We start from the raw sequence: 59962 nt of genomic DNA, 5'->3' as shown, positions 1-59962 counted from the left end.
AAGAGTGCAGGCAGAGGAGCAATGTTATCTTTGATCACTTTGCGGCCATTAGCTTATGTTCTTTAATTAATGCATCGGCTCGGTGTCTTTTTCTACTTTGTTGTTACTGTTTTCTAAAGTGGTTTTTGTTGAGAAGTATATTAAAATAATATTTTTTTTAATTTTTAAAATTTATTTTTAATATAAATACATCAAAGTAATAAATAAATAATGAAAATTTTTAAGAACACCCATTTTTACTGCAAAAACAAATATGCACTAAGATGGTGAGCTGATGGCTGCTGATATATTATTTCAGAAATTTGGAAGCCGTGTTGTAGATGTACATTTTTCTCTGCGTTTCAAAAAGATATTGTCGAGGCCCTGCCTCTTCTTTTTTGTGTGTAGTCACTGTTCATCTACTTCTTGTTGCCGAGCATTATTGTTTGTTTCCATTGATCCGTGGCAGTGTCCTGATAACTTTATCAATTAGGTTTTTGTTCATCTCCTCTTTTAATCCTAGCTGGTTTGCAAGCGGGCGCTATCCTACAAATCAAATCAAGGTTTCCTTTTTACGCAATAAAAAATATATAAATTTTAAAAAAATTATCTAATATTATTATTAAATTCAGCTTAATAGCTAACTTTTAAAATCTTTATGATCGTCTAACTCCTTTTAAAATTAAATTATATAAAAATTAATTTAACATGATTTAATTGATTTAATAGATTCAAAAATCATTCTAAATAATTAATTAAAAAAATTAATAATGAAATTAAAAATATATATATAATTAATAAAAAAAAATCTTGGTTCAATTTCTTGCCTTATTCATATTTAAAATTAAAATACATTCCAACATGATCCAGACAATTTATTTGGTTCAAAGACAATTTAAATAGTTATTAAAAAAATAAAAAAATAAAAGATCAAATGAAAAACAAAAGTGAATTAAAAACAAAAGTGGCTTATTCTTTCACATTAACAATAAAACTCAAAAAATAAAAGGTTTATTCTTTTAATACATAAAGTTAATTAACAATACAGGTTCAGCTCTTTTTCATATTTCATTTTAAGGTGAATAACAACTGTTTTTTTTTTGTGTGTGTGTGTCAATTAGGCACTTACGCTCTTGATCTTCTAATAACATCACTAATATTTTCAAATTAAGTCAGTGAGTTGGTTTGCTTTCTCACTTAATTTTCCGAGTTCGAACTTTAAAACCAGTATTCAAGAGATATTATTTTCTAATACACTAGACAATGTGAGATGGTACATTTATAAAATCCATTAAAAAATAATATTGATTTATATATAAATTTGCTCAGGGATGTTTGCAGCCCGTTGGATAATAAAAACTAGAGATTAAGTCAGGCTAAGAAATATATCAGTGAAGTAGTCGTAGATTGGGTCCATAGCTACCCGTGATTTGTGGTTAATTTCGGTTTAGCCCTTGAAGTATTGGGTCATATACAATTAAATCCTTTATGATTTGGGTTAGTTTGATGATAGGTGTGAGAAATAGATATACTTTATCACCGAGATTTTACAAGTGACGAGCCGGTTCTTTCAAGTGATTCAGTTTAAAAAAAAAACTTATTTTTTTGGCTCTTAAAGATTCATCAATACTTCATTTCTATCCCTGTACCTTGAAAATATCTCAATTTCACCCTACAATACCTCTTAAGGTGTTTGGATTTCACCCTTCAACTAACAAAAAAAAATTAAATATCTTACAAAAAGACTTCAAAATAAAAATAAAAAAACGAAACTCACAAGGTAGATTAATTAGTCTATCAAAGCGTGAAGTGGTTAGCTGATTTTTCAACATCGCCTCGTTAGATGACTAGCAATACACAGTTTACTGCAATAACCGACCAATCTACCCTAATCATGCACCTTTGACTAACTAATAATGAGTTGCATCCTACTTTGATTTTATTTTTGCATTTAAAATTATCTAACTAATAATGAGTTGCATCCTACTTTGATTTTATTTTTGCATTTAAAATTACAGGTAATTGCATTTTCAAAATATATTTAATTCGATGAAACTTGTTTTCAGTGTTTTCTTTAATATTTGATATAAAAAATGAAAAATATATTTAATATGTTCTTAAATAACAAATCTTTTTTTAAAAAAAAAACACACACGATGCACCCTCCGAAGACACAAGTGAGTAAACCGACTTCCAGGTGGAAGAAACCTGCTCCGACCAAACATTGATCGGTACGGGAACACACGTGAAAAGTATAAAAAACTACTATTCTCGGTAGAAAAATGCTGGTGGACAGATTGACATTTTTCGTTGCTTGTCAATTACGTGAAGGTCACAAGGTGCACTACAGATAATCAGCGATTATAACATTCCTTTTCCTGTCAATTGATGCATTTTTATCATTCACTTGTCCTTATTCAATGAACGCCAAATCCAACAATAATTCGACGAATGCATCCTCTCTTGAGTCTTGGCTTTTCCATCGACCCCAATTTTAATCTTCAAGACAACCTTACAAGTCATTACACTCGGTTCCGTACTCGAGCTGTAGGTTGATTGGATTAATAAAAACAAGGCTGATTCAATTTTAAGGAAATTAAGATGACATTTCCTACCGATACTCGTGTTTGAGATTCTTTCAAAACGATGTAGGGTTTGAATCTTTGTGTGTCGAGATCAGTCACATTTCACGTCCAATAAAAAATAAATTATTTATGGACTAGCTGGATCCACAAAACAATTTTATTTTATGAATTTTAGTAGTAAAAAGGAGCATGTCCTTTTTTCCCTGTTGAGTTTTAAGAGTGTGTTGGATTTATATTTTTTAATGTTTTTTAAAAGTATATTTCATACTTTCAAAATGCACAGGTATTAAATATAATAAAAATTATTTTTATATATATTTAAATGTAAACTACTTTTAAAAATCACTAGATATTTAATAAAATAACATATTTTTATATTGTTGTACTTCAAAAACATCACATTTTAATTCACAATTGTCATGCTCCAAAATCATGGTATTCAGTAAAAATCATACCTCTAGAGCGCACTAAAATGAAACTTAAATTATTTAACTTAATCAATTGATTTAGTTGTATGAATTATTTGATATATTTGCACAAAAATTATTATTTTAGGAGTTTTTTATTCAAAATATGTGTTGTGACTTAAAATATATATCTTTCTTCAATATGTAAATTAAAAAATAGACTTCTAATAAAAAATTTTAAAAGTCATTATTCACGTACTAGGTATCTTTTGTTCTTCAATATCGACGATGTAATCGAGCTTACGACAATGAATAATTTAAGGCAGTAAAATGCAAGTTTGACATAATTAGATGCAAATATATTCCATACAAATTATACAGGACAACATAACATATGTATTTACAAACAAGTGAGACAAATCTAGACTCAAGAAAAGTCATATTTTTATATAAATTTCTAAAGAGTATTTTTTTTATAGGAGCTATTTGATCAATATTCCATCTGTTAGATCTTTAAACTTATAAATTCTTACATTAAGATTTTGGTAATTTTCTGATTTTCCTAATGAAATAGGTAACCAATTAATTTAAAATTTAAAATTTAAATAAATATCACAATTATAAAACACACCATTAATTAATTTTTTTTTTTACAGTTTTCAACTATGACATAAAAAAGATATGCTATTTGATTAAACTTTTTGCTACTGTATTATTTCATTATCTAGCTGGATTTTACATGCTAATTGGACAATTTATCGTGTAAATGGACTTCGTTGCTATATTAGAAAATCTATTTTGTTTCTTGGATAGGAAAAATCATTTATTTTCAATTTAATAGTAAGGAAAAACCATCCTGTTGAATTGACTAGACATGTAATTTACTATACTTTTTTTTTACTTTTTGCCAGCAACTAGAAAGTGACAATCCATCAAACGACCCCAAATCCATTTGTTAATCAAAGCTCCAACTACGGGATTTGGACCCCAAGAACTGATTTTTTCTTTGTTTTTCTATTTGAGCCAAAAAACAACAAGAAAAAAAGAAAGAAAGAAAGAAAGAAAGAAAACAGCCACACATATTTGACCATAACAAAAGATCATGACCGTTCAATTAGTCTCGATATTTTCAAAACCCCACAAATGCCTTCACTCATTGTCTCGTGCCCGTCAGATTTAGTTTCGAAATCCTGGCCAGCAGAACCTGTTTTTCATAATTATTTAAATGACCCTATGTTCAGCTATCCGTCCTGTAACCACTTGGGAATGGCAGGGGTGTTACGGGTAATAGGATAAATTACAAAAACTATCTGAGCTAGATCACCTTTTCCCTGTCTCATTGATCTCTGTAAAAGAAAATCATCAACAAAAGACGACGCAGAATGAGAAGCTCACGCGCTTTCATTCGAGTGTACAAACGTGCATTACCTACCATAAAAAAAAACCTGAAATGATAAAAAAAGAAGTAAGTAAAAAATATTTAAACTAACTGTTAAAATATTGTCATGTTTAAAGTTTACTTTACCCTCCCTTTTTTGCTGAATCAATGTGTTCTCGCTAGTTTTTTTTTTTTTTTCCCATGTATATATATATATGAATTCTTTGTTTGGATTTTAAACAGATTATTTATATTCATGTTTATATTTATATTTAAATTCTGCATTTTCTGGATATTTTACATGATTTAATATTTTTAAATGTGTATATATATCCTGCATCCCGAATAAAATATAATTTTTGTTTTGATAGTAATTTTATATAATATTGAATTAAAAAGTAGAAGTACATATTACACACACACATATATATATTAAAAATATAACAAATTGTCTATTTAAATGAACATATCATTAATAATATAATGAATTTTCAATTAACTCGTACGACCATAAGATGATAATGGAAAAATAAAATTTATCTGTTCATGTGAAAACATCAATAATGGTATAAAGATCTCTAGCTCACTATTAAACATATGTGATTGTCTAGGAAAGTAAGATTATGAAAAAACTCTTCACTGTTGTTTTTTTTTTTCAAATTACCTTTCTTCTTTCACACGAGCCATGGAAGGGAGAGTGGAGTGACAATCAATTAAAGAAAACCCTACGAGAGGGATAACCACATCTACAGACAAAAGCCACATGAAAAATTACAAATTAAGAATTGAAAAAAAAAAAAAAACTATAGACTATAGAGAGAGGAAAGGAGGAGAGAGAATAAGAAGAGAGAGGGGGGTTGAAGGGCACTTTACCACTTTTACATGCTGCGCGCATCTACAGCAGAAAATAGAAGGAAGACAGAGTACTGCAAAGCCACAACAAGAAGGCAAGAGAAGAAGCTGAGAGGGGGGAGAGAGAAACACAAAAAAACTGAACGAAGTTAACTAGCTTGGAAGAACCATGGAGATAAAAGATGGTACAAAAAACGAGGTAGCTAGCTAGATGAGTACCCAAGAAGAAGAAGAAGAAGAAGAAGAACTCTTTTACAAGCTTTCTGTGTGTTCTAAAATGGGATTTTTTTTTCTTTTTGCAGACCTCTCTTTGTGCATTTAACAACCTGTCTCCTCTGAAAAAAAATTGATTTTGATTCTGGAAGTTTTTTTTTTGTCTCTTGTTGCAAGGTCCAACTTCTTGTTTTGTTATATAAAAACTAATCCCATAAATATTTTGCCTTTCAGTTTCTTGCTTCTGCAAAGCTTTAAACCCTGAAGGGGGTGGTTTCTTGATTTTCGTGAAAATAAACTGGATATATTCGGGTTTCTTGAATTCTTAGTTTCTTGATTTTGTTAAATGAAGGCCATGCCCCTACCCTCTGAGGACTTTCAAGGGAAGGGGGTGTTAGATTTCTCTTCGTCTACTACTTCCTCTCCAGATTCACTGTATCAATACCACCACAAGTGGCAGAACAACAACAGCAAAGAAAGTTGTGGTTTTTTTGTGGGCGGTGCTGAGCCCACATCTGTGCTTGACACAATAATCAGACGAAGCCCACCAACATCGTCCTCAACACTGTCTTCTTCTCAAGGCGGAGGGGGTGGTGGCGGAGGAGCCTCCACCGACACCACCAACGACGTGGCAGCAGCTGGTGGAAGCATCCCTTGTGTAGATGAAGAATGTGGACAGCAACTTGGAATGGAAGATTGGGAGAGTGTGTTGCCAGGTTCTCCTAGTCAAGAGCAGTCAATTTTAAGGCTAATTATGGGTGATATTGAGGACCCACCGGGGGGACTTAACAAGCTGTTACAAGGTGGAAGTAGGTCTCTAGATATGGAGCATGCATCAGGTTTTGGTGTTGTAGATCAAGTTTTTGGCTTTGATATATCCAATATGAGTTCTGCAAGTGCCAACTTCGTTGCCAACAACAACAACATTGATCCTTCTTCAATCCATGGTATTTAGCCTGATTTCCCTCATGATAACCGCAATGTTACTGGAATTTCTATTATGGGTATTGAACGAAATCCTGCTTTGTTTAATTCAGGGATCAATCTTTTGCCAGGTTTATTTCAGCAACAACAGCAGCAGGCAGCATTTGATCAAGATGAGAAGCCGCAGATTTTGAATCCAGGGATGATAAGCAACCAGAACCAACATCAGTTTGTGCAAAATCCAGCTACGCTTTTGCCATTCTCATATTCGCAATTACAAGAGCATCATAATAACCAGCATTTCTTATCACCACCGCCGTCGAAAAGGCTTAATTCTGGGCATGTTGGAGTCAATTATGTGCCAAAAGTCTTTGATTCGAGACCTCCAGAGTTGTTTCTTCCACGACAACATCAACAACAGCAGCAGAATCATCAGTTTCAAATGTTGCAGCAGCAGCAGCAGCAGAGGCAGGGAGTGATCATGAATCAGAAAATTGCAAGCGATGAATTGGCAAACCAGCAGCATCTTCAACAGGCAATAATAGGCCCGATATGTCAAGCAGCAGAGCTGATCGAAAATAGGAATCCGGTACTTGCGCAAGGGATATTGGCGCGGCTCAATCACCAGCTTTCTCTTCCTATCGGTAAGCCTTACCAAAGGACTGCTTTTTACTTCAAGGATGCCTTGCAGTTGCTTCTCCACTCGAGCAGCAACAACCCAATTGATTCTGCTTGTAACCTGATTTTCAAGATCGGTGCTTATAAATCTTTCTCTGAGATCTCACCAATCCTCCAGTTTGCGAATTTTACTTGCAACCAAGTTCTTCTCGAGGCTTTTGAGGGGTTCGAGAGAATTCATATTGTTGATTTTGATATTGGATATGGTGGACAGTGGGCTTCTCTTATGCAAGAACTGGCTTTGAGAACTGGAGGTGCTCCTTCTCTTAAAATCACTGCTTTTTCTTCTCCTTCCTCATACGATGAGCTCGAGCTTGGTTTCACTCAAGAAAATTTAAGAATCTTTGCAAGTGAAATCAACATGCCATTCGAGCTTGAAATTTTAAGCCTTGAATCCTTGGGTTCTGGTTCTTGGCCAATGCCTCCGCGCACCTCGGAAAAGGAAGTAACTGCTGTGAATCTTCCAATTGGCTCCTTTTCAAATGACCCATCAACTCTTCCTCTGGCTCTTCGCTTTGTAAAGCAACTGTCACCCAAAGTTGTGGTCTCTTTGGACAGAGGCTGTGACCGAAGCGACCTCCCATTGGCGCACCATATCAACCATGCCATTCAATCTTATTCAAGCCTGCTGGAATCACTGGATGCTGTGAATGTGAACTTGGATACAATACAAAAGATTGAGAGGTTTTTGGTCCAACCAGGCATTGAGAAAATTGTTCTGGGTCGTCATCGTCGCCCTGATAGGACTCCTCCTTGGAGGAATCTCTTTTTGCAGTCTGGTTTCACTCCATTGACTTTCAGTAACTTCACCGAGTCACAAGCCGAGTATTTGGTGCACCGTACTCCAGTTAGGGGTTTCCATGTTGAAACGAGACAATCTTCTCTTGTTCTTTGCTGGCAACGGAAGGACCTGATATCGGCTTCTGCTTGGACGTGTTAAGACAAATAAAAAGAATAGCATTTTGGATATTGTTTCTATGGTGCCGAGCTCGTAATCCCCGGTTTAATTTCTGATCTTTTTTGAATCTTGTTGTCCCTGGTACTCATTCGCTTATTGTCTATGTGCTCTAGGCCTCCTATTATTTCCAATCAAGAAACTGAACATTTGACTAACTGGATGGGTGTACAGTTCTTATTTTCTGTCACTTCAGTTATTGCATATAGCTGGTTATGGTGCTTTTCTTGTTTTAAGTTGGTAATTTTTGTTGCACACTTGACAAGAGGGCAAAACCCAAATGTGGAAGACATAATCAACCCTTTTCAAATCATTCTTTGCCAGATCTGCTGAGTAATTTTTTCCTTGATTGTCTCTCATGTTCACAGTAATCATATCCTTCCATGCCATGTTTCAAGAAAAGCACCAAGACAATGATTCTTAATCTCCACATCTCATCTGCTTCAATCACTTTGCATGCCCACATAGTACTTAGAATCCTTGGTTAATGCTACCAGAATCTGAATGTTACCCCTTTTGTATGCTTCAATCCCCACTTTGGATTAAAAATTTGACTGTGCCGGACATCTTTTTCCGTCTTGGTAATAATCTCACCCTTCTCATAAACCCAAGTTTATATGTACTTGTATGGTCTCCGAATATCATAAGATTACAGTGTACTAGGTTCATGGATTTGTGCCATTGAAGGCCGCAAGGATTGCAACAAATTGATGCTAGACACAACTTTATCAAAGAGTAATATTATATTATTCACCAGATGTCTGTTACGGGGGTGCAATCGATACTTAATTTAGTATTGAGGGCTATTTTTTTATCATGATATTTATGTATTCATCCTAGCACTTGTATTATTTTACACTGAATTTGCTATTGGTTTTTTATTCCCACCCCTCATGAAGTCACATGGGTCTTGTACCATTGGGACCGTTGCATGATTATTCTAAGTCCGTTTCCTTTCCATCATCTTCATTAACTTGAGTTATTAATACACTTTAGTTGAGCTCCAATCACATTATTATATGACAAATCCCATGTTGCGTTTGAAAAGGAGCGAGGGGTATGGTTCGGACCCATTTTAATATTACGTCTGGAAAACAAGATTGCTAGGAAAAGCGAAAATCGTCGGCTCTGTGGGCTCCATGTTAGTAACCCTGCAAATGAACAACCTATGATTGTTAATATTATTGTGCTAACGAGGGATTATTAAGTAGTGTTCTTAATTGTGGTCCTATGTTGGAGAAAAGCGGTGGTCCAATGGGAAAGCATTGCTACCATTTCACCATGGCTAGAGGGCACCCCATTATCAATAAAGGTAGGGGGTAGCTAGAAAAAATTGACATCATTGCACATCAGCACTAGACAACTGTGGTCTAACCCCTTTTTTTAATTTTAATATTTTAATTTTAAATTAATTTTTTTAGTATTTTTTAAAAATGTATTTAACTTTGAAAAAATATCAAATTATATTTTTTTTAGTGTTTTTATAATTTTGCTTTGTTAAATTAAAAAATTAAAAAATATTTTAATATATTTTTAAATAAAATATTATTTAAAAATCATAAAGAGTACATGCATACAAGTTGTCATTATTAATTATTAAAATGATCTTGTCTGCTGTTTATCCATGTTATTAGCTGTTATGTGTGGCATGATAACTACACAATTGCTCTGGACAGAAGGCAATTCCTTTTCCATTTCTTAAAAAAAAAACATAAATAATACTATAATTTGCAGAGCAATAAAATATCAAATATCAAATGTCAATTCTTTTTTTTAATCAAATGCCATAAACGTATCTCGTTTCATCCAACCTTACAGGTTAAGGGAGATCATAATTTTTGTTATGTTATAAATTAAAATAAGTAAATAGAGAATTGAAATGTATAGTTAAATCCCCAAAAATATTAGTATACTTGCCTTCAAGAGTAAACTGAGCCAAATGAATGGCTTCAGATAAATTTATTCCTTGCGTAGCCATGGCTGCCAAGTTACCTTCCATGCAGGGTGCAACTAGCAAAATAGGGCTTGCGTTTAGCCAGCATCACCGCCCTATAAACTAAAGGGCTTCGTCCTTTTTAATCATCAAGTGATCGATTGCGTGTAGCCATAAATTAGCCAGCAATTTTACAGCTTCCAAGCTGGTTGTCTCCGAGACTCTGCATCTCCAACATTAGTTTTGTTGCTAGCTGACAATTCTTCCATTTCAAAGAACCTCGAAGGTTTTTTTTTTTTTTTTTGTCCCCAAAAAGGATTTGAAATTGCTAAAATGGTCAACGGGGGGTGTCTCCGACGAGTTGTGCTAACATGGAAAACTTAAGAAAGGAAAAACCTTTTAATTTTTTTTATAATTAATCCATATACTCTCACTTTCATTTTTTACTTTCTTGTAGTTTCATATATTTAAAATCAAGTCTTTTTTTTAAAATGTTTTTTGTGGTTCTCTCTATCTTTAAATATACTTGAAATCAATAATCTTCAACCTGATTGATTATTTATTTACTATAGTAATTTTTAAAATTTTAAAATAAAATAAATAAATTTAATATTTAATATCTTAATTTTAATTATCTATTCAAAATTTTTAATTTTATCTTTTTTTATAAAAAAATCCAGTAGCCTAGATACTCTTTCTTGTTTATCTTTAAAAAAACCCAGTAGCCTTAAAATCTCTTCTTTGTTTTTTTTTTTTTTTTAAATTTTAAAATCAGTCTTCCCACAGGGAGAACTAAAATTATGATATTGAATTTATTTTTAAAATTTAATTCTTAAACATTTAATTCGAATATATTAACCAGTCTACAGAAATCTAATTCTCAAACATTTGCTTCAAGTATATTAAAAAAATAAAAACTAATTCAAATGTACTGAAAAATAAGAATAAAACTAATTCTCAAAAGTTTTTGGCAATTTAACTTTTTTTTTTTAAATCACCATAGTCCAGTGAGTGTACCGAGCATGGATCCAACGATTGTGACCTATTGTCTCATGCGTCGCCACTGCTAGGGGACAGTGACTCTGAAAAATGACAGGTGGGATAGATACATATCCTTCCCTCTTTCATCAAGCAAATTGGGACCCAGAAAAGAAGAATGAAGGGTCATAATCCCACTTCGGGCCACGTGTACGGTCAAGAGTACCTATACTTTGATCACTAAAATCCAAAATCTACGGATAAAAAAAACTGGGAACAGATGGTGGCTCCCACACCTGCCTGTCCACCATGTTAAAATGAAGATGGATACATTTACATTTACTGTCCGATTAGATATATCACACCTCCATGGTGAAACTTCATATGATCAAGTGATCTGATCGCATATGCTGCTTTAAGATGACTTGTATGAGCGATTTTTCAAAAAAGTCATCTACATGATTATTTTCTAAATATAAATATAAATATAAATATAAATATAAATAGGATAGAGAAATTCAAGATAAAAATATTCTGATAAATTTACCAATGTTTCAACTTTATCTTTTATAATTTTAAAATCTTCAAGTTTACTCCTTCGTTGTTTTTTTTAATTCAAACTTACCCTTCACTGCTAAGTAGCTAAAAATAAAACCAATTTTTTATAGTGTTATTTTACTTACTTTTCTAACATTTTTTTCTTTAAAGTCCAAATATTTACAAACAATTAGAAAGCTCAAATGACTCAAAAACCTAATTTAGATATTAGGTTATTTGATGATTAGAGGTAACATTAAAACTTTCAGGAAAAGAGAAGGGTAAAATCGAAAAACATTAAACTATGAATATAGAAGTAGAACATTGTGTTTTTTTTTGGTAATCAGAAGTATGATATTATTGAAATATTAATCTATAGGGGTAAAATTAAAGTTTGCCCATTCATTGACGATATATATGAGAAGGGAAGCATGAAATTCACAGTATCTAATATTAATTTCTCTTAATTCTATTCATATTTTGATTGGTGGTGGTAGCTATGACCACCAAATTTGTTTCGAGAAAATGTTTGATGAGGTGAATCTAGCCATCGAAGAATTAATAGAATAGCTAGCTGATTTGCAAATAGACACGATTTTTTATATATTTCATTGGCTGATCAAGGATTATATATGAGAGATGGAGGGTGGTCCAAATTGAAAATTACTAAATTAATTTTAAGTGATAATCATAGACATAATCCAGGTATGTTTAGGTCTATAATGATGTTTATTTTGCTCATTAGAATCGGAAGGCAAGTCCTTCAGGAAAGGATATGATGGCCCTGACAACTTGATTTTCTTTCTCTTGTCCTCTTCATACCCCCCCATATGAACAAGAATGAGCTAGTTTTCTCTATGTTTCTGTGGCATACTATTTCCTATTAAATTCAAGTTTGTGGGGTTCCTTTTGTTTCTTCCCTGTTCCTTCATGTCTTTGCTCTTGTTTAAGCTAAGCTAGGTCGTGTTTTCTTGCAGTGTTCTCTTTTCAGAGATTCCAATTAATTTCTGTACATGGAAGAATTTAAAGGAGTGGCAATTTGGTGCATGTGATGACTTTTCTTTTGGTTCTTCTTCTTCATCAAATCTGCTCGGTCCCCATTTCAATTTATTTGCCCCGGCTTATCCAAATTCCAAACAAGCATCGAAGAAGAAAAGAACAGCAATCATTTTTTCATTCTGTTTAGATTATTTTATTTTGAGTGAGATTGTTTTTTAACATAATATCATAGTTGTTAATCTAAGTTAGTGTTTAATATTATGATAGTAGTTGTTTTTTCAAAGTTATTTACTCGAAAATACATCAAATGTTTTTTTTTTTGCTGAATAATATCTAAATTATGTTTCCAAACGCTATCTCAATTTTTAAAGGGAGATAATTATTTGATGTATATGCCTTCAACTCACAACTTAATTATTTATATTAATGATTTTTCTTTACCAACACACGAGTATGTGTGTGTGATATCATAATTATTATCCAGGAGGATAACCGGATAAGTTTCAGAAAAACACTGAACAACTGTTCATGGCCGTCCAGCAACATAGGGAATAATTATCCTGATATATGCAAGCAGGCTTTTCAAAAACAGCAATGTAGATTGTAGAGTCATTATCAGCTTAAGGAATTTTTGCTGAATGTAGCATTTGATTCGCATACAAGCATAACTTGACCATCGATCTCTGTCCAATAAACAATGATGAAGTTCAAGTAGAAGCAAAATCAATAATAAATTAAAATAAGAATATAGTAATTAACTTGAGGAATCAAGAGTTAGATAAAAAAAGAAGAAGACATATACTGAATTTGCTTGTTTTGGGTTAATTTCTTCTTATGCAAGTCTTACATACAGTAGGTGACGCCCCAGTTCTCAATATTTAATTGACAATATATCATCAAATAAAATTTCAATTCTTTTTTCTACAAACCAACTTAATATCTAATTTTTCTAGCCACTTTGAAGCTCCTAAACACCTCCAATCGAGTCGAGAGCCAAGATTCATCAAATGGAGGTTACAGCGACCTCAATAGATGTCGAAAACTGGCTTTTCAGCTAGCTTTTATCTCCTTGTTCATTTTTCTGACAGGCAACTGCCTCTCGCTCCAACCAGAGATATGTTCATACACCGGCTAATTCATGTAAAAGAATCAACAGTGGCTGCGCTAAAAAGAAAGACCAAGGTGAAAATTCAACTAAAATAACATTGTGTTTTTGTGGGAGGGTTACTGTTAAAAAATGAACAGTAAAAGAGAGAATTGACTGCGGGTTGGAATAGCAGCTTCAAACCAAAGAACATGAGCAAATGTGTTAAAAAAAGAGGCTTTTCCCTATCCTATCATTCTCTCACGAAACCAAATTCAAAGCCCCCTTACATGGACCTCCAAAGCAATGCTGCCTCGGGTCACTTCAAGAGCTGAAAAGCAGATTCGGAGGGTAAACAGAGAGAGAGCACCATGCAAGCATCTTTCAGATGTGGAAGCCTAAAAAAGCACAAGGCTTTTCTGAAGCTGTAAATAAAAAGGATGGAAAAGAAAAACACCCTTCTTTGGAAAAGTATAATGATGCACAACTTTCCATTAAGAAATTGAGGTAAGCACTTTTGTCTTCAAGAAGCCTCCTAGGAGTTTGGGATTTTATCAGCTAATAAATAAACTTGAAGGGCAAAAGGTGCCCTATTACAATGTCCCTCCCTTTTAATATTGTTGGATGAGAATCATTCGATATATATTACCTTTTAAAACAAGAGAACCAGTAAACCCCATGTAACCATTCGCTTCCTTTTCCCAAAAATTCAAAAAAAAAAATAATAATAATATTTTTCCCCCAATTTAAAAAAATTAAGTATTTAATTTTAAGTCTTCAATTGGGACTGAAAATACGACAAATTTGTTAACTGTTTAGTTAATCCATTCATAGGCATGATTCTTCAATTGTATACGTGGCTTCTTTTTTTCATAATTTAAAAATTGATCTATCTCGAAATAAAATTTAACTTGCCGATTTTCAATCTCCTAAGACCAACAGAAAGCAACCCATCTAGGGCAAAATTAAATAATGGATTATACCTTGTTCACCTCGATCTCCAAGCACAAATCAGCCATGCTGCTAGTGTTCCATCTCCCCAGTCACGTCTTCGACCTGCGCCTTGTTGAGCAATAATAATTGAGCACGCATCCACCTCTTTGAAAAGGTCTAAGGTTCAAACCTCTCCTTCTTATTACTATTTTTTATGATAAGAATGTCCTGGTTTATTATTTGACTATAAATACACATATTTTACTGTGTAACGTGATTTTTTTAGTTTTTTTATTTAACATTCTACTTTATTATAGATATTTAGCGTCGCAATATGCATTATGAATAACAAGTGGGATTGTACAGTCACGGTACTCTATAATTAGCCGAATAAAAATATCATATATATATATATATAGGCAACTTTGTTTCGGTGGGTCATTAACTAAACCCTAATTGGTCATCCATTTTTGGTTCATCTAAAAACAAATTATTTTACTAGATAACCAATGGGGTCCCTTTGGATATGGACGAAGCATGTCGAAACTTCAAAGTGTGTGTACTATACTTAGATTTTAGAAACTTATAGCCAATCATTTCTTCATTTTTTTTTTTTTCAAAAACTAAGTTTCCTATATATTTCTCTTTCTACCTAATTAACATTGTCCACTGCTTTTCTAAAACCCTTTTAAATCGATGGGTTCGAATCCATGTCTTTTTAAGAGTATATTGTCAGAAGTATTGCTTTCAATCAAAAACCGAAAGAACCTGATTTTTTTTGTTGAAAGACAAGTCATAATTAATTAGATATTTACCCTTTAAAAAATTCATAATCATCCCTTGTAGATTTTATATATATATAGTTGCTTAATTCTATAGATATTTACTCATGCTATGGCGTGTTAAGACATAAAATTAAAGAACGAATATTTGCTACATTCGACGCATTTTCTCTAGAATCGAAGTGCAGTATTTATAATTTCTAATTCTATTACTTTTTTATACAACAATGTTACTCGGATTTATGCTACCTGTATCATATCCTTTCGGCACCCTTAGTTTTTACATTTGGAATTGTGTTTTAAATATACTTTTGGTTTAAAAAATATTAAATTAATATTTTAATTTTTTTTAATTATTTTGAATACTAATGTTAAAAATTTGAAAAACAAATCAAAAACATTTTGATATATTTTTTAAATAAAAAATATTTTAAAAAAACAACCTGCATGCACTATAATTAATACCGAACTCACTCCATAACTAGATGGAGAACTCTTTCTTTTTTTTCTTTTTAATGATAACGTCTCTGTGTATTTTTGTAACTGTACAAGTACTACATTAAAAAATAAAAAACAGATTCTTCCATTTTGCATTTCAAGCGTTCATCTAGTACTGATCATTAATGATGGCGGAATGCATAATATTCTAGTTCTAGCTTTAATAATTTCACAAAGGAATTCCTTGTCATATATATATATATATATATATATATACAGGATAGTTTTTTGTAAGGCCACAATATTTCACAGTCATTGACACTCAGACCAGCAAATTCACACTCATATATGCCAGTATATTTACAGAGAAATTCTCTTATCACATCCTCTCATTGAATTCGAAATTCATAGTGCGTTAATAGTAAAAAGAAATATCAAAATACAATGCAAGGCCAACGCCAAAAACATTTGTATGGGAGAGGTAACGAAAAGAAAAGCGAGATCAGATATGGTGTGCTGGTGCAACAAAAATTCACGCAATCTTTTCCTTGTCTAATTAATTTGATCTCTTAATTTCTATGCATACTTTTATAGATGCTTGCCAACCGTATCTTCCCAAACTCTTCTTTAAGTTTCCTTATTGTTTTTATTTTCACTCTTCCTATCCTTTTCCTCCTTCAATTTCTTTATGCAGCTTAGAAACAACGCATTCCTTGAATCCCACATATTTTGTTGTCACGACTTTTTTCTCTCCAAAAACCCAAAAGTAAGCACTCATGCTTGCCTTTTTTTGGGTAAATAAGCACTCATACTTGTCAAAAGCCACTTCGGTAGGCCCTCCAATAAGAGAAACCCAAATGATCTTATTGTTCTCCCACCTCTCTTCATGCTCAAGACTCCCTGTCTCATATATTTGGTGGAGATTTAGCTCCACAGGGACTTTTGCATGGATTTGCTGGCTAGTTTCCAAACCAAGGGTTTTGATTTTTCTTTCTATCCCCATCTTCTTGTCTTATCCCCGTCCTTTTGTTTTATGGCTATCTCATCGTGGTCAACCCAACATTCATTTCTCATGTCTCTTTCATGTTTTCCTTCTTTTTTATTCCTCCCACCTTAATTATTTGTCATTCTTTCTCCTGAAAAAATCAGACTTGGTCGAGCCTGGCTAATTCTAATTGTTTCTTCCTTGTTTCGGTCAATTCCTTAATAAGATTAAATAAAGGGAAATGTATATATGTTTTAAATATTGATAATGAGATCATCGTGCATCCGAACAAAGTTTTTACGCAAAAAAGGTATAATCCAGTCTCGTTACTGGGTGAAGCTACAAAAAATAAATCAGGGGAAACCCATTCAAAAAAAAGAAGGGGGGAGCAAGACGACTATTAATTACACTTGTTTCCCACATTACTCGGATTTTCTTTCCCAGCTGGGTAACCTAGATATGCGTTACCGATGTCTATTATATACGATTCGTAAGCTTCCAGGGATTTTTTTTATTGCGAAGTGTTTGCAAATTGTTTTTCTGTTCTAGTTTTATGATTAGCAGCCTTGGTGCTTCAGAAGCTTGCAGTGTGAATCCCTGAAATACATGCAAATTGCCACGCCCACGGCGCTATCAAATTTTGACATGTCAATGTATAAATATAATACGAATTCAGTACTAAAACATTCATGTGTGACAATTCTTCCAATATCTCAAAAGAGTTGATAAATTGAGTCCATGAAAACTAACAGGAGCGTAAGCCAGCTAGTGCAATGAACCACTGGGTTTTGGAAGTCTTTTGTTTTGTGGCCAAGTTTTAAAAGTAAAAAGAGAAAGAGAAAGGAAATAAGAGGATGCAGACGAACATACTGTAGGTTAGATATTCCAGGCATGCCATGTGTTATCTATTATTGGATAGAAGATTAAAAGCAGAAGCATACAAAAGGCCAAGAGGGAGAAATTAAACAAACAAGTCCACATGGAATTACAAGAACTTGCAACTCTCAAACCTCTTTGGACCATGTCTTTATGTGGTGGTTTCCTTGAGAAATAATTGGGTAACAATGGATTATAATAGTAGAAGAACTCTTTCGGCTATTGGATAAGAGATTTAGTCATCATGAGTTGATTTTCCTCGCTTTTTTGATAATTCCGACGGCACTAAAAGGTTAAGAAGCGGTGATATTGACTTCATTTTGCCTCTGCAAACAAGAATAGGTTGGCGGGATTTCTTTTAGGGTTGTCCCTTGTGGGCCTCTTCAATTTCTTTCGGGCTTGATGAAGTTGACATGGTTGAAGCTATTTTTCTTTCAATGAGGAAACTGATGGTATAAACAAAAATCTGGTGGTCAACAATTTGAAGCTGAGTGACAACGTGACATAAGTGGTGTCATGGAGACGGGGCCGATGTCATGTCGTTTTTAGCGTTGGAATGGACATCATGGCCTTGTTGTGTTTTATCAAAGTCATTATCTTAACCACCAGGATTTATTATTATTATTATTATTATTATTATTACCATGATCAGCATTGGAATCGTTTTGTGGTTATATTTTTTGGATTCGAATTGTCAGGCCATCACAGTACAGTCTCAGTCATTCGGAGAGCATGATAAATTCTTATTTTACAAACAATTTATTTATTTAATACTTAAATTAAGAATGTATTTTGGCAACCGTACAAAACAGAGTTAAAGTTGAAATTACCGTGTTAATTGTCTAATCCAGGTAGGTTCTAAATAAATACGAGAACAAGAAAAACCCAGATGAGATTATTATTTTTTGTATACTTTAATTTTTAACATCAGATGATATCTGTCTGTTGTATCCATTGAAATAATTAGCCCGTGAGAGTGCAATGTCCATATCCCAAGAATAAAATGCATTCTATTGGACCTTCACGCATACAGAAGCGACCACGTCAACTGAATCTCGTCCCGCAATTATTACTTGAAATCGACGTATTACCAATTAAAATTTTATTGATTATATCATATGGATTAATTAATTGATGTATTTAATATGACCAGTAATTTCCATGCTGCCGGAAAACCAGTGCAGGAGAGGTGAACAGGAGGATAAACATGTATGAAATTCTATTTTTTCTAGCAGAAAGATCCCCGGGTTCAGGGGGCAAAAACTGGACGATCTCAGTCAGGTCACCATTCTGCAGGCTTTATAATGAAAATACAACAGAATACAAAATCTAGTTATAACTCAACTGCATCCATGGAAAACAAAGTCCTCAAAGCTGCATGATTCGCAAGTCCTACCTGGACTGATGGAGAGAAATTCTATAGGTTACGCGACAGCTAAAATTACAATGATGGCTAGCTTAGGCTCCGTGATCAATGACAATTTAGTAGAGTTCACTGTTCATATGAATAAAATGGGGAATTTTGATAAATTTGTCCATGCAGTATAACTTGATGTATCATGTACGAAATGGAAATAGTATTGGACCTCATAGAATGAATGAACTATGAACTTCATTATTGCTCAGAAATACTTGCATCAACTCTGGTGAGGGCTGCCTTGCATGAAATCAATGGGGAATGTAATTCCCAGAGGAAGGCAGCTCTATCCTAGAGATCAACATAAATCCTTGGTAATGCAGAGGTACGCAATGTATGAATAAACAGTGAAGTACAGGGAAAATTGAAACATTAGTATATAAGAAAAGCATTCTCTTGCAAGGGTTTCCAGGGAGAAATGTTGAAGAGACCTGGTAGAGTTGCAAGTTTAGCCTCATCATCCTTCTCCGAGGTTTCCAGAACAAAAATAATTTTCATCTGCCCCTCACAAATTCCTACTTTCATGTACGGGCTTCTTCATGCTCCTGGATTTCTGGAGTTAAGAAAACCTAAAAAGCTTTGGCTCTGTTCTCTTCTCTTGTGTTGATAAAAAATTATCTCAAACTCCATAAAGTGGCAGGAAGGTTTTAACAAAGGAGTACGCAAGTGCACCAGTGAAAATGTAACTGTCTGATCTGTCCAGTATCCCACCTGTGGGCAGTATCAGATGTTAGACAATCATTTGAACAAAGTTGGGGGGGGTGGGGATCAAGATCAAAAGAACAACTCAATAAAAAAAATGCATCTGTTCGAATCTCTAAGTCCAGGGATAAGATTAATGGTGCAAAATTAGATAATGAGAAATGGGCAAAATGATGTGTGCTGGGTGAAATTTTTGTTGTAAATTTAATTAAGTTAAAAAATGAACGGGCGAGATCTGCTTGCGCAGCTGCCATGAAGATAATGACCATTATAGAAATGAATCACCAAAACGAGAAGGTTCAATGTATAGGAAAACTGAAACCCTGTAAAACAATGCTGATATATGATGGTAATGACCAATTTTTAAACCATATTACAAATTACTTGAAAGAGTTGACAGGTGAAAAACTTGAGGATAGGATAAAAGGATTGGGAAATAGTGCCCAAGGGAAATTCTAGAAACAGCCAGGCAAGTAAAAAGCTAAAAGAATGATAGCTATTGAAAGACGAAGAAAAAAAACCCCCACAAAGTTGCACCAATCATCTAAATAACTCAAATAAAAGGGGTAACACAACAAAATGCAGGCAGGTAAGTTCTGCCCCTCAATAAAGAGTGAAGAAAATGAATTGGTGTCTTGTCAGATAACAAAAGCATGAGCAAAAACATATTACCATGTCCAGGTATTAATGAGCCAGAGTCCTTGACTCCTGCATCACGTTTGATCATTGACTCCGTGAGATCACCAAAAATAGATCCGAAGAAATTTAGAAACCCAAAAGCAATTGCACTGAAAGCCAATCAAGAGAAAGTCAGTTTCACATTAACAAATTCTAAAATTACCAATGATGCATATTCACATAAAAACAATATGTACAGTAAAAAGTAGTACATATTTCACCTATCTTTTATGTTGATTCAAGCTGTTCTAACGAAAGACAAAACAAAAAATTTAGCTATTATTTTCCAAGAACAAAGAAGAAGCCACAGTTTATTTTATTGACCTCTCAAGATGAGCGAATGAGATGCATATGCCAGTCAGTCATAGATAACCTCATTACATTTTCAATCTATTTAAAGATGTGCAAATGAGCTGCACATTCTAGTCAGTTGACCGATAATCTCATTACAATTAAGCTTCATGTCGTTTTGTTCATTGCCAAAAGCCATCTATATCTACCATTAATTGTTGTAAAAGAGAAGAGAATTGAACTGCCAAGACACTTTTTCTGAAACAGCAACACACCCCAACTATATGGAGGGACATAAGAAAAACATAAAATAAAGCAATAACTCATAACAAAAACAAGCCTTGCAACACTAAATTAAAATGGGAATACAAGTCTCACTCCCAAGTACCAAGAACAGTTTATTTAAGAAAGTCCACCCAACATTCCTCTAGTTCATTTGCATTGTTCATAATTTTATTTTGTGTTGGTTAGAGATTAGAAAAAATTGGGATTCCAAATAATAAATCCATGAACCTTATTCATGAACTCATATTAATCAGTGAGAAATCCATGAATAGTTATGCTGGTTAAGGTGAACCAACATTTCTGCTACATAATTGATAATTTTTATTAGCCTCCAATTCTATGGAGTTGAGACACATGAATAATGGACTGAAAAGTATAAACATGAGTGAACATACTGGTCCTGCTTTTGATCAAAGGCTAGTGAATACCTTAGCAAGGATGTTGGCCAGCAAAAAAACTTTGACAGTACCACCGAAGTGACTATACAGCCACCCAAGCCTACAATTGTTCCTTCCCATGTCTTCTTTGGACTAATTCTAGTTAGGAGTGTCCTGCCAAATGCCTGTATCGGATTAGCAAAACTATCTCATGCTGCTTTGTTGATAGGACAAGGCAGAATTTGAAAACAAATAACATTGCTAGAAACTCAGGTTCTTGAGAAAGCTCATCACATTCTTGTATCCAGCAACCTTATTAATGGAATATCAACATCTTTCTACAAAACTCAAAGACGAAAGGAGAGTAAATTCTGTGAGGATGTATGAAACATTGAAACTGACTTGCTTATTTATTTTCTGGAAAGAAGCATCACATCTTGATACTACAGCGTGTATTTATGTCTAAAAACCACTGCAAGATTTTTCTTTTCTTTTCTAATTTTTTAATGATTTACAAACTCAGTAATTCCTTGAAAACTGACTGCTTAAATCCAGAAAACAAAAGGATTCATAATTGCTAAAAGCTCAGAACTGCAGAAGCCACAACTTCAGCAAATTATGACAGAATGGCAGACTCATGAGTTTATGTTACAAGATATCCAACAAACACATGCATACAGCACTTCCATGCTTAGGTTGATTTTTAGTTATTTGAAGCATATGCACCAATATGAAAACTATAAATCAGAAGCAATCTATACTTCATGCCTTTCGAAATGGAAACTTGCATATAACACCAAATGTGCTAAATGTTAAACAATAGTTGTCCATTAACATTCTAATAGAAAATAGAACTTGGCTGAACAGCAATCCAGTACCTTGCCTCCTATAAAAGCATATGTATCGGCTGCAATGATGCTGCTCATAGAAATCAAGGTTGCTACAAGACCCACAGTCCAATGAGCTTGTCCTCCAAGAAGAACAGGCCATGTTGTTCCTATTCCTGCCAAAAATAAAAAGTACAGAATCACTTCGCTAAAAGCACCAAGTCCTAGATCAGGCCTCACATATGCATATAGGAGAACTGGGCTCACAATATGGGAATAGGTTGATTTTACGTAAAATATAGCTAGTGCTTGAGGATACTCCTAAAAAACTCAAGCGTAGAAGGAGCAGTCCATGCATTTTCCTAAGCCATATCATGCTCCATTTATAACAGGTGAGGTTGTCAATTTCCACTTGGATGCAGGCCCACAGAACCTAAAAGTCATAAATGAAAGAGAGAAAGGTTCAGGCCCCACAGACATAAACTAGTCTGACATGGGAGTCCATGAACCAAAGCCTAATGCCATACTAGCACAAAAATGTAAAATCTCCAGTTGGATGCAGACATCTCCATATTTAGATTGCTCAATAAGTTGTTTCAGTCATTATCCTCCTGTCTGGAGACTTACATTTAATGCAAGATACCATATTCATTTTCATGTGTCACAAATATCAGTAAAATAAATGGATAGTCCTTCATTCATCAGCATAGCATGTCATATGACATCTCAATTTGACAATATGGCATACACGTTCGTTATTTGATAAGCTTCCTAAAATCTAACATTATCATTACATAAGCATAACAGTGCAGCTTCTTACTTGTGTTCAAGGCAGGGGCTGCTAAACCACATCGAAGCTTCACCCAGAAACAAGGAAGATATCCACAATAAAATAGCCCAAATATAGTACTACTAAGCTGAGAAAAACGAGGATTCCCTCTCTGTAGAAGCAATGCCATTGCCACAACAAAAGCAGCAAATGTCACTGGAATATCAATCTGACCAAAATACCTGACCAAAATTTAGAAATACTAATCAGCAACTGAACAAAAAAAATTTAATACTTGCAAGAATCATACGAGTATCATAAGTTAAATGCATGTTTGAAATATAAATAAAGATACATCACGATCTTTACAATGTAAGAACAGGCATGAAAGCACAAATAACAGAGCAAACTCGTGACACATATCGAGGAGGTGGAGTCATTCCTGCAGTGATTCCACGACTTCTAACCAATTCAAAGTACTCACGCGCACCAACAAATACAACGGCAGCTAAAGCTACAGTGAAAACCCATCCTCCAGCTAATACTATGCCTCCAGCAGAAATCCCAATCCCAAGTCCAAAAATGATTCTTTTCTTCAGTTGACTTGCTTTTTGTTGAAGTTGTGAAACAGAATGCTCCTTTGCAGGTGAAATTTGATCTTTCTCAACTTCCTATAACACAAATATTTCAACAGTTCCATTTAACCTCGCAAACAAGCAATATAAGAACAAAATAAATAAATAACATGCACACAAAAGGCACTAAATTTACTTTTAAGTATCCTGAAATCCCAAATTTAATAGTTTCTTTATACCTCAGCATTTTTAACATATGTTTCTTGTAAATTGCATATTACTCTTACTTTGGATGGTGGAAGATGTGGCAAATTATGACACTTATGGAAATAGAAAACTCTTTTGTACCCAATCAATGTCCTTTTCCAATTTGAAAATTAGCACACTTGAATCTGAGAGTGATTTTGTTAATGACAGAGATGATTTTAGCAATTCCAGAAACTAGAGATTAACACCCAGGCCCCTTTATCAAGTTTATTTTTGCCTTTTTGCGGAGGCACCTCTAGCATGTAGTAAAATCGTTGGGATCCTGACAAGGATTCTAAAATGATTTTACAGCAGGAAAGACATGTGTGAGGTGTGCAAGACAATTACTATCCAAAAAATAAATTTGCAACACAGATTGCATTTATTAAAGCACTTACAATCACATGGGCAGACAGAAAATCTCATAAAACTACCAGGTCAATAAAACGGAATGCCATATATGTTACCATCCTGGAGAAATACTAGTAATAACAAACAGAACCAAAACCCTTTCAATGCTTTTCCATCAAAACTCAGAGTCATAGGAATTAGCAGAGTCTGTCACCACGTAATACTCTCCATCAGGAACAATACAGAAGTGAAAAGAACTACTAGCAACTCTTAGCACTTCCAGGTCATAAGGAAGGAGGGTATTCTTTATGTGGCATACAATAGCAATTCATTGATTAATCCGCGTGCTAACTTTAGATGTAGAAATATGAAAAAGCGCCATTTGCTGCATTTTGTTTTATTGACTTAGCAACTAGGTAGGAAGCGCGTGTGTTCTTGTCGATACAAGAAATTCCTTGATTCATCCGCTTGCTAATTTTATTGACTTAAAATTTCTGTTTCATAGCTTAACTATATTATTGCCTTGGCACCGGGCAATAGTGATGATAAGTGATTTCAGGCTCAGCTTTACTTTACATAGCAATTTTTTCCATCAAAAAACACAATACCTCACCCACTCCCACTCGTCTTCCTCGACATGACACTAATAAAGTCTAACAATTGCTAGAATAAACTTAATTACAGAATTCCCAGTTATCAATGAACGTCAGTTATAGGAACATTTTTAATACCTCTTTGCCGCTGTCTTCGTCGACGCTATCAGCCTCAGCTCTGGCCACGGACGTAATTAACCACCGCTTCGCCGTCGCCCTCTTAGCGTGAACCGGAACTGCGGTTTTGGATCCATTTAAGAGGAGATCGAAATTGAGTTTCTTTCGATTGAGAATTAGGGAATTTTTAGATAATAGAGGGCGGTGGCATGGGCAAGTTACTGACAGTACTGGTATCAAATGGAACCGCTCAATTTCTACAAACGAGGAGGACGCCATGGAAATTGGAATAATTAAAATTTTAAAGCAGAGAAAATTAAATTAGGTCAAAATTTTGTAAGCATGCTGATTTTTTTATTTTTTTTAAAGATTATATGAGGGGATATTTTGATAGAGAATAGAAATGGTGAGGCTGGCAATGTATTGGACGCGTTGTGTACTGCGCGTCGCATAGTGAAATCTAATTTTGTATAAACCTCGTAAAGATCGCCGCAGCGGGATGGTCTCTTCTGAGTCTCAAGAATTATTTCATAATTCGATGTCCTCAGAGTACTGAGGTGCTGTGCAGTAACCAAAAAAAACCAATTTTTCTTTTTTATTTTCAGTTTTCTTCATCTTTTCTAGTTTTTCTTCTTTAATAAAAATTATATTGTTTTCCATTTAGGGAAAAACAATAAAATAGAAATCCTGTTCTCATTATGTTTTTTACATTTTAAAATACACAGATATTTTTTTATTATTTATTATTATTAAAAAAAAAATTTTCACTTAATTAAATTAAATAAAAACAAGAATAAACATAACGATATAATATTTTCATTGTTAAATTGTATTGATAATAAGTTTTACTTCAACAAAATTAATTAAGATAAAATAATTTTTTAATAATTATTATTAAAAAAATATTTTTATTCAAAAATATATAAAAAAATATATCGTTTGAAACGCAAATCAAACGATATTCATTTAGAAATTCCAATCCTTCCCTACGATCAGTTATATCTTCCGTCCGAGACCACGAAACATGTTCACGAAGGTCATTTTGTTAGGACAAGAGATTGAGTCGGAAATCCGGCATGGTTTCTCCTGCTCTCCGGTGCTTCAAGATCCAGAAAACCACACAGATTAAATACTCTTTTCGACATTCCCTAAGCATGTCCAGTAAACATATCTGTGTCTGGTTAAGTGTTGGAAGTTAGAAATAATGATGAAACACTGTTACAGTAAAGAGTGATTAGTTGTCTCATGATTGGTTGCTCCAACTATTCAATTAACTTGTAAGAAATGCGATGCTAAAAATGCAAAGATTATAAAAGGCTGAAAAACTTCTCTGCTAGGCTGATGAGTGGATGTAATGACAGTTCTTCCAAGTCCATCGTTGTGATCTAACCTTGCAATCCCTCTCGTGACATAACATGATGCTTCTCTGTAAAAAAAGCTAGTCAGCATTTGACTGGTGAGATCCTAACTCATAATCGCCATGAAACTCTAAAATCGAGATAATTAATAAACTAGTCATGAACCCATATTTTTATTTTTCTTGAAACGATAACTCGTGATTAATATTTTTATTAGATTATGATCAAGGAATTCTCTTTACTGTCAAAAAGAAGATTGGATTCATGTAACTCGTAATTAAATACTTGTTGCTTATTATGTATTGCATTAGCGCAAACAAAAAAAAGGCTGTTCAAGATTGGTAAATTAAGTGAGCAGGGGCAGCTCATCACTGTCACTGTTTTCAAGCTGAGCAAGATGGTCTTCGGGAACTAAATATGAGTGTTAAACCATGTCAGCAAATACATTAGCAAAAACAATAAAAGAGTATTTGCTAATTCCATTAAAGGGCATTTAGCACTCACTCACTGTCATCATGGGATATCAACTTCCAGGATTAATCTTGCAAACAAGTGCTTTAAGTAAATTAGATTGCAGCACAGCCTCTTGATTCTGCTTTCTTTTGTTATTTATGGTGCATAGACAACACACCAAGAGAGCAAATTATCCGAAACAACACATGCACATTTACAATAATTCTTAAGGCCTTTTTTATTCAATCTTTCAATTTCTATTTGTTATTTAGAGTTAAGTTATATAACTTGAGTCACTTTATTTTTTTAATAAAAAACACATTAACACTATTTTTTTAAAAATATATATAAAAAAATTAACTTAGCATATAATGAGCCGTGGGGCACCTCTCTAATAACTAACAAAAACTTAAAGAGAAGAGGATTTTATTATATCACTTCTTATTATAATAATTTTTTTTCTTTGTTTTTTTCTATTTTAATTACATTATTTAACATTATATTTGTTGGGAATTAAATTTGTAATTTATTTTAATTTATTTTTTTATTAAATTATCATAATCACACGACTTAAACCATGAATTTAATAAGTTAAATTGGCTAACTAAAGTTTTTATTTATTTATTTATTTAATTTCATTATTCAACATTGAATTAATTGAAAATTAAGTTTCATGGCTTGTTTTGATTTTTTTATAAGGTTATCTTTGTGTCATAAGTCGGGTCATAAATTTTACAAATTAACTCGAATTGATTTGAGTAATTTTTTTAGTTATTAATTTTTTTAAAAAAATAATTTTATCTTTCAATACTAAATTGATTGAGAATTAAAATTCATAATTTATTTTAATAATTATCAAAAACTAAAAGAGAAAGGGTTTCGATGTGCCTATCTTCATTATAATAATTTTATTTTTTTTTTAATTTTAATTACATCATTTAGCATTAGGTTTATCAAGGATTAAGGTTCATTTTTTTTTTTGTAAAGTTATCTTAATTTCATGATCCAAATCATGAGTTTAGTGAGCTAACTCGAGGTTTTTTTTGCCTTTTTCTATTTTTTATTCTCAATTTTATATTTCAATATTAGACTTATCAGAAATTAAACTTTATAATTTATTTTTTATAAGGTTATTCGCTAACTCGGGCCTTCTTTTATTATTTTTTCTTTTATAAGAGAACAACCCTTATTTTTTGAAAACAAAAAAAACACCTAGCATGCCACCTATTATGACAAATAACAATTCTTTTGCTTTCTAAAATTTGACTATTATTATGGTGGTTAGAAAATAATAAGCTTGTTTTTTTATCTAAAAACTTATTTTTATTTTTTTTTAAATAGAAAATATCAAGTAACATTCTTAAAACCACTCAAGACCAATTTATTAAGAAATAAGAAACATAAAAGCAATGACAAAAATACAAAATCAGGAATCTATTTTTTGAATTTGGTATGATAAATGTTCTTTATGTTTTATATAATTCAATTATTGAATCAAAAGGCTTTTTTTATCTTTCATGGCCGATGTAATTTTTCAAGCTAGGTGAAGGCCAGAAACCATTACATTTTGCTCCTTTCATTAAATAAAACTCTTTAATACCAAACTTACTTATCTTAATTGCTGCAAATATGACAATCAATAATATTTTCTTTTCCATCATCATTTTGTAATAATTGTTTTTCAAACTTATAACTGAAAAATAAAAACTTAAAAATTAAAATGTAAATTATTGTGAATATAGAAGGAGTTATATATTTTCTTTGTGTTTTACTTTTCAGTATTCTATTTTTTTAATTTGGTACTTGTTTTTCATAATTCCAAGCCTAATTTTATCTAATGATGCTATATAAAAATTCAATTGAAAGAAGAAAATATAAAAAGAATGAAAAGTAAAGCTTTACTATTTATACGAATAAGAAAACATCATAAGAAACCCTATAACTTAGATAATTGCCCGTGAATAGAGATCGAGCAAGACTACAAGGAGTTTAGGCTCATTAAACAAAAGAACAGACTATGAACAAACATTTGCTTAGCTCGTGAGGTTGATGACCAAAATGTTGTTTTGATATTTATATTGTAAGTTCAGCTTATGTAGTTTTTAAGGGCCATACATATGTCTAGGATGATTTATGTTGAAAAAATTATATTTATTTAAATTATTGTAACTAATTTAGATAATAATGTTTTCCAAACTTTATGAAAAACAAACGACTTGGGTAATTATTTTATTTTTTTAATTGTTATTTCTTTTTTTTTTTTAAAAAAAAACCATGGGTTTGTAATTTTTTGTCTAACATTCAAGTTTTACTAGATCAGTCCGCGTATCAACAAAGCTCAAGCTTATCCATTTCCAAAATCAAATATAGTCCTCAAACCTTAAGTTTATTTTTATATTTGTCCCTCGAAAATGATTACTTGCTCTCTCCACAAATTTTCAAATATTTAATAATATTTCTCAAGTATAATGATAATTCTAACATCCTCCGCCCAAACATTTGGTCCAATAAGAAGAGTTTTCGTTAATTCAATACTACTTGACTGAGTCGGAAATTTTAATTTGATTTTGGTATACTTTTCAATATGTTTACCTGAAGAAACCCCAAATTTATAAGGAAAAAAAACATAACTAATTTTCATAAAACGGCACCCTTGACTGCGTTTATCCCAAAATTTTTGAAAACAAAACATCCATTCCCACCAAAATCATTTTTATGAAATCCTAGAAATACAAATCCAAATACTAGAGAGAGAAACGGCAAAATTATTGAAAGAAAACCTAATCCTGTAGAGAGAAATGGATGTGAAGCAAGCTGGTTCATCACTCGATTCACTGATTTCTTCATTCAATACTCGAATCGCTGAGTTACAAGAACTCGTTATTGCCCGAAACAGTGAGTCACCGAACTCGATATAAAATTCTCCTGTGACATTTTGTGTTTCATTTTCTCATACGCGGAACTGAAATTTTTTGTTCGTGCAGTGTATCCGGCGAGCAGCGTCACCGATTTGAAGGCGGTGGACACAGCATTGAAGGCGATGGAGCTGCAAGTGCAAGCTATCAAAGACCGCTTGCGTGAGGAGACCTTGGCGATCCCTAAAGCTAAAGTACTACACCTTTGCTCTGAATTCCCTGTCTTTTTTTTCAGTCAGATATTTGTTTTGTTGATTGTAAAATTGAATAACCGAAATCGAGTTTCATCTAATTAGGGCTAATCATCTAGGTTAAGTTGAATTATTTATGATTATAGTTTTTCTGCTCTGCTTGAATGTTAAGGAATCGAGAGAATTTAAGAAACATTGGAATCGTGCATGATTTCAAAAAAGAAAAAGAAAAAATATGTTTTTTGTTTTTTTGAAATTGATTTTGCTGGAAGTCATGTACGGATTAAAGAATTAATAAAAATAATAATTAATTAGGCTCAACAAAATCATTGTGGTTTATTTAAGTGGAACACAACACTATCTCGAAGAAAACAACTTGAATAAAACAGAATTTTATTGTCTCTAGGGTTATAAAATAGAGGGGGAGCTGTTTTGGTTATGTTAATCAAGCATGCGCATTTATATTTTGTGGTTGTAATTGTTTTTTGTTTTTTTGTTTTATGGATTCAGAAACTAATCGAAGCATCACTAAGGCAGCAGAAAAAATTGCAAAGTATGTCTGTACATGTGCCAGAAAGAACAACCTTCTCGAATTCGGAAATTAATAATAGAAGGTACTGGTGTTTTTATGCGTATATTACAAGTCTGCGAGTCTAAGATTTTGAGCTGCAAATGTGCTTATTTTATTATGTATTGTCAGCATTCTGCCAGAAGCATCTAATCAACTTCCTGGTTTTGGTCCATCGAAACCTGAGGAGCCTGTAGCAACACACAAGGTATGTGATTGTAATGGAAAATTTACGTTTTAATTTCAATCCCCAAATCTATGGGGATACGGATTGTTGACGTTTTGTATGGCTCAGACCAATAAATTCACTTTCATTCTCATTTTGAATTTAATGGACCTGGAAAAACTAGATGGATAATGAATAACTGAAATAAGGGGAAAATAGTTTGCAAATGTTCAGTTGCTATAATTTTCATGAATTTTTGCTGTAGCTTGAGTGCGAGGGAACTATTTAAATCACTGATCAAGATTTTGTTAAATTTCAGGAGAAAAAGGGTCGTAGCTCTCCACCATTGTGGTATATAACTGCTGCTGAGCTGGATTCCCTATCTTCGTAAGTTAATCTTTCTTTTCTTTCTAATTATATGGTTTTTCTTTGAAGAATCCATATTCCATTCATAGACTACTTACATGCCACTCAGTGCCATTCCTTGATATGTCACTCCGAGCAAGGTCTCTGTTTTGAGTCTTTTGACATGGCTCTAGCTTTCCAATGACATATCAAATTTCACACAAAACAGTAGTAGTGTATTTCTGCAAGTATAGGACTAGTGTTTACACTTATGTCTCAACTGAGTTTGAGGCGTGGCACAATCTTGGTCTGAGTACTTTTGCACAGATACTGAAACCGAGGCTAGTGTATGAGGTTTCATAACATAGATTAGCAGGGAAATGTTGGGAATGAAGAGTCCCGTCTAGCATTCATATTATAAAGCTCCCGACCAACTCCAGTGCTATTGCTGATTGCAGATACATGAGAGGAAGGCTCACCCTAGATAAGGTCAATGCAGCTATTAATGACATGGCAGCATATGCTGATTCAAATTCTCAGCTTATTACAGCCCCAAAGAAGAAGGTCTCACTTCAGCCCTTTTATCTGACTTCCATTAGTACATGCTTAATTTTGCAACTATTCTGATTTTTTCCAACTTTCCGCTGTGAAGCTGGCTGAGAATCTCTGGGAAAAAGCATTGGTAAGTGAACTTTACTGCTGGGTAGTATAACCTAAAATTTCTTTATCTATGTTCCCCTTTGAAGGTTAAACAGTTCTTTGAATAGCAGTTACCTCCTGAGTTGTTGTACGATAAGGTTTTCCTAAACTAGGAGGTGCTTAAGTAAAAAAATATGAAGAGTCAAAATTACACCATGTGTCCGTGATTTATTTCAAATAGTAGCATTGTTTTTGTATTCATAGGCAAACTGACTGTTATATGCAGTTGATTTTAGTGTCTCCTTGACAACAGGAACTAAGGGATATTGCGATGACAGAATCAATAAAGGGAAAACACTTTTTTCTTGAAACTGATATAAAAGGACCTAGCTTGAAGCTTGACAACACAGGAAAAGCGATTTTGACTGTAAGTTATTCCTCTTTTCTTTTTCATCTTTTGCTAGATAAATTTTCTACCCATAATCGAATCATGGAATACAATGACTATTTGCATCCTTAAGAAAGTCAAATAAAAGTAACTGCAGTTCCTTTTCTATATTAACTATAAATTTGTCAGATACATGGCATGAACTTTGACACGAGGTTTACTTGGCATTAGGGAAATAGATCCAAAACTTAATATTCTTGGAAACTTGTTATGCTGTTATTTTGACAGCATAAAATGGTAAACGCTGTTCAGTAGATCCATACCTGTTAAGTTCGTTTACTTGGTGAAATGTTACCCATGCATCTGGTCTTTTACAGGTTCTTCGCCACCTTGGTCGCATCAGTGAGACTCGAATTGGGCATCATCGTGTTATCATTCTTTCGAAGCCTCAAACTTGATGACATCTGAAGTATGAAACACATCATGAATATAACTTCAAGGAATGTAAGCGTGTGTTTCATATGTGAAAACATACAGAACTGTGGTCAAGGCAGGCTATGCACCGTCTATGAATAACATCTTCAGTTCCCTGCTTCTGTTGCTCATCATATTTTACAATTTCTTGAGTCTCTGGCTTCAAGAACTCTCTTGCTCGTTTCCTCTATTTTATCATTGTCTTCTTTGTTTTCATAAGCAGTTCGTGGCATGTATAGTTATAGACCCGGCTCCAGCCTCAGATCCCTACTGGCTACCAATAATTGATGTCCCTTTATCAATCCTGCGAGGCTACTGCACTTCCTGAAGCCACCTGCAGTCCTTTTCCATTTCCTTCAATGGAGAGGCCCCTATCCCATTACTGCATTGAAGGTTGTGTGAACTGATTGCAGCATTGCATTTGCTCAATTAGTTATACATGTGCTATGGATAGAATCAATTAAATCTTTCTTTGCTTTCCTTATAATAGAGTAAGTGTTCAATCGTGGTGCGTGAGAGTTGATCTAACTCTTTCACCGTTGAAAACAAAGTCTGAAAATGGTAAATATGTCATCGATAATGCCACAAATATTACAAGTCTGTATCCTTGTAGCTACATGTCACTGAAAGAAGCCAAGCATCGTTCGATCATCACCGGGTGCGGGTGCTCATATTTATTACTTCCTCTTACACTTTCTTATTTTTCTGACTTCATAGGATCCCTCAACCCTGTGAAAATACTAGAAGTCTCCTCCCTGCTGAACGCCTCACTTGGCCCTCTAACTCTCCCAAACCCATCTTGTTCACTCCCTAAAGGATGCTTTTTCTATATAAAAAAAATCATCTTAACTTAAAATTTTAAGTTGTTAAGTGAAATTTTAAAATATAATTTATATAATTTTTTAAGATATTCTCTAAGTAAAAACATTTTATATTACAAACTTATATAGGTTTATATTACTAATTTTTATTAAATAAAATAAAAATAATATGATTCCAACTCATGATTATTTAGTTAATAAAACTTTGATATTATGTCAAAGAATTAACTTAAATTTAAGTTTTTGAGTGGGATAATTCATTAACATTTTCACCTACACTTGCCGAGTCTATTGCAGGTTTTGGTCGCTTTGCAGGCAGTGGAATCAGTGAAGTTATTGAATCATGCCCTTGTGTACCCGAGTTGCTAGTATCTGACTCGGTTGTATCATCACTGGCTTTGCAATTAACTTTTTTAACTAATAAAGGATTTTGTATTGGCGTGACTCAAACCATGCTGTGCCTGATGGAAAACGCGTCCCTATGTTCATCAATGCTACGCAAAACATCAAAAAAGTAAAAACCCTTGCCCCCTGAACTAACCCCCCCTCTCAACTGTGCGGCTATCAATGTTCCTGCTGGGCTAGAGTCCGCATACTTGAACTACTGGCTAGCCACACCAGCTGCATACTTGAACTCGGTTATCAAGTGTGAATTAAATGCTAACAAATCCTGTAAACCTAACTTGGTTCGAACCGCGTTTCAGTTGCCTTGTGATGCCCTCATGTTACCAGCGGCAAGGTTGAAGCGTATCAAAAAACATTTATTCATACCAAATCCAAAAATGGATTCCTGTCCAATGGAAAATTTCCTTACTTTGTTACTTTATTTATTATTTTCTTTCTTTACTGTAAAACTATCTTCTTCTTTGTACAATCATTGAAGTATCAGCTAATTTTCTTTTACGTGCGCTCTTGTGTTGGTTTGTCTGGTGAGAGCAGTAAGAGCCGATAGCAACAAAAGGGTTTGCTTAGTGTGTTTGGCGGATTTTAGGAGTCGCTTGAACCATCAAGTTCTGCAGAGCTAAAACGCATTCTTCCCAATTGCATGGTTACGGAAGCATGACCTTTTATAGAAAAAATGGGGATGCTATTATTTCAGAGAAGCTGGTGATTTGATAAATGGATTGGACGAGGAACTTTTTCAAGGAGCAAAGGTAAGGATCGCAACGTAACCTTGTTTATTTTTGTATCTCAAAAGAGTATTTAAAAAAATTTAAATTTTATTTTTTATTTTAAATTAATATTTTTTTGATATTTTCAAATTATTTTAATACATTAATATTAAAAATAATTTTTAAAAAATAAAAAAATATTATTTTAATAAATTTTCTAATAAAAAATAATTTAAAAAGCAACATTAGAATGACCAGAAGTGCTGAAGTTTGGAGTTGCTTGTGGCCATGGCTTCGGTTTTACGGATTGGGTTTTGGGTGGGGAAGTGTGAGGTTGAGATCACACAGAGATAAGGCCAGAAATGGAACCTTTCGTTGAATGCTTCTCTCTGGAATTGCACTAGCCACAAAAAGACACTGACGTTTGTAATCAAGTTCTGTCATTGAAATGGGCATTTTGGTGCTTTATGGGTTCTTCGTCACCGTTGAGACTGCAACGGGACATTATCATACTGTAATCATTCTGTTGTTTATATTGAAGAGAACAAAACTTTATTATTGTAGATGCAGCAGAACACATTCTTTATTTATTGAATCTTAGTATGTTTATTTATACAATAAAAAAAATAGAATTGTAAGTTAATTATTCTTCAAGCATATCTGATATTCTATTACATAGAATAAAAGATAGTCATTAAAATAGCAACCATAAACAAATTCTAACACCTGATTCTCCAGAGATTTTATTTTGCTTCTAGAGTATCAACACATTCTTTAAGCCCCAAAGTTAAAAACATGTTAAATTGTACATTATCATACACAATTATCATATCAAAAACATGCTTTCGATTAGAGAAAGCCCTGCTACAAAAATCCGTTTGCACCATTGAGTCAAAGCTTCAAACCTTACCTGCTGCACTGGAAAAGGAGTGCTCCTTTGGTGATTCAACGGGCTATGATGCCTCCTATGGACATGTTCTACAAGATTTAAACCCCTTGGTGCTGGGCCATATGTTCCTTTTGCAACGCTTCGCTGAAAGGTTTTACAGCGCAAAATTATTATTATAAAACAGGGTACATGATGAGGATTCTACTGATTCTCCAGCACCTTTACACGTTTAAAGTGAATGAATTAACCAGAATGCTTTGCAGCTCTTAAGCTGTAATCTAGCTTCGACATGTTTTCGCATTTTGCCATTATTTGTCTCAACTCTTTAGAACAGATGCAAAGCAAAAGGAAGACACTCAATACACATTTTATTGAAAGGTGTTCAGCTTCGCTTCTTATAGGAAAGCGAGTTTTACAAGAGCAAACAAGTTTCAAACGTAAAACAAACATCAATGAACAGAAACAAAGGAGTTCTATGCGCATTTAAAACCTTCAGGAACTTTCTTTCCACAAGCACTCAGGAGCAAGCTAACTGCAACGGGAACTTTGAGCTTGACAACTCCCAAGACATTGGCCTTAATAGCTGTGCATAAACACAATGCGGCTTCAAGATCAGCAAGACCCTTGATAAGGGTACAGCATTCCTCGCTTGGAGGGGTCCCAAGAACCTCGTGAACCAACCCTAACCAGTTGCCACAAACACCAAATTTGAGGGTATCTTTAGGGCATTTGGATGGCTTCTTTGGGGCTGGGGGAGCTTTTGGAGGACAGGCCGGTACGTTATGAGATGAGACACAAGTGAACAAAATGACATTGAGCAGAACAAAAATAGCTGCTGCCTTCGAACCCTTGAAGGCCATTCTTTCATGCAACACACACGTTATGGAACTTTGAGTGCTCCAAAAGAAGCTTTATATAGAGAAATACAAATGCATAGACAATTAAATACTGAAAATAACAGGCAGCCACTACAGGAGCAGTGGCCAATGTTAAGCCATGAATGCTGTGTACTTGAAGCTGGATTTTTATTCAATTATGTGAAGGGCATGACTCAAAGTAGCAAAATCTTTGGCCCATTGCCATGTGCAGTAGCTGTGTGGCCGAGATAACTTCTTGCTTATCATTTTGCATTCTATTTGGTGTTTACATTCGTCCTCTTTGTTCTGTCCTAGCATAAATTAACATTTCAGGTATCTCAAGGTCCCAGTCTTGATTATCGAGAATTTTATTACTAAAAAAACACTAGGTAGGTGCTCGCCCTCCTACAAGAGCTTAAAAACAGGATACTATCCTGGGAAATTGAAGCATACACGATAGAAGACTAAGTCCATTTTACAGACTCTGACCGAGAAAATTATCAGCAAAATCCCAGAGATTATATAACAAATCATATCTGGGATTACTGTTCATAGCATTTCTCAGCAGCGTTGTCTTACGTAATCTGTACTCAACAGATTGGAATATTGGATAATTTGCCTTGGCAAAGTAGAGAAATCCGAAGCAACATTCTCACGCGCTTTCTTATCTCTCTCTTGCCAAACAGAAAAGATACAGCTGGCACCAAACTCCTTTCACCTCAGAACAGCTAAAGAAAACAGGGTCCCTATCTTCTGATTTGCCCCACCTTCATGGTCGTCAGCCAATTTAGGGTAGATTATAATCTCCAGGTTTATGTATTTTTTTCAGTTTCATCTAAAACTTTTGATTTGTTTCGATTAGACCTACAATCTTTATTTTTGTTGCGCTATGTGTAAATTTTAATTTCATCTCCAAAGTTTACGGGATATCTCAATATAAATCAAAAGGTAAGAACAAAAAAAAAAACTGAAATTGAAAAATCATTAAAGAAATACATCTTTTTTTAATTAATCCAACGATAAATTTTTTTGCATCAACACTATCTACCAGTTATTTGACAATACAAGAATACAATTAAGACAAAAACATATTTTTTAATAGAAATTATCAACCATCATTGTCCCTATCTCTCATACACTCTCTCACTAGCATATTATATCTACTTTTGTAATCCAATTCATCAAGTTCTTCAAAAAAGGATCTGAGAAAAATAAATAAAACCCCATATGAATGGATGATAGTTTAAGAACATGATAAGCTTAACATCACCTAAAGCATGATCATTTACACATATCAAAGATACGATTTAAGGACAATATACAAAAAAAGTTTATTTTCTTTTCCTTTATTGATTCATTCTTTATTTTATTTTCGAGGAAGTCCCATTAATGAGAGCAAATTCATTGATTGTTAGAGGCTGGTTTAGACCAGAAATGCTAACTGACCGAGTCAAATTTGCACCTTATCCACCAAGTATGGATGCCGCCATCTAGAATAAAATATTTAACACGGCAAGAGAGCGGGGTTGACCCTTGGAGTAGAGGCTAGCTTTATTTAGTGAAATCATTTGCAAAGACAACTTGGGCATCAAGGTGTCTTCTAAAGACAACAACCTTTATAAATCCCACCAGCTCAATCGCCTAGTTCCCAACACCATATCTAGTCTTGCTCTTGCTTTTACACAATATCTAGAGTAGAGTTTATAAACAAACAACAAGGGAGATGAGGCCTGTTTTTGCCTTTGTTATGGGAACTGTGTTTGGAGCCTTCGTTACGAGAGGAGCACAACGTTGGGAAAATCCTGAAGCTCACCGGAAACGGACTTGTCCTCGTCAAGCACGCAAGGCTGCAAGCCCAGGAACTGAACAGGCAACAACCTCGGGCATGCCACTTGCTAATAATTGAAAGAATAATTAGAACGCCAATGAAGATTTATGTTGTGTTACTTGTTAGAATCCTGTATTGTTGTTTGGAGGTCAGTGCTGCTTATAAATGGTTTGATGATGTTCCGTGTTAATTTGATTTACTATGGTTTTTAATTAAATAGTTACTTTATTTTTTTTTAATTGTCGTTCTACCTTCAGATCTTGGCGTGTAGATTACGAATCACATCGTAAGAAAATCTTCCTGCAGCATCATCTTGAAATATAATAGTTGGATTGAGGATGTAACTGATAAAAGATTTTATAAAAAAAAACAACATGGAAAGTATAAAAATATTATGATGAGCGGAGGTCAACCTCAAGGAATAACATATAATTTTTACCAAGACCTCAAGAAATAAATATTTGATTTCTTTGAAAACTCTAACAAAATTATAATTTTAAAATTTAGCTTAGTAGGCGATCTGGGATATGGCTAATCCAAGGATATAACCGAACTGATTTTATAAAAAAATATGAGTAGTTAAAAACCCGGCCGACTCAGCAAGTTAATTTGACAAGATTCAATTAAAAATTCGATTGCAATCTATTGATTTTTTTTTTTACCAAAATGATATCGTTTTGATTTATAAAAAAAATAAAATTAATCCGGGTGACCCTATCAAAACCCGTGACCCTGACCTTGGGTCGGGTCAACCATCGAATCATGTTTAAAAACACTAGATAAAAGAGATAACATATTTAGTTGTGGAATCATTGGGGATGATTAATATTTTTATTTGTATTAGGATATTTATTTTATTATATTTTCAATAAATAATATTAGTTTGGTTTTAGTTAAATAATAAACTTTAATTATATTTTAAAAACAAGCATGACTTTTTATGATGGAGATTTATATCTAGCAAACAGTACAATAATGCGCATAATTTTGAAGAAAAAAAATGCTTTGATTATTTGACATTAACTAAAGTTACTATAATATTAAGTTCAATAGCCATGATTAAAGGCTCTATAAGAGATAATATTTTGTTACAAAATAACACAAAATTGGACAACAAAAATGCATTATACTCACTCAAGTCCTGAAAAAATTTACTTAGTTTTAAAAATATATGTTCTAATGGTTATCATATTAAAATAATAAATGAAAACAAAAAATAATATTTATATATTTTTTTCATGCATTTCAGGTCAAAAACTTGTACTTTAAAAATTATCTGAATATTTATATATTTTTTTCATGCATTTCATGTCAAAAGCTTGTACTTTAAAAATTATCTTTCTCTTCTAAAATTTATTACACAATTATAAAATATATTGAAATAAATATTATGACACACCAGAAGTGTCCTAATTTAAAAATATTTATGCTTTGTCATGATCGACTTGAACATCTAGGATTGATAATAATACAATGAATTATTGAAAATTCATATGGATATCCTTTAAAGAATTACAAGGTTTTAATGAAATAAATTTTTAGTACATAGTCATTCATGAGAAAATGTTATAAAATCTATAATTATATATATTAAAAGCTCGTTAAAACTCTTAAACTTCATTACCTTTGAATTTAGTCTCTTCTAAAAGCTCGTTAAAACTCTTAAACTTCATGATTTTTTAATTTAATCTCTTGATTTTTTATGGTACTTGGGTTTTTATTGTTCATTGATATTTTTATTTGATTTTCTTATAAATAAATTCTTTTTCTTGTATTCTAAACATTGGAAAAAATATAAAAGAAAAGACATGGATTTCTTTTTATTTTTTATTTTTTGAACAATTATTAAGTTTTTTTAATATTCAAAGGTAACTTTTAAAAAGTCGAGGACTAACATATAATTTCACCAAGATCCCAGGACTGAAAAATAAATATTCAAACCCTTGGAGGAGGAGCCACTCTATCCCTCTTCGTGTCTTCAGAAAGACGTCAGGACGGCCCACAAGTTATATAAGTCCTCTGCTAAACAACCTTGCCTTCTCCAAACTACTGAATTAGTTCCTGCTTCAGCACTGCTTAATTTTCTTTTTCTGTAGCTAGCTCAGCCAAGTGAAGCATCGTTCCTTGAAGAAAAGAGGCAGCCATGGGCCTGATAAGGAGAAACTTCTCATTCATGTTGGGGACACTCGCTGGGATCTACATATCCCAGAACTACAAATTGCCAGACGTCAAAAAACTTGCCGAGACTGGCCTTTCTTTGGCTAGACAAATTGAAAGAACCCATCGCAAACCCAGAAACCAGAAAGAGAGCGATGGCGTTTCTGAATGATTTAACTCATCACAATTAGTAATAGGACGACTCCTGCTCTATGTAATGTCATATACTTACTAATAAAATTATGTGCATCAGCAAGAAAGACAGCGATGGAGGTTAATTTGTTTCTGTTTACCCCAATTTGTACTTCAATTTTTTTTCCAAGAAAGACAGCGATGGAGGTTAATTTGTCTCTGTTTACCCCAATTTTTACTTCATTTTTTTTTTAATTAAGTGGATCACTTATCTTTTGAGATTTAAGTTATTTCAAAACTAGTTCATCAGTTAAGAAGCTGACATTGACCTCTAGCAACTTTGATTCGTTTGAAATTGAGTACTTCAAGTTAGATTTTGTAGGTTTCACAAATTGTCCCCCTATTATTAAAATTCATCAAATTGAACTCTCCGCAAACAATTTGATCGTATTGAACCCTTTACTTCTATTTTTATTCTTTATTTTTCCCTTTAAACCTCCCCTCCATTTTATTTTTTTTCTTGTTAAATTGATTGTGAGGTAAAATAAAAAATTTACAATAAATATAATTACAGAAAAAATAACAAGTCCAAAGATGAAAATTGAGATTTTGTTTTTGTAAATAAAAAATTTACAATAAATATAATTACAGAAAAAATAACAAGTCCAAAGATGAAAATTGAGATTTTTTTTTGTTTTCCGAATTTTCTGAGATTTTCTTTGTTGTTTTATATATATATTTTCATGGATATTTTTTCCTATTTATGGATATTTTTGTGTCATTTTTAAATATTTTTTTACTTAAAAGTCAAACTCATCTAAAGGCTAAGAAACAAGTCAATAAATCAAGGGGTTTAGATCAATTTGTACATAAATTATATGACTTTCACATACAAAAATAGATGGGAGGTTTAAAATAACCAAAAACTAGAAGTAAAGGGTACAACATGCTCAAATTATTTACGGAGGTGATTTTTAAACGTTTATTAATAGGAAAAAAAAAACCCTACAAATTTAACAGAAGGATCCAATTTTAAATGAGCGAAATAGCAGGAGGTCCATTTTAACCTTTTTAGTTGATGAATCAATTCTCAAATAAATTAAAATTCAGGAAATAAGTGACCTAATTGACAGATTGGTTCTTTGTCTGCTACTATTATCGATTTCTTGGGTCGTGTTTGCTCACCGACAATAATTTCTCTAATCACATTTTATCCTCAAATAGTTTTGCATTTAATGACGTTTGAAGTCTTAAATCTTATGTGACTTTGAGGGATTCATTTTAGAACTTTAGAAAGTTAGGGACTAACATCTAATTTTACCATATCCTCAAGAACTTGAAAGTAGATATTCAATAACATTTTCTCTTTTCTAACTGTAATAATTAAAAGAAATTAAAATCAGAGTAGAAATTTTCCTATATGTATCCTTAAATTGATCTAAAATTATTTTTGAAGTAATTTTTATTTAAAAATATATAAAAAAAATTTTAAAAAAAATTTAATTTTTATTTAAAAATATATATAAAAAATTTTAAAAAAATTTGTGTATGATATTAACATATTAAAATGATACAAAATATTAATATTTTTTTTTCCTAGTTCAGCAAACACTAAGGGTAAATAGTTTTACATTATCTATTTTAAACAAGATAAATTGAGAATTTAAAAAAGAAAAACAAAGTCAAAGTAACGCTATCTTGTCTTCTATCTTTTAAAGTGTCGCTATTCTTTGAAAAAAATTGTTGCTTAGCCAAGAAGGGTTGACCCTTGGAGGAGGAGTCACCATGTACACAGAAGGGGGGCTCATTTTGAGTCTTGGGAATTACGGCATCACGGCTTTATGAATCCCCTGCACACCCATCTTTGATTTCTCAAGACTGTCAAATTCCTGGTTCACATCTCTCAGATCAAGCCAAGTCGCTTTCTCATACTCTACATAGCGAGCTGCATACTAAAGAGTTTTTGGGGGCCAAATGGGTTTGATAAGGAGCTCCTTCTCGTTCATGTTCGGGACGCTGTCTGGGATCTACATAGCCCAGAACTACAACGTGCCTAACATAAAAAAATTGCTCAATTTGGCCTTTCCATGGCCAAACAAATGGAAGAAACCCATCGCAAACCCAGCAACAAGAAAGACAGAGATGTTGTTTCAGAATGATTGATCGATCCATCACCATGACAGGGTTCGCACCTATATTATGATCCCATCTCGAGTAACTCTAGTCTTATTCATATGAAGATCTATTTGAATTATCTGCAAAATCGGGGAGCTTATGTTTCCATGTATTAGCCTATAGTTTTTTGCCCCCCTTCCCATCTTTATGAGTGGTTTGTCTTACTTTCATGCTTGCGGTTAGTGCCTTAGTGGAAACGGTCTATCGGTTTTCATTTGATAAAGCAACATGTACCCTTACTCTATTACTAAAACTAAAGATTGCATAGGCTGAAAGTGTATCATTCAATAACTAGCGTCCAATATAGCTCAATCTGTTATTTCCAGACCGCAGCAATTCCATAATCTCACATTGCCTAGCAGAGCATTTCTTTCAAGTCTCAGGATTAGTCTCAATGATTTATGAAAACCCACAGCTTTTTAAGCATTCAGAATTCTACCAAGGGACTGATAATAAATTCCTTGGGCACGTTGAAAAAACCACAGATATACAGGCAAAGAATCAGAGATGGAAAGCAAAAACTTGTACATTTTGGGGTTTAGGAAGTAGACTAGTGAGCAGTGATTAGCAGGTTCAGCTTCAGTAAGAGAAATGGCAGTCACTGGATTACAAATCAATCCATTCACAAGAGATCCTAAGTTTAACAGGCTATTAGCCAGTCTAACTACCATCCAAACCGACCTAGTTCTTGCTCAAACATCTGACAAATCAATAATCAAAAGTGCCAAAAATGCATCTGACTATAATTTTACAAACTACGTGAGGAAGTCCTAAAAAGTTTCAAAACCTCTGGGAAGGCAGCACACTCTGTCAACTCAGACTATAATCTCAGTCGCTTGGATATTCACTTGAAGATATAGCCAACCAAGATGCCAAACAAACCAAACCAGAAAAACAACCAGTAAAGAGACACCCCCAGCATGTTTTTTGCTGATCTGTTTTCTCATCAGTTCCTGTTGCAGGAAAATGCACACAATAGCAAGATCGGTGAGCGCTAACAATGACAAAACACCATTAAATAACTAATGCGTTTCACTGACAAGAAACTTGAGAATGCATCACTAGAAGGAATTCATGAAGGCAAAAGAGGATTCAACAACACAACTATTCTTCCTGCTTTCACCATACGGTATCTCATCGACAGAAGATAAAAATATTTCACATGAGAGAAGTATGCTGTGTATTTTAATGCAAAACCAATCTCAGAAAAGCACAGCGCAATCATTCGAGAATCAAACCAATATAAGATATAGGAAAAGGAAAACCGCACTTTGCCAAACTTTCATAAACCAATTATCTAGACTAAAAAAATGACATTAACATTCAATTCATACCAGTTCATGCCGAAGCTTCTGATTTTGTTGCAGGCATGGCAGGAGTTTTCTCCTCTGTCAATCTTGAAATCACAGACCAAGTCTGATATACAGACATAGGTCAGAAAATTAACCCAAAATTGCAAAAACAAAGGTGTTCCATAAAGCAAAATACTTTCAAGAGTAAATAGGCAGCATTTAACTTTAAAATGTTTATTTATGGAAGCTCTAATTGGTGATTAATCCTACAGGTACATGGCTGGATATTTCAAATGCCACACATGTACCCTGTAAATCGCCCTCAGAGCAATGCTTTTCCCGCCAGGAACAAAAACCAAAAGAATGAAAAGGTGTAGCTTCACAGTCCCAACATATCCTTCTATTTATTGCAGTAACACATTAAATTCCTAAATATCCAGTATACCGGAGCATTCCCAATATACTTGCTTATTCTAAATTTCATCAGAGGAATTTCAAAATACAAACAGAACAACAAACACAAAATTAAAGCTGTCATCAGTTTTTTGCAAGAAAGAACACTTGAGCTGAACATCTTATGTCAATGGCTATAGTTTATAAAATCATTATGGACCTGTGTATTTCAGATTTCATGTAATGAAGTTCAAGAACTCATTTCGAAAACAACATATTTGTCATTGAGTAAATTAGGAACGTCAGATTTAAGTAAATTTTCACGATCTAAGTCACAGAATTTTAAGGAAAACAGGGAAAAAAGATAGTTTAACTCAGAAGATTTTTTCTTTAGGCTCCTCTAAAGATCTCGATACCTGAAAAACGACCCCAAATAAATGGAAAATGCCATAGCTACCTGGATTCCAATGAGCATATATGCGTACAATAAAAGCAAAAAGGAGGAAAGAAGATCTCAAAACAGAATCAAGATGGAACACTTGCAGCATCAAGCAATGAAGTATCCTGATTACCGTTCTCAAACATAGAAGGCCTAGAAGAAGAAGATCCTTCATCAGGTTCTTCTGCAACAGGAGAGGGAAGATTTGCAAGGGCTGTATAAAACCGTCAATTTGAAATCCTCCATCACCCTACCATCCTCCTTATTAAACTGCAAAACCAATCACTCCCATCTTTAATTCTATATTGAGCAAGCATAACCGTCAATCTTTAAACAGGAATAAACAATAACTCTGTATTGAGAAAACATAACCGTCAATCTTTAAACAGGAATAAGCAAAGGAAGATACAAAGAAGCCACCCCACCATATCAGAAGTTATGTCTTTGGTAGTTGTACCATCAGGTGCAACTACACTCTGAAGCAGGAGCTTGTCCTTGCATTGCATATCTGGCGGTGACTCCTTTTGGCCTTGCATTGTAACTAACACGATCCAATCAAGAACAAGTAGAAAGCTCATAAAACCATTATATGCCCAAACATACATGTCTACAATGCGTCATTAAAGCAAAACAAAATGAAACGAAAAGCCATCCACTTAAGGAAAACAACCATAATTTACACGAGACGCTATCATCACATATAAAATTAGAAGCCAAAATGCATTACCAGCTATTGATTTGAAATTCACAAATCCCAACAACAAACAATTTGGCTCCTAGTTAGAGCCGCTCTCGCGTAATTTCGTAACAAAATCAATAAATTTAGATATTTTATTTTGTTTCCATTTTCTCGGAAAGCAAACAGGAAAAAGAAAAGGAGAGATAGAGAGCAAGAAAGGAACTTCGTTGGAGTTTTGAGCTCTATTGAGTGGATATTAAGAAGATCTCCAGCACTCATGATTGCTCATTTATTTCAGTGCGAAGTAGAAATTTAATTTGTGAAAATCAAAAAAATTGTATCAAAATTAGGGCCTTTTATTTTGTTCTTTAAGAGAAAATGATTTTTTTTTTTAAATGTGATATAGGAGAAAGGAAAGTGAAACAGTGGGAGGGAGGCGGGAAAAAAAAATTATTTTTTATGTTTTGGGATTTGGGTAGAGAGTAAAATCACGATGATGGTGATTTGGGTGACTAACGTTAGCCGTTTGATTTAAAGAAACGTTGTGATCGTATTGGGTTCAGCGGGGTTGTTATGTGTGAAGTCACCGTTGGTGAGGTTAAGGTGGGAGTTTTAATTTCTTGATTTGTTAGGCTTTTCCATTATTTTTGAAGGTTTAATTTTTTAACAAGGGATCACCAACCTAATGACCAGAATACCCTTGGGATCCTGAGTTTTTTTTTTTAAATTGTACAAGGATAGAGATTATTTTTCGAGATGCTAGCAGAGGTTAATCATGTATACTTACAATATATATAGAGTATTTTAAAAATATAATAGCAATTGTTTTTTAAAATATTTTTATTTTAAATTACATTAATTTTTTTATTTTTTAAAAATAACTTTTAGTGTTATCATACATCAAAATATTTAAAAATATTAAAAATATATTAATTTAAAGTAATAAAATAAAATAAAATATTTAATTTTTTAAAAATATTTTCAAAACAACCAGAATACCCTTGGGATCCTGAGTTTTTCAAGGAAATTGTACAAGGATATAGATTATTTTTCGAGAGGCTAGCAGGTTCATAATGTATACTTACAATATATATATATAATATATGTAGAGTATTTTTAAAAGTATGATAGTGGTTGTTTTTAAATATTTTTTATTTTAAATTATATTAAAAAAATTATTTTTTAAAAATAAATTTTAGTATCATCAGTACATTAAAATATCTAAAAATATAAAAAATATATTAATTTAAAATAAAAAATAAAATAAAATGTTTTAATTTTTAAAACGCAATGCAAAATACATATCTCTGCCTAATTTGTCATCATAGAAATCTCCTGTTATTGATGTCTTCGTTTTTATTATTAAAGGCAATTTTTCATGCTCTGCTCCACCCACCTTCAAATAGAGGTAAAGATTGTAATTTAACATCAACCATGAGCGGGTTTTTTTACATAATTATTTTATTTTATAAATAATAGATACAGCATGAGTATTATCTTCAACTAAAATGAAAAATAATAGATATTTTTACAATAAAAATATATTTCCCCGGTGCTCATTGTCATTTTCAAATAAAAGTTTGAATGACTTTAAAATATTTATATATATTGAGTAAAATTAATCAAAATAATATTAAAAAACTATAAAAATTATTCTTAGATATAAATTGAAAAGAATGTAAATATAATAAATCATATATATATAAATTCAGGGATGAAGGTCCCTTGAGATTGGAGGATATGACGACAGCCTTGTATAAAAACAAAATAAAAGTAATTGCAATCTCCATCTAATTTCAAAATCATCAAAGAGTATATTTTTTTAAAAAAATGGATGGATGTTGTTTCAAAAATATTTTTTTAAAATTGTAAATTTAAAATTTTTTTATTTAAAATTAATATTTTTTAATGTATTTAAATTATTTTAATATACTATATTAAATTAATTTGTATCGATACTTTTTACTCCATGGTTTATATGTGGGTAACTGGTGGAAGACATGTACATCAAGAACGTAAGACAAAAGCTAAACTCGGCGAGAACATGATCATATACATCGAGAGCGTCAGACACAAGAGCTCAACTGGGCAAGAACATGATAATAAACTAGTCAGTAGTTTTCACGGAATAAAGGCGAATCTGAATAGTACCCTGTGGAGATGATACTAGTACCTGAGGCTGAGCCTATGCTAGCTGATGGTTTATAATTTTCTGGGGGCAAGGGCTGCTGGAGTCAGATAGCTGTCCTACCATTTTCAATGAAACAGCTGCTGCATGCATTGCTTTGCTGTTTCAAATTCGTACTCTTTTTTATGCCAATTCCTATCTTCGCTGCTTGTCCGAGTCTTGCTGTACGCCTCTCTCTTTCACATTTTAATTTCTTCTGTCATCTCCTTCGGCCTAACTCTCTCTCTCTCTCTCGGGCCCATTCCTCTATCACCCTTTGCATTGCTTCATGCTCCTCGGAGCACGTAATTAACAACGAACCTCGGCTGCCTAATCAGTATCGAAACCTTGTGATTATTTTTTGTTGGCAGTTATATTATCTTGGAATCGTATAATTGCAAGTGCTATGTCTTGATTCGGGGAAACTTTATTGAATGGTCTAGCATAGAAAAGGTCATTGGGTCCAGAATTTATGTGCGTTCGTGCCTTTCTTTTCTATAAGCCCAGAATTTACAGTCCGATTTGCCAATTATTAGCATCTAGCAAGGGAACTTCTACATGATCAAGAACTGGACAAGATGACTGATTGCCAGATGCGCTTGGTTTTGTGTTTTCCAAACCGGTCTTTATACTGAACCACAAGTAACATGGACTAAAGTCAGCCTATTAATGGCTGCTCTGTTTTCCATGTTGCTTTCGCTGCATCAAGATATACGAATTATTGTCATGGAACATAAACGCAACACCTACAATCATTATTGCAGCTGTGAAAAGCATACAAAATTACGTGTGGTCCTGTTGATACAAAATTCAAACCGGTAGATCATTCATGGTTTCAGCTGGAGTCCTGTTAGCATCCTTTCTAAATTGAAGAACCCAGTTACTGCTATTCCATGTTCATGAAGCACCCTTAAATAACTGCACCTGTCACTGAGGAATTTTAATGGAAGACCACCTCCATGTTTATGATGTTTCATATCATGCAGGCAGGCAAGCTGCCTGCCCGCATGACATGTGCAATCTTACATGGTAAATAACTAGGTAATTTTGATTGAAAAAAAAAAGGCCAGATAGGTAATCCACCTTGTCATGGGAGCTTAATTTGATCCAAGATATAGTAGCTGTTTGTATGGTATTATTATCTCCTCGTTCAATTACCATTAATATTTACTATTTACTTTAAAGAAATATTACTATCTGAATTATTGAAATTCCATGTTAATTTGTAAATTATCGAGTCAAGATTTTTGTATTTGAATATGTTAATGATTATTTTTTATTTAAAAATATATCAAAAAATATTTTTTATTTTATTTTAAAAAAATAATTTTTAATACCAACACAACAAAACTACAAAAAAACATAAAAATAATTATTATTGAGCAAAGAAAAAATAAATAAAATTTAATTTTTATTAAAAATATTTTTAAAATGAAAAAATAAATAAAATCTAAATATTTGGTAATTTAAAATAAATTTTATCATCTCAATGCATCATTTAATTCAACTAAAAATTTAATATATATTAAGAGCCCATTTATTTTTTATTTTAAAATTTTTTTAATTAATTTTTTTTATATTTCTTATCTACTAATATAAAAAAATAATTTTTTTAAAATAAAAATAAATATTATTTTAATATATTGTAAAAAAAATAAAAAACAACTAATATCTAACAACAAAAATCACCCAACATATAAAAAATATTTAGGGATACAGTGTAAATTATATTTTTAAAAGTAAAATTTTTATAAATTTTAGATCATTTTAATATTCCAATCTCAAAAATAAATTTTAAAAAATCAAAAAATTATTTTAATATATTTTAATCTAAAAAATACTTTAAAAATTAATTATAAACACATTCTCAACCATGCCCTAAGTTCCATGTCAATTCACCGAATGGAGCCAGGCCTAACCATTATGATACTCGCTGTAGTATCATGCCAAGCCTTTTCTTTTCTTTTCGTTCTCCTTTTGCTGCTAGCAACACTAGCAGCAATGTTTTCCCAGTCTCTCTCTTTATTCAGAAGGATGGATTTCACTAAGACGACCTCAAATCAGGGCAATTACTGATAAGCAGATTTACATGTAGCTGGGGTGGTGGTGGTGGTTTCATTACCCAGAAAGAAGGACAGACTCCCAATCCCTCTTTAGTTACTCAATCTGCTGTGCTACTGGCCCTTCTCCCCAAATGGAAAACAAGAAAACATAGAAAAGAAGAAGGACAATCTCTAGTCTCCGTGACAATTGGATCTATCTTCCAAGACACCTCAAGACTAAATTTGAGTAACGAAAATGTAAAATATGGAGATCCTTTCAAATAACTGAACCTGTTATGGACATGATATATATCTTGCGAGGAAATTGGATAGTCTATTTGTCTCCCATTTTCTCATTTTACGGAGAGAAAGAAGAAGATATTGTTCATGTGGACCGCCATCTGAACACCTGTTGGTATCTACAACCAAGTTACTCTGAGAATTTGTGCATGTCTCGTAAAATACTGTATAAAACTAATTATTAATTCTAACCATAGAGATACAAATGGTGACTTACGTGAAGATCTTATTAGGGCCCCTTGCGATTCCTTTTTACCGTTTCCACCGAGAACTGAGAAAAGCCGCTGTTTCTAGTCTTGTCATTTAGCACTTAGCACAGTGCAGAGAAAAACAAAAAGAAAAAAGGAAAAGAGTAGGCACCTGTAGCCAGGCCAAACTACCCATTTGCCAAGGAACAAATGGTTAGAGGTTTTTTGGGTTATGAGCTAGAAAGGAAAGTTTTAGATTTTGATTTGAGTTCCCTTAATTTTTTATCCTTTATTTTATCTTCTAACTACAAAAATTTTGTTCTCCCTTTTGTGCTTTCACTCTCCAAACCCCGCTTGCACTGGCCTAAAGTATAATATACTACCACTAGCTATGTATAGTGTATTTTATTTTTTAAAAAGAAAAGGATAGTGTATTTCTCTTGTCCAAAACAAAACACAATAATAGGACACACCCCTTTAGATGTGGCCGCCCTCCCCCCCTCTCTGACTGTTCTTTCATTGGTAACAGTAACACACTGCACCAGTACCATTACCAATTTACCAGGCGCCGTTTCTCTCTCTGTGTGCAGTGATAGTTAGTCCACCACTATCTTTACAAGCCCTGACCACAAACTCTCTCTCATCAAAATTCAAAATGGTGTGTCTTGTTTCATGGATGTCTTGTTTTTCTTTTTTCTTGAATCAGTGGTAGTGGTAGTAGTACTAATTTTCGTGCTTTTGTTTACAGTTGATTTCTTCAAATCTATTACTACCTCCTTGGCTTCAAGCTCTTCTCGCAGAAAAATTCTTCGATGCTTGTTTAATTCACAAAGGCGCAAGAAAGAATGAAAAGAACATATTCTGCTTGGACTGCTGCATCAGTATTTGCCCTCACTGTCTGTCTCCTCACAACTCTCACCGTCTCCTGCAGGTTCCTTCAAAATTTACCTGCCAAAGATCAGGTTTTGCTCTTACATGCTTTTCATGTGTTTTACCAAGTTTTGACAATCTCTTCTTTGTGTGTTTCAGATTAGAAGATATGTATATAATGATGTTTTAAGGCTAGATGATGCTCAGAAGTTATTCGACTGTGCTTTTGTTCAAGTAAGTATAATTTTGATGAGATCATGATGAAATACAAGAAACACAAAGTTAAAAATATGGATATGCAACCTTCTTGTTATAGTCCTTTGCTAATTATGTCCGTACACACATTCATTGCTGTTTATATAAATTCTTTCTTGTCTTCACAGACAGAATATTTAGCTACATTTTTTATGCCCTCCCTTTTCTTGAAAAGCAAATTGCACCCCCATTAATTTTGTCCCTAACCAATTTCAATTCTGTGTGTTTGCAGTCCTATACTACAAACAGTGCAAAGGTGATATTTTTAAATCACAGGCCACAAACAAGGATAGTGAATATCAGAGGCAACAATTGTAGCACCTGTGACAGAGGTCTCCAGTATCCTTATCTCTTTTGCTCCATTTCTTGCAAGGTAGTTATAGTAATTACCATGTTCAAAACTTCACTCTTTCAGAATCCTGCCTCTAAAGTCCTAACCCATTTCATTTCACAACATTTCCTCATCCGGGTTTCCTTCACTTCTCTCTTCTTTACAGGTTGAACATATTTTGACTACAAAAGGTGTTAGGGGGCTTTCAAGTTTCTTTTGTGATTGCAAGTTCTTACCTTTGTCTGAACCTGGTTCAGATGACGGTTTAATGACCCCTGACTCGGTTCTTGAACCTACCGGTTCGACCAAGACAAGCTCTAGTTCAGGTGGGTATGGTGGGGTTGATTGTAAGACACTTGCTTGTACTGCCACAACAGAGATTGTGAGAAAGAAAAGGAGCAGCTTAACAAATTCATGCCGGACGATGTTTCCAAGAATTACCGAGATATCGTCTAATTTAATGAACCGGAGAAAGAAGGCACCGTGCCGGGCTCCTCTTTATTAAACCATCTACGGCCTACTGCTCCTGCTACACGGGGAGTGAAGATGGCAAGGGGCCGGATGCTTGCCTAGAATTTGGTAATTTGTTTCTTTATTGAAGGGTAAATTTGGGGTTAGGAAAATGGGAATGAAAATGAAATTCTCCCAATTTTGTTGAGGGCTCTAGCAGTGCTGCCTTTTTTTTATCCGTCCCTTTACTATAGAGTTACTACAGTAGGTAATAGTGCCAAGAGGACCCTGTTTTTATCGCCTTTTCTCCTGACTGATGGGGTAATTGTCATTCACGCATTGCCAATTATCAGTTCCTTTTTATACTTTTATAGCTATCAAAGGTCCTCCTTTCAAGTGCCAATTATAAGTTTCATATCATTGCATGTCACAGATGGGGTTTTGCACCTTTATTTGACTGGACGAAAGTATCAAGTGCTGAGTTTGAGAATGTGGTGTGCCTAATGTCTTTGTTTCAAGAACACAGATTGAATCGCAGATGTGTTAATTTTCCAAATCAGTCTCTAAATCCTAGGTTTTTTTTTTTGAGTTATTTTACATTTTAAAAATGAATTTTTAAAAATAAAAAATATTATTTTGATAGATTTTAGATTAAAAATAGCTGTTATTATAGGATTGCTACTACTGGATTTCTCTTAATTCTTAGAAAGATTTTTGAAGTTTTGAACAATTGTTGTGAAGATATTTGTATATGCCAAACTAGAGGGGCTAAAGGGCATGTAAAAACTGGTCGGTAAATTGATTTTCATGCTGGATTTATACGAGTACACTCGCAAATGAACGTGCCAAGAGTTTTTCATAAGAAAGAAAAGAATGTGACAAAAAGTAGAGCATTACTAGACTGGGAAAGCTAATTTAGGAAAAGACTAGAGTAACAATTAAAATGTATTTATGGGTGTGACTTGAGGGGTCCTAGAACTGCAGGCCCTCCCTCCACTACATGCTGTCTCTTGCTCGTTAATCATGTCCCTCCTTTTCGTTCTTTTCTTCTTCCCTAGGACACCATGGAGACAATCGATGGGCTGTGTTAATCGATAATTTATGCTAGCTTGTTCCCCTCCCAATGTTCCTGATCATTGTTTACTCTCAATATCTATAAAATATTCTATCCTTTAATAAAAAGGGGCTGTTATATCTATATACATAAACAAATAAATGTTAAAGACTTGATTCTCGACATAGTAATACGTAAGGCAACAGTGTCAACTGAACTCGTTTAATTTGTTTCAATTTTGGTAGAACCTCGAATGTCTCTTCATGCACGTCAAGTTCCAAAGCAGCGAGAAACATGATTGATTTTTCCACTGCCCCTGGTCCGCTGGCAAACCTCGGTACTGTGTTCTTATCAAACAGCAGAAGAAACAAGCTCTATCATGAATTTATTTTCATGCTGAGGGGGTTGTGTGTGTTGTGATGAGAGGGAATTTTGGATACAACAGCTGTTAAATATACATCATCTTTCCACGTCCATTATAGGAGCAGTTTATTTTCATGGAGAAAACCAAACAAGCTGCCGAATTATGCATGACATATCTCCTGCTATGATATACCCCACCATGAAGAATTTATGTCAATAATTTTTCGTCAAAAAGTACTTTCACAAGTAGGACTAATAAATGGTTTGGGAAGGCCATTGATTATTTGGAGTGGGGAGGGGTGGCTAGCATTAAAGCCTTATCCATAGGCAAAATCTTTCGGAAGATTTGCAGCCTGTTCCCACTCTAGCCTCTAATATTTCTCTTGCCTCGAGTTTTTTCACTCGGCTTGCCTATCAGTTTTTGCATATCAAATCGAGACTAAAAACCTCTTCCTAATCAGACAATTTGCATCCAAACCGATGCATTTACAGCACTGAATTCTTATTTCATTACCCATGAAGACCACCTTTCTCGAATCATGACAACAAATGAGAAAACACCCGATGGCTGACGGAGGTGTTCTCCTATACACTGGCTGTCGTAACAAATTTCCCAGCTGAGGGAGCAGCCGTGGGGGAGTCCACTTGTGATGGTGCAATCACACATTTAAGACTCTTGTAGCCATCATATATCTGACATAAAGACAAGTGTTTGGCAGGTATATATGGATCACCGAACCCTGCTGATGCATCATGAAGCAGAGGCATTATTATGTAGTTGCATTTTTGGCTTTTGTTGTGTCTACACATGGCCCATGGGACATGTCTTTGTACCCTTCCGAGGGCAGCTTCTCAGTATACCGACGTTGTGCATTTAAGGGATAATCAAGAAATTATAGTCAGTTCTAGTTGGCATTGGTCTCTCTCTTACAGCTATGTTTTTTTGCACCAATGGACCACAAACTCCCATGGTGATGGAGAGTATATTAGAGAGTATCATTCACTTCTTGGGTAGAGGTCCTAATTTGTGATGTCTTGGTCTCGTGATAATTCCTAATCGTTCGTTTTTAATTTAATTTTTTCACAAACATTAAAGAGATGAAAATTCAAACCATGACAGTGAAATCATTGGAGACGGAAGCTGATGGTTTTAAGCTAAGCGACGTAGACACATGAATCTCTTCTGGCTCAGGACTGTACAGTGAGGTTGCATTCTCATGCGCTGGCTCGTACTCCCTCATGTTGGGATTATAACCCATGGACCATTTAGAATCCAGGTTTCTGGGCCTTCTTCCGAGACCAGCACTGTCAATTATGATGATGACCTAACATAATTTTGAAACTCATTCCGAGGGCTTACCCCGAATAAATTCCTTCTTTTGGGTTAGATAAGGTCAGACTGTTGTTGTTTTTATATTTTAAAAATATTTTAAAAAAATTTTTATATATATTTTTATATCATTAATATTTTAAAAAAAATTTAATTTTTTTTTATATATATTTTTATATCATCTTATGTGAAAAATAATTTTTAAAAATAAAAAATATTATTTTAATATATTTTTAAATAAAATAAATTTTAAAAAACAATAACAACCACACATTAAAACACCCTTTAAATTAATAGAATAATCCAAATTTTTTATTTTATAAAAATTAAAAAATAACTTCATTTTAATAATAAAAATTGTTTAATACTGTTTTCTCTGACGTGTCATCTTTTGTAAATATCAATATTATTAAACATGGACCGAGCTTAAGCGAAATTCATGATTGTTGAATCATTGATTCAGTCAATTAATTCGCTGGGCCGAAATAAAATTGTTTGTTTTTTTCACTGAGTCACAATTAAATCAAGAAAGCTCTTTAATATTGATGTACACTATCCTCTTTGGAAGTCAGAACATTTCAATTATCCCAACCAAGTTCGTACACTAATTGTACCCCGTCACTGTAATGCCATGTAGCCAAACACCTACCAATATACCCCCCACCATTTTGCCCTTCCTCCAGCACAAATTTTGTAACATTGCACCCAAAATCGATATATGATGATAATGGAGGGAAACTTAAAAAATTATGGCTACGAAACCCGACCTGGATTGACGTGACAAATTCCTGGTATGAAATTCACTCGGGTTAAGTTTTAATTTAAATTAATTTTAACATTAACCTAGCTATATTCAGATGGCTTTACATGTGAATTGTGACCGAATTAACGTGATGAATTAATTTGAATTAGTTTTAACATTAACTTGGTCAAAAGAATGTACATGTTAACCAATGAAATGGTTGAGTTAAGTTAGCTGGGGTTAAAACTAATAAATTAAAAATAAATAAAATAAATATTGTTTTAAATAAAAATTATAAACCAAGTTAATTGGATGACCTGTAAATTAGATTAACAAGTCAATGATCCGAGTATTTTTTATGGAAGAGTCCTGACAATCGAAATAAAAAGTTATTTTTAGTTAGCCATGGAGTGCAGTCCATGCGACAACCTTGAACCAAAAAACTCAAAGCTAATGTCACCAGCCCATTTCTATCGAATAAATATATCTTCAAACACGTAAACCTAAGCCCCATCTCTAATGGTGGAACATGAAGCCTTTATCTTCAAACACGTAAACCTAAGCCCCATCTCTCCACATGAAGCCTTTATTTTTTTTATGGAAGAGTCCTGACAATCGAAATAAAAAGTTATTTTTAGTTAGCCATGGAGTGCAGTCCATGCGACAACCTTGAACCAAAAAACTCAAAGCTAATGTCACCAGCCCATTTCTATCGAATAAATATATCTTCAAACACGTAAACCTAAGCCCCATCTCTAATGGTGGAACATGAAGCCTTTATCTGTTCATTGATTTTTAAAATCCTGACAGTACGAAAAGACCACCATCCTCTGTTCAATCCCCAATGTCTTATAACAGGGAGAGAAAAAAACTCTCGTCTTTTCAAACCCAGTGTCTCACAGAGAGAGAGAGCGTGGTCTCCTTTCTCTCATTTGCCTCATGCCTCCGTTATTTTCCCCTCACTGAGCAGCCCATCTTAATGTTTCCCCTATGTACACGTTAACTGCCTCTCTCACCAAGTGCCTTATTGAATTTTTTAAATGAAAAAGTAAATTATTAATAAATATTTAATATTATATATTTATAAATACATGTTATATAAAGAAATGCACCCCCTCAAAGTTGAACAAAATTAATTTCAGAATTTTTTAAATAAAAATACTTACATTATAATTATTATTTTTAAAATTTTATATTTTAAAACTGTTTCATAATAAATTTATTTTTAATCTCATTAAAAATATCTTTTTTAATATATATAACAAATTTTTATTTATTTATTTTTAAATCTTGCAAAAACTATGAAAGTTCTTATCAATAATTTTATGCTAACATATGATACATAACATCTAAAATCATAACTTAAAAAAATTATCATAAATTGATGTTGTTTTTAATGACTTATTATTTTGTACAGATAGATTAAATATAAATATTAAATATTTTTTTAATTTATCTATTATATCTATAATTTTTTTAGTTATCCTGCACTTCACCTTTAATTACTAATAAATTTATCATCATCATTTTTCATATAAAATTTATTAAAAAATACTTCTTAATTTATTTAAACTCATTTTAATTCATATTAATTAGAATATCATATTAATTCATTTTTAGTTATCTATTAAAATGTTTGCTACAGCCCATAGGGAGCCTAGCAGCTATGGATTCGAATAATGGCCAATACCATTGCGCGAGACATGATCTTTAGTATCAAAGACTTCCCCAAAATTTGGCAATCTAAATAGCTGCCTTGCTCCATTCTTTGATGCTGTGATTTGTTTCTGCCTAAGAGTCGATTTAATTACAACTTCATAGAATGAATCCAGCCTCTACAGAGTTTAATTATGGTAATATGCAAGAATCAACCAAGTAATGGGATTCAATACTAGTAGACGTAGAATTATTATCGTGATTGTCAGATATAATTAAATGCATATGCATTGCATGCGATCTTAGACAAGATGACTGAAAACTGAGCGCTCTTCATTAATCACAAAATTGAAAGTAAAAGCTAATGCCACCATTGATAGCAATGCTGCCAAATATCCACTACCACATCAACCTACTTATGAATATCATCCAATGATTCCTCTACCTCTACAATGTTCTCTATTCTGCAAAATCCACGCACAAACCAATGTGCAACCCTTCTTCTCCTCGCACCACCGACACTAAAGATAGGAATAGGAAGAAAACTCCTCCCTCCATGCACTCTCCCACCAGCCATCTCTCTCGTGCTCCATGTTTCACAAATATACCGTTGTCTCCTTGCTCTCATTTGCCTCTTTTTAACTTCTTCCTGTGTCTGGGCAATTGATCTCAGTACTTCCAGCCTTTTTATCTCCTTTCTATTCCCCTCTTTAGCTACATTATTAAGTGCCTCTGATAAATTTCTCAAGTCAAAAGAAGATTTATCATCATCTTTATTTTTATTTACACGTTCTTGATCATCAAGGGCCTGCGAAAGAGCTGTTAAATCGTAACATGAAGGTGAAGCAGTACTGCCTTCTGATTTGTCGGTGCTTTTATTGCGGTTTTTCTTGGACTCTGGCTTCATCGTGACAGCCAGCTAGTGATGAACTTGCGAATCTGTATCATATATAAAATCAATTAGAAAAATCAAAGAGTTATGCTAATTTATGTAAAGATTCTTGGAAGAACCTCCAGAATTTACCCTCAACAGGCACTGGGTACGTTTGATGAATATTTTTAGGGAGTCTTTTGCCAGATGACACAGATACATGAGCAGATTACTAATTTAGGGATTTTCCCCAAATAACTAGTTATTGTACGGAGAGAAAAAAAACCTATGGAATGAGTTATCGACATTACTTGAGGGTTAATTCACGCAAAATATTTTTTAGGTAAAATTAGATATTGCTACTTCAAATAAACAGATTACTAAAAACAAAATTTGGCGAAAAACCCTAAATTCCTTTAGGATTTTTACTTTATATATATATATATTCCTTTCTTTTCATGGAAACTAAAGAGAGGGGATTAGAGAGAAAGCTAGGGAGAAAGGCCCGTGTTGTGTACCTGAGACGTGCGGAAATCGAAGATTAGAGAGAGAAAAATAAGCGAAGGAGAAACTGAACGAAAAGATTGTGGAATACTGCTGTGATTTATAGGGGGTTAGGGATTGGTTTTAAGTCGGCTAATATAATTCCTTCCGAATCATCATCTGAATCTAACTATACACTTGTGTTTGAGATAGGATTTCCTCGAGTTTCAAGTCAGCTTCGGCCTGGAATAATTAGGGGCCTGGTTTCGAAGCCCATTTAACAAATAAAAAGATGTGCCTAGCTCATGTTTGTTTGGGCCATTTCCAAATTATCGTTGTATGGGCCTTGATGTGTTCTTCTCGAAAAACGTCTTCGAGATTCCAGTTTTTGGTTTCATGGAGTTGTCCGGACAGGATGTTCTAATGAAATAATGAGATTATAACCATAAGGTCAGCTGCAGCTCTACATTCAGGCAAGGTGACCAGGACTTATTAGCTATTTGCTATCGTTTAATAAATGATCAATAGGAGAGTTACCGAATTTCCAACATACAATAATAAGCATAAACAGTAAACAACCAAGTGGGAAAAAAAAATTAATTCTTGGGAGTATTATGAATCATGGTCATTGGGATTCTGAGTCTTGCTCCACGACAAACGATCCCTCTTCCTTCATGAATCTCATGTTCAGGCTTTTTTTTTATTTTCAACCCGTAGGAACTATAAGATCACCCCAGAAATGCCTTTGACATTTAGGGGTTGCGGACCAACTATAAAATCCTATTAAATAAGTAGAACATATTAGTTGTCTGCTCTTGGGTAGTGAGGTCCGAGAATGTCAATCACTCACTTCTAAAACCAATATTCTTAAGATAAAAAAAGGGGGCCTTCCCGTCCCTGGATTTCTTGTAGTTAGATCCTCCAGAACTTCAACAATTCTTAGTTAGAATGGGATTCCAACTCAACAACTCTTGAGATTTTAAAAAGAGTTGCTCTTTGAAAAACGTACGGTATGACAAAAGTTGAAAGCTGTGTTCGGTGAGGGAGTTCTTGTCTATTGTAGATCTCTACGGTAGAATCAGTCGGGTGCCTGAGAGGTGGTGGTTTATTCTGTTGTGGCGGCTTACCTTGTGGTGGCAACTAAGAATATGAAAATTGCGGCATATCCTTTGTGATGATATACACTACACATCCCTTGCGGCAACTAAAAATACGATGATTGCTCAAAATATAGTTAAAAATGCCTTTTTTGTGTAAGGGTATTGGATAAGCCATTCATGTATATTTATGATGCATTCATATAAAAAAAGTCTATTACATGTGCTTTTGAATTAAAATCCAAGATAATAATATGAAAAAAAAAAACAAAAACACACGCACGCACACAAATGTAGTATCTTGAGAATAAGAACTGCTATTAATTAGTTTGGGACCGCTCCAGAATCAAATGACTTTATATTCTCCTCGGTGATTAATTATTTATTTACAGTTTAGTTTTTTTGGTATTATATATATATATATATATATATATATATTTAAAAAGAACTATTTTAAAATAAATTTTTTGCTGGATTTATACGTTTTGTACATTTATATTCAACCTTGTATGATAGTTATGGTAAAAACTAGCAATTACATGGAAATAATATTTATTTTTTACTGGGTATTAACTGTATACAAAACAAACATCTTTTTTAATTAATGTAGCTCAACTAGCAATAAAGTCTCCTCCCGATGTAATGCAATGGAATGGATATTTTATCTGGCTGCAGAACTTATTTTAGCAATACAAACACGCATGCATGAAGTTTTATTTTAGTCTATGTAAAGTTTTATTTTAGTCTA

General features: G+C 33.4%; 5 protein-coding genes and 2 long non-coding RNA genes across 13 annotated transcripts; 3 read left to right on the top strand and 4 right to left on the bottom strand.

Moving 5' to 3' along the window:
• The first annotated feature begins 5121 nt into the window (after positions 1-5121).
• On the top strand, positions 5122-8294 carry LOC105131957 (scarecrow-like protein 22). 3 transcript variants are annotated; one of them, XM_011035194.1, is made up of 3 exons: positions 5123-5400; positions 5649-6361; positions 6452-8294. In XM_011035194.1, exons 2-3 carry the CDS (start codon positions 5761-5763, stop codon positions 7954-7956), a joined length of 2106 nt encoding a protein of 701 aa, XP_011033496.1. In that variant the 5' UTR covers positions 5123-5400; positions 5649-5760; the 3' UTR covers positions 7957-8294. The 3 variants fall into 3 exon arrangements, with proteins under 3 accessions (XP_011033505.1, XP_011033496.1, XP_011033489.1); XM_011035203.1 differs by having other exon boundaries at positions 5122-6361; positions 6470-8294; XM_011035187.1 differs by having other exon boundaries at positions 5123-6361.
• Positions 8295-19111: 10817 nt separating this feature from the next.
• Positions 19112-25161, bottom strand: LOC105131947 (uncharacterized). The gene is made up of 7 exons (XM_011035176.1): positions 24766-25161; positions 23232-23533; positions 22914-23104; positions 22145-22269; positions 21318-21451; positions 20308-20423; positions 19112-19644 (listed from the first exon to the last, which is right to left on the bottom strand). The coding sequence occupies exons 1-7, from the start codon at positions 25021-25023 to the stop codon at positions 19553-19555; spliced, it is 1218 nt and encodes a 405-aa protein (XP_011033478.1). The 5' UTR covers positions 25024-25161; the 3' UTR covers positions 19112-19552.
• Positions 25162-29151: 3990 nt separating this feature from the next.
• On the top strand, positions 29152-33844 carry LOC105131921 (spindle/kinetochore-associated-like protein). 5 transcript variants are annotated; one of them, XM_011035166.1, is made up of 10 exons: positions 29152-29450; positions 29540-29664; positions 30172-30275; positions 30362-30437; positions 30715-30782; positions 31199-31304; positions 31393-31422; positions 31693-31806; positions 32145-32271; positions 33360-33844. In XM_011035166.1, exons 1-9 carry the CDS (start codon positions 29354-29356, stop codon positions 32223-32225), a joined length of 801 nt encoding a protein of 266 aa, XP_011033468.1. In that variant the 5' UTR covers positions 29152-29353; the 3' UTR covers positions 32226-32271; positions 33360-33844. The 5 variants fall into 5 exon arrangements, with proteins under 5 accessions (XP_011033468.1, XP_011033451.1, XP_011033460.1 ...); XM_011035149.1 differs by having other exon boundaries at positions 33378-33843; XM_011035158.1 differs by lacking the exon at positions 33360-33844 and adding an exon at positions 32465-32741 and having other exon boundaries at positions 32145-32267.
• A 1561-nt stretch (positions 33845-35405) lies between these two features.
• On the bottom strand, positions 35406-36057 carry LOC105131915 (Bifunctional inhibitor/lipid-transfer protein/seed storage 2S albumin superfamily protein). The gene has a single exon (XM_011035117.1). It carries the CDS (start codon positions 35921-35923, stop codon positions 35537-35539), a length of 387 nt encoding a protein of 128 aa, XP_011033419.1. The 5' UTR covers positions 35924-36057; the 3' UTR covers positions 35406-35536.
• Positions 36058-42863: 6806 nt separating this feature from the next.
• On the bottom strand, positions 42864-45503 carry LOC105131910 (uncharacterized). Its single transcript, XR_843518.1, has 6 exons — positions 45064-45503; positions 44762-44877; positions 44441-44663; positions 44271-44313; positions 43547-43628; positions 42864-43165 (listed from the first exon to the last, which is right to left on the bottom strand). It is a non-coding gene; the product is annotated as an uncharacterized LOC105131910 (long non-coding RNA).
• A 4632-nt stretch (positions 45504-50135) lies between these two features.
• Positions 50136-52038, top strand: LOC105131900 (uncharacterized). The gene is made up of 5 exons (XM_011035097.1): positions 50136-50370; positions 50461-50643; positions 50742-50816; positions 51070-51210; positions 51335-52038. The coding sequence occupies exons 1-5, from the start codon at positions 50368-50370 to the stop codon at positions 51671-51673; spliced, it is 741 nt and encodes a 246-aa protein (XP_011033399.1). The 5' UTR covers positions 50136-50367; the 3' UTR covers positions 51674-52038.
• A 5037-nt stretch (positions 52039-57075) lies between these two features.
• Positions 57076-58296, bottom strand: LOC105131893 (uncharacterized). The gene is made up of 2 exons (XR_843517.1): positions 58153-58296; positions 57076-57702 (listed from the first exon to the last, which is right to left on the bottom strand). It is a non-coding gene; the product is annotated as an uncharacterized LOC105131893 (long non-coding RNA).
• Positions 58297-59962: the final 1666 nt, after the last annotated feature.

This window comes from Populus euphratica, unplaced genomic scaffold (assembly GCF_000495115.2).
Source record: "Populus euphratica unplaced genomic scaffold, PopEup_1.0 scaffold2.1, whole genome shotgun sequence".
NCBI lineage: Eukaryota > Viridiplantae > Streptophyta > Magnoliopsida > Malpighiales > Salicaceae > Populus > Populus euphratica.
The sequence above is the reverse complement of the archived record's forward strand: the minus strand, read 5'-3'. Positions and strand labels throughout refer to the sequence as shown.

Bases quoted from the DNA above. Each gene is read 5' to 3' on its own strand.
- LOC105131947 (XM_011035176.1), bottom strand. From the start codon at position 25,023: ATGGCGTCCTCCTCGTTTGTAGAAATTGAGCGGTTCCATTTGATACCA. The intron at 20,424-21,317 runs GTATTCACTAGC...ATTGGCTTTCAG, and splicing joins TGGCCAACATCCTTGCTAAG to TGCAATTGCTTTTGGGTTTC. The intron at 19,645-20,307 runs GTAATATGTTTT...TACTGCCCACAG, and splicing joins CTCATTAATACCTGGACATG to GTGGGATACTGGACAGATCA.
- LOC105131957 (XM_011035194.1), top strand. From the start codon at position 5,761: ATGAAGGCCATGCCCCTACCCTCTGAGGACTTTCAAGGGAAGGGGGTG. The intron at 6,362-6,451 runs GTATTTAGCCTG...TGTTTAATTCAG, and splicing joins TGATCCTTCTTCAATCCATG to GGATCAATCTTTTGCCAGGT.
- LOC105131900 (XM_011035097.1), top strand. The intron at 50,817-51,069 runs GTAAGTATAATT...GTGTGTTTGCAG, and splicing joins TCGACTGTGCTTTTGTTCAA to TCCTATACTACAAACAGTGC. The intron at 51,211-51,334 runs GTAGTTATAGTA...TCTTCTTTACAG, and splicing joins TTTGCTCCATTTCTTGCAAG to GTTGAACATATTTTGACTAC.
- LOC105131921 (XM_011035166.1), top strand. From the start codon at position 29,354: ATGGATGTGAAGCAAGCTGGTTCATCACTCGATTCACTGATTTCTTCA. The intron at 29,665-30,171 runs GTACTACACCTT...TTATGGATTCAG, and splicing joins TGGCGATCCCTAAAGCTAAA to AAACTAATCGAAGCATCACT. The intron at 30,438-30,714 runs GTATGTGATTGT...GTTAAATTTCAG, and splicing joins AGCCTGTAGCAACACACAAG to GAGAAAAAGGGTCGTAGCTC.
- LOC105131915 (XM_011035117.1), bottom strand. From the start codon at position 35,923: ATGGCCTTCAAGGGTTCGAAGGCAGCAGCTATTTTTGTTCTGCTCAAT.